The sequence below is a fragment of the Myodes glareolus genome, chromosome 2 (assembly GCF_982192425.1).
Source record: "Myodes glareolus chromosome 2, mMyoGla1.1, whole genome shotgun sequence".
Classification (NCBI taxonomy): domain Eukaryota; kingdom Metazoa; phylum Chordata; class Mammalia; order Rodentia; family Cricetidae; genus Myodes; species Myodes glareolus.
In genome coordinates, this window is record NC_142027.1 from 9,686,193 (window position 1) to 9,758,281 (window position 72,089).

The window sequence follows — 72,089 nt, forward strand, 5'->3', positions numbered from 1 at the left end:
CAGAATGGTGCTGTTCAGGCCCTGCCTTGGCTGTTCGTTAGCGTGGGTTTAATGAGCAGCTTAATTGAGCTGTCTAGTAGGCCACCTGTCGCCCTCCGGACTTATTAACATACTAATGGCCTGACATTGTATTCACTGACAGGCCACAGGGCTTACTGATTTGATGTCTGGGCATGGAGGTTTTATAGGAATGAGAGCGGGCATTGGAAAGGGGGTTTAAAAAAACGCAAATTAACTCTTCGATATCTATGTGTTTATGGGTCTGTGTCAGGAAAGAAAAAAAATATTCAACCGATCTCTGGCCAAGGAAGCTTATTCCCCAGAGGGAGTCCTGCGCCATCCTTGCAACCCCGGCTGTGGTTCTGCAGGGGAAATATGCTCGGCGTAAGCAAGCAAGCTTTGTGTCTATTACAGTATTATTGCTGGGAACTGCTTCAAAGCGGAGCCCTGTAGTCCCGGGAAAGTTTCCCGGAGACTTCCCTGGGCTGTAGCTAAACAAATGCGAAGCAACAAGGCTCCCTATGAGGATTGGAGTGCTGTCTGGGTGCCGCCTTCTAAACCCAGCTGAGGACTGGGCTGGGAATGCGGGCTGACCCGCTAAACATCAGGGGCTTGAAGAAAGTGGTGGAGCTCAAGCGTGCTTATTGGGGAGGACACGCTGATTTTCTTTGTGGGTTTTTTTTGGGGGGGGTGTAAAGTGAGAGAGGAAGACTTCTGTCCAGGGGAGACAACAGAGAGAAAGTTCCTGGTGGAGAAGGGACAGCTCCTCACCCACCTCTCTTCCTAGTTGACGATGGGCATCTCAGTGAATTCACATCTGTAGGACAGCCATTCCTGATGCTGAGCTGTGGTGTACAACTGAGCTGGGCTGGGCGGGGCTGATGAGCCTCGCTGCCAGGGAGCAGGGCAGCCCGGTCCTCCTGGCCAGCAGTTCTTGCCAGAACAGCCAGGGAGGAGTGGAGGCTGGTCTGCTCAGAGCCAGACTGCTCTAGATGCTGCTGCCCAGAAGCTGCATTCCAGAACTTGGCATGTCCAAGCTGCCGCTGGCAGACTCTGTGTGAGGCCACAAGTGGGTGCCCTCCCTTCATGCTTTGAGCAGAAGAAATGCTGCCAGGATAGCCCCACTTCTTCTCCATGGGGGAGGCAGACACTTGGGGAGAAGATGAGCAGAAACTCATCCATCTGATGTTGATGGTGGTGGTCGTGGTGATGGTGGTGGTAATGGCAGTGGTGGTGATAGAGATGGTAATGATGGTGGTGGTGGTTATGATGGTGGAGGGGATGGTGGTGGTGGTTGTGGTAGTGATAATGGTGGTGAAGGTGATGGTGGTGGTGGTGATGGTGGTGGTGGTGATGGTGGTGGTAGTGATGATGGTGGTGGTGGTGATGGTGGTGGTGGTGGTGATGGTGATAGCAATGACAGCAACGCCTTCATTTTCATCTGCAGCCGAGCTCAATCACTTGAGAGCCCCTGAGCATGGCATCCTGCAGGTGTTTCTTCCCACAGTTTCTCAGCACAGATGAACTCTTGGGCTGAGTAATTCTTTGCTTAGGGGAAAGGATCAGGAAGGAACTGTCCTCAAGCAGTGTGGGATGTTTAACAGTGGCCTCTGCCCACAGGTACTGAAAACACCTGCTGCACCACACAGCTATGACAATCCAAAATGTCACTTAGTCCACTGTGGGTGACCTGCCCACAACACAGTGGTAACTACCAGAGGGCTGTCCTAGATCAGGCATTCTGCCAAGAATTGTATATTATCTTTGAAAGTGTCCCTCTCCACACCCATCTTCCCCTTGAGACAATTACTATACTATTCTCTTTTAAGAACAGAAGAATTAATAATGTGTCTGAAGTCACACATCTGTAGGGACAACTCTCTGGCTTCAAAGCACACATGTCATCTACAACATCACCCAGAACCTGGCCAACATACCATGCACTGGTTATATTACCAAGACTTCATGTGAAGGCTGTTTTACGCATCTGCCTGAAATGGTCATAGGGTGACCAGAGAGTTGGCCCAACATTCTTCTGAATATTTCCATAATAGTGCCTTGGGGGCTAGATTATTGTTTTAACTGATAGGCCAAATAAGGCAGATTGGCCCTCTGAATTGTGAGTGGACCTTGTCCAGCCTGTTGAAGGTCTGGGCAGAACAAAAATGCTGACCTTCCCTTAAGGAAGAGAGCATCACCACCTGCTTGGCATCTCCCAGCTGGAACACTGGAGTTTTTTCTCTTGGGATGGGGACTAAACGTTGACCCATTGGGCATCTCGTCTCCTGCCTACTGAACTGGGCCTGCATACTCTGCTCTTGGGTCTCCAGCTTGCAGGCCTGGGAACTCAACAGCATTCAAAACCAACTCTGTGTAATAAAACCTCTTTTCACATAAACATAAATCCACGGCATTAATTCTGCTTCTCAGGTGCACCTTGACCAAGGTGGCTTTCACGTGAGAGCCTACTGAAGGTTAGTATTTTCAACAGCGCTCTTTCATTTGCTTTAGGACCAGCTTGCCTCCAATATCTTCTTGTCGCTTTACAGTAAGACCTTAGGCTAACAGTGCCTAATACCTTCCTGTGTTGTTGGCCACTTGAAGATGTGTTATTCTGGCTGAATTCCTCCATAATGACCTTCCAGTTCTCCAATTCATTCCTCAGCCAACCTGTCTAGAGTTTATCCTATTTGTTGGGCATTGAATTTTTTTTTTTTGAGACAAGGTTTCTCTGTAGCTTTGGTGCCTGTCCTGGAACTAGGCTAGCCTCGAACTCGCAGAGATCCGCCTGCCTCTGCCTCCCGAGTGCTGGGATTAAAGGCGTGCTCCACCACTGCCCGGCTTCTTGTATCCTTTTAACACAAGACTTGTCTTTTTTTAATACTAATCTGTTCTTTCTTGTTTCTGTATGCTTTATGTGTTTAACTTTGTGCTGAATCTTTTTTTAAAAAAATCCATAATATACTTCCTTTAACCTAAAAATATTTATTTAGTACAACTGCCCCATGTTATGCTTAGTTATTAATTTTTTGCTCAAAATTTGTTTCCTGTGATGTATTCTAATCATGCTTTCCCCCTCTCCCCATGCCTCCCAGGTCTTCCCCATTTCCCCTCCCTCCCAACTCTATGCCCCCCTCTGCCTAGTCCTCATAAACAAACAGGTAAAACCTTTATTATTTCTGCATGTATGTGTGCACATGCCACAGTGCGTGTGGAAGCCAGAGAATAACTTTCAAGAGTTGGTTCTTTCCTTCAACTGTGTGGGTCCTGGGGATAGAACTCAGGTCTCCAGGCTTGGTAGCAGGTGCCTCACCCTCGGAGCCATCTTGCCAAGCCTGCATGATGGTTTTTAAAACTATTTTCTCATTGCACCATTGTTTTCATGCTCTCCTGATTGTTTACTTTTTAAATTGTGTATGAGCTTGACAAGACTCTGTTCTCTTTCGTTCTGCCTCATTTTGCAGCAGTTGCTTGGTTCTGCCCACTCTTGCAGGGTTTCTTGCCGCTGCCTCCTCTCTAAAGGTCTCTAGTTCAGAGCTGAACAGAGTGGTTTCAGAGCTTCGGTCCTCACAGGGTTACCTAGGATGCCAGGTTCTAATCCTGGCTACAGAACTGTTTGTTTTCCTTCCTAACTGTCCGTGGAATCTAGCCAGGGGTGAGCAGGAGCATTCCTCCCCCCTCCCTGCCCCCCGTAAAGAGGGAGCTGCATTCTATCCCTGACTCTGCTCCCCGCCTTGCGCAGAGCCTTCTCATTACTGTGAAGCCTCTGTCTCCAACTTCAGGGCGCTGGGACTGCCAGTCCATCCTTCTGGTCTGTTCTGGCACATGAATACGTTGTAATTTCCTTTTGCTTTTATGTTTTGAGCACATAATTAAAACAACTCTACCGTTTGTCTGTGTTGACACAGGAGGGAGACACAAAGCCTGACCCGTGCTGGAGTTAGTGCTCACCACTGTCCCCGCTTCTTATCCCCGTTTGGCGGGACCACCTCCCGAGTTAGTGCTCACCACTGTCCCCACTTCTTATCCCCATTTGGCGGGACCACCTCCCCACACCTCCTTATTGGGTACAGTTGCCCAGTTATCTTGGCTTTACAAACTGCAATGATTAGGAAATCAAAATGCTTAGCAATTCAAGGCAGGGGCTGAGCCAGACTTCCAGAGTTCAAACCCCAGATCTACTGCTTAGGCCGTAAACTTGAGCCAAGCCATTTAATGCTTTAAGCCCTAATAGCCTCCCCTGAAAGACATAGCAATTGTGTGGATGTCCTGAAATTATCCTAAAGATTAAATAAAATGATCCATGTCAGAACACACTCCCCACAGGTGTTGGCACACAGTCAGCCCTCAATAAGTGCCTGCCGCGATTACAGTGATTGTCCCTGTTGGATCAGAATCAGATGCCCAACTTGAGGGAATTATAATTTTTGTTGAAAGGCCCCAGCAGCATAAGCAGCAAAAGAGAGAAGTGCCAAAAATTACTTAATCGAGGAATTTCCAGGCGCTTTTAGATCTTGATTGCTGGGTCCCACAACAAATCTGTGCTTATGTATAGACCATGAGAAAATGGAACCCCAGGATTGGGGCACACATTTGGCTACAGGCACATGAAAAGTCAAATACAGGTGACAGACACCAAAAATGGAACCATGTCTGGAACAGAGAGTAGGAAACTGCCCTGAGAAACCCTGCCTCCTCCAGGGAATTCAGTGTACAGTCTCCAGGAACTCTGGAGTCATCAAAGCAGCACTGGAGTGGTCCAAAATGGCCGTCGTTTGGTTGGCTTTGGCTTTGGTGGTCTGAGGCAGGATTTTTCTAGGTAATTTCTAGGTATAGCCTGGTCCACGCTATGGAGCCCAGGCTGGCCTTGAACTCAAAACAGACCTGCCTCAGATACAGATACAGAGTGCTGGGATTACAGAACTGAGTCACCATGTCTGTCTAATGGCCATTGTTCTACACTGTGAAGCACACTGGATGGTCCTTGGCGGGCAGTGGGGTTACATCCCTGCAAACCCGTTACATGTTGAGAATCTCCTAAGTCGGGGTTAGCTGACTCAGAGGGCAAAATACTTGTGTGCAAGCTTGAGGATCCGAGTTTGGATCCCCAGTACGTAAAACACGTGACCTGACTGTGTGAGCCTGTAATTCTAACCCAGGAGAGGAGGAGCCAGGAGGACACTAGGGGCCTGCTAACTAGCCAGTATAGATGGTTGGTGAACTCCACTCCAGTAAAGGACCCTGCCTTGAACTATAAGGTGGAGAGCAACAGGGAAAAATACACACCTTCACACAAGCCTGTGCACCCTCATGCACTTGCTCACAAGCACACAAAACAAAAGAAGAAAAATTCCTAAGTAAACAACTGCACCTAACATACTCTGTCTCCCAGCTCAGCCCAGCCCGTGTCACACCGCAGACCATTGGCAGGAGCCCACCATTAGGCAAACCATCTCGTGTAAATCTATAAGCAATAAAGCACATGTGATGTATTGACCTCTGAGCGAAGTATGTAAAACAGAGCAGCTACATGGGGTACACATGACATCAGCATGAAGTCAAAACAAATCATGGTCCTTCAAGGGCAGGGCAAGTAAGAGCCCTTCGTTTTCTTGGGTAACAAGTTTGTAGACTGCAGTGTTTGAATGAGACGTCCCTGTAGTATGGTTGTTTCAATACTTGGTTCCTAGTTGGTTGCTGTTTGGGAGCTTTAAGGGGCAGGGCCTTGGAAGAGTGTATCACTGGGGGTGGGTGTTGAGGTTTTAAAAGCATCCAGCCATCCCCAATACACTCTCTGTTACCCATCTGTGGTTTAAGATGTGTTTACTGCTTGAACGGTCTGTGCCTGCTACCACCCCGCTGCTATCACGACTCTAGTGCTCTGAAACTCTCAGCTCAAGATAAACCCTCCCTTCTAGAAGTTGCCTTGGTCATGGTGTCTATGACCAGCAGCAGGAAGATAGCTAATCGTTTTCTTTGTAACCAATTTGTAGACCAAAAATAATTTGCCAAAATGTATACTATTACTGTCCCCTAAATGTGAAAAAGATGAATAAAGTCTGGATTTTTGTTTGTTTGAGCAAAAAATTTACCAACTTTGGGTTTATTTTTTCTGCGGTTCAGGAAACTCTTCCTAGAAATCAGTTATATTAAATTCCGTTCTTAATTTATATCCCAAGAGTTAGGGAGAAAGTGGAAGAATAGCACACTTTAAAATCTGTCTTCATTTGAACACTGGAGAAAAGCACAATTGGGTCTAGAGAGCCAACTCAGGGATCGAGTGCTGCTGCTCTCGTGCAGGACCCGGGTTCAGTTCCAGGGCCCACAGGACAGCTACAGCCTCGTAACTCCAGCTCCAGGTCTCTGACACCCTCTTCTTGCCTCAGCAGGCTTCTGCACACGTGTGATGCACATGAACTGGCACATGCATGTGAGTGTGCACACAAATAAAAATATGCAAATTTTTAAAGTGTGATTGTGGGTTGTAAGATAAGAAAGCCAGTTCTGCTGTAGAAGTGACCAGGAATCCCAACTTTCAACAAAATGTCCCGCATTGGTTCACCTACAAGACATGTTAGCTGTAAGCTCTGAGCTGGGAAATGTAACTTTGCTTAGTCTACAGGCCAGCCAAAAGATTGTTTGACTGTGTGTCATTTTACTAGGGTGTGGAAACAGCCCTTTTGGACTTAAACAGTTCTCAGTAGACACAGCTTTGTGATTGACTCGAAAGTCTCAGAAGTACTCAGCTGAGCACCAATCAGTGGCTATGAACAGTTTGTGACGGGAGACAATGGTAGACCCTAGTTTCTCCCCATACCACAGTAGCTCTCCATGAATTTTGTGCTGGCCAAAAGCAATCCACCAACCCAGGGGAAGATAAATATAACATTGGCATATTGGTATAAAGAAGAGACTTCGTTGCTGAGACTTTGGATATCCAGGAAGCTGCTGCTGGAGAAAGTGGTACAAAAGCATGTGTGAGGTGCCGGTGGGAACCAGACCCTTGGGAGCTGCACAGGGGCTCAGGGGAACTGTCCGTATATAACTCTGAATATGGCAGGAGATTCACCATATACAGAAAAGAATTTATCTTCTATTTTTACAAGCAAGCCACTGGATTTAAATGGGAAAATCGATACACTTTATTTTAACATCGTATTTTCAGACCTTCCTCATCTTTTTCCAGGTTGTCTTAGGAGGACCCCCAAACCAAGTGATGTGGGATGTCCTTCTGTATATGTGTTGCTTTTATTGGCTAAATGAATAAAGCTGTTTTGGACTATGGCAGGGGAGAATATAGCTGGAAGACATATAGAGAGAATAGGCAGAGTCAGAGAGACGCCATGTAGCTGCCAAAGGAGAAAGACACCCAGAACTTTTACCAGTAAGCCACAGCGTCATGGCAATCCACAGATGAATAGAAATGGGTTAATTTAAGATGTAAGAGTTAGTTGATAAGAAGTCTGAGCTAATAGGCCAAACAGAGTTGTGATTAATACAGTTTCTGTGTGATTATTTGGGTCTGGGCGGCTGGGAAACGAATGAGCAGCCTCCATTTACAATCAAGTTCCCGCCTGGCCCAGGGCAAGATTCTGGTGTGCATAGGGACCTTTGTGGAAGAACGGGCACCTTGGCTTCTGGGGAAGGTGTGCACGTTCATTCCAGAACACACCTTAAACTTGGCAAGTGAGCTCCACTGTTATGTGAACTCTGCCCGTGGAATTCTGAACTGTGGATGCTAAATAAACATGGCAACTGTCACAGCCAAGGACCTGCGTGACTTGCCCATTTCCTTCTTTTCATTGTCTTGCCATTGAAAACGAACAACCTCCTCCCTCTCTATTCCCCAATTTCCAAATGAAATAAAATTTCGTTGTTTCTATTAAAAAAAATTAAGTACTTAGTTGAGTCTTCCTTGACAGGGGATTTTACCCCGACACGTGTTTCCACTGCTCTTTTCTGCCATGCTCAATTTGGATTTTTTTTTAAACAATTTTGATGTTATTTTAATGGGTATACCTGTGATGGCTACTCATGTCAACTTGACACACAAACCAGAGTTTTCTGAGTGGAAAGAACATTAACTGAGTAAATGCCTCCATAAGATCTAGCTGGAAGGCTTTTTCTAAATTATTGATTGATGGGGGAGAACCCAACCCATAGTGGGCAGTGCCATCCCTGGGCCTAGGATCTATAAGAAAGCAGACTGAACAAGCCATGAGGAGCAAGCCAGTAAGCAGCTTCCCTCCATGGCCTCTGCATCAGCTCCTGCCTCCAGGTTCCTGCCCTGTTTGAGTTCCTTCAATGAGGAGCAGGAATATGGAAGTGTAAGCCAAATAAACACTTTGCTTACCAGCTTGCCTTATGGTCGTGGTGTTTCATAGCACCAACAGAAAACCCAAGACAAGTTGGTAGTAGCATAGTGGGGTATTGCTCTGAGAAACCTCCCTGTGCTTTTGAGATGATTGTGTAAGGACTTGGAAACGCCACTGCGTGTTGAGAGCCCAGTGGGCTGTTCTGTAGGAGCTTGGAAGATAAGAACGTTGAGAACAGTGCAGAGGATGGAGGCCTGGCTTGTGAATTTTCAGAGAGAAGTTTTAAGACTGTATCAGGGTTGTCTGCTATTTTGAGCTAAGATTTTGTCATTCTGGTCAGCTGGAACTGAAGAGTCGGTCGTGGTTAACAAGAGATCAGTACCATTTAAGAGGTCATCATTGCTAGGGCAACTGATGCAGGTCAGCTGAAGCTAAGAAATTAACAGATTAAGAAGGGACCAACATCACCGAGGTGGAATCTTCTGGGAAGTGTTTCCTCAGGGTCAGCACGCAGAAGTTGTGTTCCGGAACTGTCTGAGGTTTTATCGCATTCTGGCAGCTGAACTTGGTAGTGTGAAAACCACCCAGGTGGTGCAGGTTTTGAAGGCACAAAGGGGTCATGGAAAGCAGCTGAGGCTTGGCACTGTGAGAAGCCGCTGGTAAAGGTGCAGCCTCAGTGGTCCAGGGCTGAAGGGGTCATGCAAAGAAGTTGAGCTTGGCACCATGAAGAGAGCCATGAGAGGCTATTGGTGGCAGTGCAACCCAGTTGCATCAGAGACCCCAGCATTTTGGAGATGCCAGTACCATGGGAAGAGCACCACTAACAGCAGCCACAGTGGAGTGGAGCCTCTGGAGTGTGAAGACAAGCTGTGTGTGTTGCAGAGGGCGGAGCTGGAGTAGCAACTCAAACTCCTTGGAAGAGCCCAGAAAATCATGAGTGATTTCCAGATAATTGGATACTGAGTGAATTATACTGTTGGAGTTTGTGGCTGTGCCCTGGTTCTTTCCTCTTGAAGAAAGTGTTGAATAATTTTGATTTTTACATAAACCCACACAGCAAAAAGACTTTAAAATTTTAAAAGGGATTTTGAATTTTTAAAGATATTGGATATTTTAAAGAGACTGAAATTTTAATGCATTTGCACTTAAAAGGACTGTGGGAGTTTTTAAAGTTATTTATGTTTTTAATGTGAGATCCTAGGGATGAACGAGAAAGGAAAGCTGAGCCTTAATGTGATGTGTTTGTGTGTCAAGTTGACAAGGGGTCGGTAGTCCTGGCTAGACTTTTTTCCTTTTTTCTTTTCTAATTAACAGTTTTTCCTTTATTTTACATACTGACCACAGTTTCCCCTCCATCCTCTTCCCCCACCCCCCTTCCAACTCCTATCTACCCCTCTCCCCATCCACCCACTCCTCCTCCCTCTCCATTCAGAAAGGGGCAGGCATCCCATAGGCTTGGACACAGCATGGTACATGAAGTTGGGGTAGAACCGGGCTCTTTCCCCTGTATAAAGTCCAGCATGGGGGACAGGTAAGTGCCAGCTAAGTGCAAGGGACAGGTCCTGATCTCACTGCAAGGAGCCTTACAAAGAGACCAAACACAATCATCACACATATGCAGAGGGCATAGGTTTGTCCCATGCAGGCTTCCTTATGCCATCTTGACACACGGACTAGAGTTATGTGAACTGACAGAACCTCGATTGAGAAAATGCCTCCATAAGATCCAGCTGTAAGGCATTTTCTTAATTAGTGATTGATGGGGAAGGGCCCAGTCCATTGTGGGTGGAACCATCCCTGTACGGGTGGTCCTGGGTTCTATTAGCTAGCATATAAAATAATAAGTTTTATAAGTTTCATTATGGCAGTTTTACACATATGTATCAATGTACTTTTTGCTCTTAAAAAACACCTACTTTTAAAAGATTTTTATTTTGTGGACACGAGTGCTTGGCTGCATGTATATACATGCACCATATGAGGATGCCAGACTAAAATATCCGATCTCAAGGAACTGGAGTTACATATGGTTGTGAGCCACTCTATGGGATATTGAGAACTTAACCCAGGCCCTTTGGAAGAGCAGCAAGTGCTTGTGACTGCTGAGCCATCTCTCCAGCCCCCTTGTACTTTCTTATTTTCCTCTCTCAACAACCTTGCTTCTTCCTTCACTTACCTTCTGGCCTACCCTCCTTATCCCTTGTAACAGGATACCTCTGTATCATATCGTATCATATCATATCATATCGTATATACATATTCGTGTGTATACATACATTCCTATAGTTAAACTTAGATTCTGTATGTGAAACCTCGAGAGTTGATACTGTGATCATTATACATTTTATTTTCTAAGCTCTTAGAAAACACAGCCACAGTGTTCACCGTGTATCTGCATACAAGTACACGGAAGTACACTTCACAGTCAGTCACATTGCTAGCGTCCATGACTGCAGTCACTTAGGTGCACTTTTAGAGTCGTTGCCTGGGCTGACACAGGGGTTGATGCCTCAGCCTGCACAGCTGCGGGTTTGACCTGACTGGGGCCACAACAGGATGAAGAGACAACAGACACACAGACAGACACGTCCAGAAAAGCTGGGATCTGGTGGCTGTGCACTGTGACGGAGATGCACAAACCAGAAACTCGGTGCCTTTATTTTAAACATCGGAATGGAGGAGGTGGGTCGATTGTGTATAGCTGGACCAGGAGGCTGGGTTTAGTTCATCTCAATGGGAATAGCCAACCTCAGGTTGCCATATTCTGGGAGAAAGAAGCCATCGTGGATAGTTTCTGCACACACTGTCAGAATCTGCACAGGGACCATGGGAGGGCTTTATTTCCTGAGCATGACCTATGGAAAGTATTAAATATTGGATTCCTGGTTGCTGGATTTCTCTGCTGCCGATGCAATAAGCCAAATCAGACCAAATTAATAAATCCATATTTAATAAACAGGTCAGTGTAAAGCAAAACACTCACTGGTGACCCTCAGGAAGGCAGGGACAGAACACAAGGCATACGTGGCAGATCTACAGGTCTTAAATAGTTGGCAAGTGTGGTCCCAGGCATCTCTGAATGAAATAAGATGAAGCAAGGTTTGGGGAGAGAGATGGGGGAGGAGAGTTAAGGTGGAGCTTCCACCAGAACATTCCAGACTCAGGATATATGGATGCTGGAGGCTGAGATGGAGCTTCTATCAGAACAGGAAGCTTTGCGATTTCTCTGAGTCTGAAGTACTGGGGTCCTTGAAGTGACTGAGCTCACGGTGAGAATACATATTTATACAGGACTTCACCTGTTCCCCATAGAAGAGCCACAGTTCATATAACTTGTGACCTATAGGTCACGGCTTTTAACCTCGACAGTCAGAAGAAATCACCATAGAGGCTTTGGAGTCCGGAGATGTCTTGCCTTATTCATTTGAACCAAAAATAACATTGTGTTCAGGCCCTGCTTGGGAGCCACTCTCCCCCAACTTTCCTCTCTAATCTCCAAATGACACTGGATTTCCAGGAGTAAGGATGTTCGGTATGGTGGTTTGGACGAAAAATGGCTCTCATTGTCTTGGACAATTGAACACTTGGGTCCCAGTTGCTGCTGCTCTTTGGGGAAGGCTTGCATTGCTGGAAGAGCACATTGCTAGGGGTGGCCTTTGGGATGAAAAGCCTGTAGACACTTCCAGTTCGCCCTCTCTGCTCTGTGCTTAGGGTGGATAGGGTAGAGGGTGTGAGCCCTCAGTTTCCTGCTCCTGCCGCCCCCACCATTATGGATTCCTTTCCCTTTGGAACTATAAGCCCAAATATGTCCTCCTTCTCTAAGATGGCTTTGGATACCGTGTTTTATCACAGGAACAGAGAACTAAGACGCCAGAGTAGGTCCAGGCCATCAGAGACTGGTCCAATAAGGAACAGTGGTAGATTGGAGGGAGTGAGCAAGTGAGATTTGAACGCCCTCCTGAAGGGGCTGGCTTAGGTTTGATTATCCTTGAGCGAAGTATCTAGGTCCTATCGCATGGCCATCTTCATTTCTGGGCTCCAGGGAACACTTGCTCCTTTTCTTGCCAAGAATTACTGTATCATCTACCCAGCATTCATTTATTCTTCACAAGTAATTGTTAAAAATCCTCTGAAACAACTCCCTTTGTGTGATCATCCAGGTTCCTGGCTGCTGGGATAATCAGTTCCAGGAGAAGCCTGGGGAGATGTGTTTGAACAGAATTTGATGACTCCATTTCTCTTCTTGGTATGGGGCAGCTGGCTGCTAGTACCACAGACATACTTGTACAACTCTCTCCAATTACGCATTCAGTGAAATTATGCTACTAGCTTGATATTCATTATGATGGGAATATTTACACCACAGAAAACCCTTTCTTTCATCCATTCTCTTTCTCCTTTATCTCTCTTTCCTTCCCTTCCTCCCTCCTTCATCTTCCCGTTCTCTTGCCCTCTCCTCTTTCCTTTCCTTCTAGTGTTTACTGGAAGTTTCCTTTCTCATCCAGGGCACAGGAACCTTAGAAGCTCAGACTTGGCAGGAAGGGGCCCTACTGAACTGGAGCTGAAGTCTTTGGGGTTGAAAGCCTGGCCTCGTGGACTGAAAGTGGGCTGGGAGATAGGTGCTCCAACCAGCTGCTCTCGAGGGTGGGAGTGGGGTGGGGGATACGGGTTGGATGGGGTGCACACTGGGTGACGCTTCTTCTGTGGGAAAAATGATTCCTGCTGGAGTAGAGAACCTGCTTGAGGGAGGGGACCCAGGATGGAAAACAGACAGGAAGAAACAAAGTGTGTGTGTGTGTGTGTGTGTGTGTGTGTGTGTGTGTGTGTGTGTTTATATACATGTTCATGTTTTTGGCTGTAATTCTTAAAAGAAACCTTGAAACTAATAGTGCTGTTTCTGCAACACTGTGTGTGTGGTTAGTGACACTGTATTGCACATTAATAAATTGTTATAGTGGCATAGTTTATGGCATGTATAAAACCACAATTTTTTAAAGTGTCCTATACCAAACTCACTGAGTTATTCATTTTAAACAGATATATTATTTGGTATATAAATTTGATCTCAGTGAGGTTTTTAAAAACAAAGAGAACAATTTGCTAGGGTTTTATAGAGCAGTGGTCCTCAACCTTCCTAAGACTGTGACCCTTTGATAGAGCCCCTCATGCTGTGGTGACATCCGACCATGAAATTATTTTTGTTGCTACTTCATAACTGTAGTTTTGCTACTGTTGTGAGTCATAATGTAAATGCCTGATGTGCAGGATGTCTGATATGTGCCCCTGTGACAGGGCCGTTTGAGTCCCTACGGAGATCATGACCTACTGATCTAGAAAAACAGAACCAACGGGATGAGTATATTACATGTGTGTGAGGAGCACATTTATTTATTTTCATATGAATGTATTAGATCAGCTTTAAAATAGTGACAAGAGCAGGATCGTTCCTGAAAGCTGAGCACCTGGTAGTCATTTGGTCCTTAAGGCTGGGTGCCTGAGGTTGGAGTGGTCCCACGTGGCTGCCTCTCACTTGGGAGTGGGGTGGCCTGGTCATCATTGCTTAGTCCATTGGTGTGGGAGAATTGTCTGTATTCTGTCAATCATATTTTAATAAAACGCTGATTGGCCAGGCAGGCAGTATAGGCGGGAAAGCCAGACAGGAAGTAGGAGTGGAGCAAAGAGCAGGAAGCTCCCTCCGCCATTCCTGTCCAGACCACCGAAGAGGCAAGATGTAAGCTGCCCAGCTGAGAAAGGTACTGAGCCGTGTGGCTAACGTAGATAAGGATAATGGGGCAACATAAGTTACAAGGACTAATAAGAAGCCTGACCTAATGGGCCAATCAGCTTATAACTTATAGAGATCTCTGTGTGATTGATTTTCTCTGGGACTTGCCGGTTGTGGGGCACCAGACGAGAACAGATACCCCAACAAACCAGCCCTCATGTTACAGTCCACAGGGCTGGCTGCCTCAGCTGCCCGAATCTTGTGCCCCAAGCCTGAGGGTTTCTGGAGCTGCTGGTCCCTAGTCAAGACGGAAGTCTGGAAACACTGGTTCTAGTGTCAGCGAAGGAACCAACAATAGCTGCAACAGGGTGAATCAACTCTGTGGCAAGAGGGAAGGCCATGAATTCATTCTTTTACTTGATAATAACCCCAAAGCTCCAAGGACAGTCTTGGAGCTCCTACCTAATGATTGTTTGCTCTTCCTGAGGGCATGCGTGCAAACCTACCTCCCCAGGCAGCCTCTCACCCAGGAAGATTCATACTGTTCCTTCTCTCCATCTTTCTCAGTTTTTGGATGGTAACATGTTAAGACTAAGAAATTCTAAGTACAGGCTGATTATTATTTAAATGTGGTATGTATTTATATGGTGTACATGGTGGTGGTGGTGTGTGTGCATATGTGTACCCCCTTGAATATAATATTTGTTGGGCATCAGATTTGGGGCCTCACATGTGCTGAGCACACGCTCCACTGCCAAGCCACACCCCCAGCCCCAGATGCAATTGTTAGAATCTAGGGTTGTTTATATTTGGCAAAGCATCCCTGGCAAATTTCCAGAGAAATAAATCATAGAAACTTCTTGTACTGAACAGTTATGCTGAATGGAAAGAAAACCAACCCAAAAAGAAGGGGGGGGATGAGTTACACCATGTGCTTCAGATTCACGTCCACCTGAGAAGAGAATCATCACGCTGGAGAAGAGCATGTGCCTGCCTCTCTCCCTAAGACCAGCCAAGAAATCATGGAGTCACAGCTTGCCTTCCAAGACAGGAAACTCACCGTCCATCTTCCAAAGTTAGACCAAAGTTAGACCAGAGTCTAACTTTGCACAGTTTTTCTTCATAATAAACCCCAAGTTTGTTCTTAGAGCTCCCTTCTGGTGGTCATCACACTGTTCCTCTTGATGTACACATCGGGTCTCACAGAAGAAGAGATTGTCGTGTGTTCTTTCTCCCCGTCCTTCAGCCCTTCCTCTCAGCCACATTTCTCCAACACAAGTTTCCTCCCCACGAATGTCCACACTCCTCGCCTTTGAACACATCTATGTCTTTCCTTTTCTTCTTTTCCCACTTCTCATGAGCATGTACTTGCATGTTTGCATGTGTGTGAGCACACATGTTTGTGTATGTGTGTGCACATGTATGCATACGCTGATGCAGGATGCCAGGAATCATCCTCCAATGCTCTTCCACCTTATTCAGTGAGGTAAGATCTTGCAGTCAAACCCAAAGCTCACTGATGCAGCTAGTCTCCTTGCTAGCTAGCTCTGGAGATCTCTACCTTCTGAGGCTGCAATTGTAGGGTGGTCAGTGTGGCCACCAGGACTGAAGTTCTGGTGATCCAAACTCCAGCCTCCATGCTTGCTTGGTAAGTGTTTAATACCTAAACTGTCTCCCTAGCCCACATTCCCTTTAGGTGTGGCTTGATCTCTCCAGGGGCTGGAACCACTGCTATGGAACCACATCTATTCTAGATGGTGAGCTGGGGATGCTTCCCCTGAAGCTCACCATGGCCTGCTGTGTGTACCAATAGAGAACCCTGGGGGTTCTGAGTTTGAAACTTTCCTTGTAGCTGTGACAAAACCCTTGGACCAAAGCGTCTTAAAAAAGGAAAGGTGAATTTTGGCTCACTGTTCAAGGGTACTGTCTGTCTAATACGGAGCCATGGTCACTGTTCAAGGGTACTGGCCATCTGACAGAGTAGTATAGTTACCGTCAGAGGGTACTGTTCATTTAACAGGGTGGCATGGTCACTGTCCAAGGGTGCTGTCCATCTGGCAGGGAGTCATGGCCACCGTCCAAGGGTACTGTCCATCTGGAGGGAGCCATGGTCACAGAAGCTGGAGACAACATTGCATCCATTAGTCAGAAAGCATAAGGTGATGAGTCTCGATGCTCAGTTCTCTTTCTCCTTTTTAATTTAGCCCCTTACCCCAGCCCACGGGACGGTACCACTCTCATTTAGGGTGGGTTCTCCACCTCAGTGAACCCAACCTAGAAGACACTTCACAGACATGCTCAGTGACTTGGCTTCTGGGTGATTCTGGATCCCACCAACTGACCATCAAGATCAACCTTCACAGCAGCCTCTTCTGTCCTCTCCATCCTGTTCCAAGAGACCATTGCATCCCTCTGCCATTTAGAGAGAAGGCAGCCTGGGGCAGAATTCCCCTGGCTAGGCAGGAAGAAGGAGAGACCAAGGCTCCAGGGCTCCATAACAACTTGGGACTAGAGGGTATTATTATCTTACGTACATCAATGGAGAGAGAGACCCCCTAACTCCCCAGGGAGTTATATTATATTATATGTTATATTATATTACAATATAATCTGTATTGACAAGCCAAGTATGGTAACACAGGCCTTTATTCTCAGCACTTTGGAGGCAGAGGCAGAATTCTCTATGAATTCAAGGGCATCCTGGTCTACATAGTGAGGCCCAGGTTACCCAAGGCTACATAGAAAGACCCTGTCTCTAAAATCAAATCTGTAATGGCAATCTTTGGGTGGAGTGGGGGTGAGGGCATGATGTGAAGATCATTAAATTTGCTTTAGAACCATCTTAGTGTTTGTTCTCAGGGCAATGATCACCACCAGCATTTGTGCCAGGTGCTGTACCAAGCATGCCCCAAGCAATCACACATCTCTGCAAGCTGGTGTAATTAGCCCCATCCTGCAGCAGAGGACACAGCCTCAGAGAAGCAAAGTGAGTTTCCCAAAGCCACACACGGAACAGAGATGGGGTGTGACTTGAACAGGTTTGTCTGGCCCGTAGACTGCAGTGTAGCCCACCTGTCAGCCCAGAACAAAGATGCAGAGAGCCCGAGGGTCTCACACCTTGAGAGAAGATGGCTCTCAATGCTCCCTTTGTCCTAGGTACCAGTGTCTGTGCCTCTCCCCACAGCTGGGTTCCAGCCACAGACTTCCGTGTCCTCTTTCAGGTCAACATCCAACTTTCTTACTCTGACTCAACAAAGACAGCCCAGTAAATGAAGACCTGGCCTCTAGGCTGTCCCCGTCAGACCTCAAGCCTTTCCTGTTTGTGAAGGGTTCCGTCCATATTCCCTGCATCCTGTCTATTCCAATTGTCCTCTGAGAAAGTCTCTGTGGCCAGCACCAGGTGCCCGAGCTCACAGAGTAGACTCTCTACCATCAGTCACCCTAGGCCCTGGAACAAGGCTGTGTTCGGTTCTCTTTATCCCCAAAGCCTGAGCATAGCTTCCTCCTTGCTACGGTGTGCTTCAGAAGTATTTTTTCTCCTCATGTCCCCATTCAGATGTTCCAAGTCCATTGTTTAAAAAAAAAAGTGTGAAGTGGAGGGTGTGGGGCCTAGAAGAGGGAAAGATGGAAATGGATTTGATCAAAACATCATGAAATGTTCAAACAATAAAAAATTAATTAAACATAGGTCTCAAATCATTTACACAGTTTGAAATCTTTTCAAATAGGTGCTTGGAGAGAGAAAATACAATATTTGACGCTAAGCCACAAGGACAGACTCGTCACAATTGTTGGCTTTCACATGAGAACATGCCTGTGGTAGAAAACTGAGATTTTATCCCCTTGGCCCAGGGTTCCCAATGGTCACCTGGCTTTCATCCACGGTGAGTTCTTGAGTGGGTCTTTTGTCCACTCATGGTGTTTCCTTTGGAGACTCACGCGGTTGTCTGCTGTTTTGCTTTGTGCAGGCCAGATTAAAGGAGCAGGGAGAGTCTTCCTGGCTCAGTTCCTCTGTCTCCACTGCCCGCTGTTTGTGATAACTGTCTTTGCCAATGGTTCCACACAAGGTTCTTGAATAGAGTATAAATGAAGTGGCGGGGGCCATGGGATGAGCTGTGCTGGATTCCGTCAGCCTATTTCAACAGGGCTGGCGTCCTGTTTCTCCGCTCTGCGGCTGTATCCACTTGCCAGGGAGAGTCCAGCTGTGACTTCCTCAGATGCCTGAGGGACTCATAAGAGAGCCAGAGTCAGAGCCACACAGCTCTCATTAATCCACATAGAAATAAAAAAATATAAAAAAATTAAAAAAAGATTAGTATGCCCAAACACTGGGCCACTGGGAAAATGACAGAAAGAAGTGTCATAAGTGTCTTTTATGTGCATCTGGGTTTCCGGGGTGGGGGTGGGGTGGAGATAAAGTCTTAAGTCTTTAATAAGGCTAGAAATTAATTTGGGATTAACAGCAAGATGAAGCATCTCCAAGAAGCCACACAAGGACACACCTGCTCCGGGCTTTTTGGCCTGGTTTCCAGAACATTCCCTAAACCAACTTTTCCCTGGTAGCCATTGTCCATTGGTTTCAGGTCCATGGCCTGATCTGCAGATGTACCCCACTCTCTTCCAAGGGATGCTGTTTCAAAAGCTGTCGTTCTGCCACGTTTCCAGTTTCTGCAATTTCACAGGCGCCTGGAGATCTGGCCTTGGCCTGTGAAACAGAAGAAGAGGCTTCCCACACAAGGTGAGCAACGACCCACCCCCTGGACTGGGAAACATGACTGGTAGAGGTGAACATTTTATCTTGATTTCTCAAAGTTTTAGAAGCTCAAGATCAGGGTCTAAGCAAGGCAAGTTTCATTCTGAGACTTCTTGTGTTATAGATGGCCACCTTTTCATTAGGGAGGGGAGACACACAGAGAAAGACAGACAGACAGACAGACACACATACACACAGAGAGAGAGAGAGAGCGCGAGAGAGCACATATAGGAGGCTGGACTTATATCTCTTCTCTCAAGGGTGCTGAGAAGATGCCTGTATCAGGACTGGCCTCTGTGGCCTCATTTTAACCTGAGCTACTTCCTTTCTCCAAGTATGGCCACACTAGGGGGTCCCAGCTTCTCCATGATAAATATTCAGACAAACGTTCAATCCACAACAGGCAGTGAGTTGGAGTAAGAACTTAAAAGCAAGTTTAAGACCATCCTATCATGAAAACCAAGTATTTCTGCCTACACCTGAGTGTCTGGCTGGTAAAACCTAGGCACTGCCAGACATGGTGGTCCCTGTCTGTAAGCCCAGGGCTTAGGAAATGGAGACAGGAGGTTTTGGACCAGCCTGGATTACACAGCAGGTCTTTGTCTCAAAACAAAACAGAAAACAGCAGCCCCCAAATTTGGCACCCGAAGCAACACATAAATATCATGGACTGATTATTATTTTTATATTTAGCACGGTTTTCTTTTATAATAGAGAAAACACTAAAAATATAGTCTCGCTATCATCTATCAAGAGCAGGTAAAAAAAGCATGGGCCAGCAAGACGGCTCAGCAGGTCTCCGAGCCTGAGGACCGGAGTTCTTTCTCTGGGGTCCACACTGCAAAGGAGAGAACTGATCACTGCGAGGGGTCATCTGACCTCCACAAGACCTCTAGGATGTGTGTTAAAACCAAAACAGATAAATAACAACAAACAACAAACAAAAAACACATGGAACTTCTGGGAGAGGGAGAATTAGCCTCTCACTGACTGCCTGTCCACTGTAGAGTAGTCAGCCTTGAAACCACAGAGACAACAAGAACAAACATGAACTCCAGCCGGTTCTAGTGCGTACATCTATGGACGCAACCAAGATAATCAATGAAAAAGAGACTATCAGTTTGGGAACAGGAGACCTGGCTGGGATTTAAGGGAGGGTAACTGGAAGGGACTGGTTGGGGAAAGAGCAGAGTGATATAATTTATTTCAATTAAAAACGTATTTTTTAAAAAGTGTGATACTTTCCAATTAAAAAATATCACTGTTGTTCTTTGCTGGTGGGTATAGAATTGGCCCAAGCCTTTGTGCTTAGCTTTTGTTTAACTCTTGAGGCAGGGTCGCATTGTGGAGCTCAGGTTGTCCTTAAACTCCGTCCTCCTGCCTCAGTCTCTTGGCTACCAGGATTACAGGCATGAACTATCAAACCTGGCTTCTTCAGATCTTTCTGAAGGGTCATCTATTTGTTAGTATACATTAGGGGCCTTAAATGTGCTTCAGATTTACTGAGCTACCCCACAGAGTTTCCTTCAGGGAAACCACAGGAGCATAGGGAACTTTGTGGAGTATATTTGTGTTGGCAAAACACTTGGAAGTAACTGACTTTCTATTTAAATGGGTTAAAATAATTAGATATTCTTTGTTGTGGAATTTGAGGCAACCTTTCGAAACTCAAGCTGCAAAAGCCTGGCTTGGCAACACCTTCCTGAAAGCTTCTATTCAGAAAGTTCCTTCTCCTCTCCTTAGTCTCTTCTTATCAGTTAGCAATAAAGATAATCCAGAAGCAGCAAAATTACACTAAGAAAAGTCAGCTCTTCCAAGTGAATTAATTTGATCAAGATTATGGTTTGAAAGAAAATGGCCCCCCAAGGGGAGTGGTACAAATAGGAGGTGTGGCCTTGTTGGAAGAAATACGTCACTGTGGAAGCAGGCTTTGAGGTCTCACCCATGCTCAAGCCACGCCCAGCGAGACGGTTCACTTCCTGCTTCCTGCAAGGCATAGAACTCTCAGCTATCTCTCCAGCACCATATCTGCCTGCACACCACCATCTCCCACCACGAGGGTGATGGACTGAACCTCTGAACTTCAAGGCACCCCAATTAAATGTTTTCCATTATAAGAGTTGATGTGGTCATGGTGTCTCTTCACAGCAATAGAAACTCTAACTAAGGCAGAAGTTGGTCCCAGGGACTGGGGCACTGCTGTGATAGGCCTGACCATACTTTTGTTTGGAGGAGTCTGGACTTTAGGAGTTTGGGTTAGCAAAGCAATGCAATGGTTTAAGCACTACATGGGCCATAGCATTAAGAACATAAAGGACAGTGGTGCTAAGAGTGATTTGAACTGTGTGGGGCTGGGACAAGAGGTTTCAGAGAATTTTAGTACGCTGCCTAGAAATTGTTATTGTGATATTTTGGTGAAGAATATGGCTGCTTTTTGCCCTTATCTGAGAATTTTACATGAGTCTTAAGTGAAGAGTGTTGGATTAATACCCTTGGCAGAGGAAATCTCAAAACAGCCTAGTATAGACTCTGTTGTGTGGTTACTAGTGTTGACTTGTTAATCCTGCCTTTCAAGAATAAGACCACTACCACAGTTTAAAGCCAAATTTGAAGCAAACTTTAATTAAATACTGGTCTGGTGGATGGGCTCTGGCCAAGTTCATACCCAGGTTCATGGGAAATGACCCAGAATCAAGTATGGCAAGGGTTTAAGAAGGAAAACCCATAATTCATTGTATTTCCCATCAAGTCCAATCAGGGGCAAACTGGGACATTGTTGTCAGGGTCCAGGAAGGTTAAGTTAAAGGAAAGGAGGGAATTTGCACAATGGGGCATATATCAGAAGCATCTGGTTCACTGACCCAACTGCAGAGACAGGGAGCATGCACATCAGCTGGACTGCGCCGCATCAGCTGGACTGCGCCGCATCAGCTGGACTGCGCCGCATCAGCTGGACTGCGCCGCATCAGCTTTCAGCAGGTCCAGCGGGGCTCACAGTCATTCGGAGCAGGTTATAGTCAGCACCTGATGCTTGGATGTGTCTCTCAGCTAAGTGGAAATCTGTTGAGACAGATACAGACTAGGGACAGAAGTTAAAATATAGGAAGTTAAAGGAAAATCTTACATTTGAAACTTTCAGACCGATTAATCTTAGTAGTTTGGGGAGAGGAGGAGCCCCAAGACTAGGAGAGAGCCCATCGTCAGGAATAGACATGTGGGAAAACTGAGGCTGTACTTCTCTGTACCTAACTGGAGTCCTGTGAAAAATGGATCCAAGTCTTATGACTCCTTCAATTCTCTGAAGCTTACATGATTTTTTTAACTTACAAAAAAACATTAAAATTTTAGTTATATTAGCATTACCAATCTGTACTGAAATCCACATTGTAGGAAAAGCAGGTAACAAGTGTCTGTAAAACAGCTGGAGTAGGCTCACACCTTTGAGTCCTAGCAAAAGCTATAGATTTAGACTAAAAAACTTGAACATCCTCCCTCTGTCTATGATGGAGGAGGGTTATCTGTCTATTGTGTTATTTTCATTGGTCAATAAAGAGACTGCCTTGGCCCCTTGATAGGACAGAAAATTAGGTAGGCGGAGAAAACAGAACAGAATGCTGGGAAGAGGGCTGTGAGGCAGAAGCCATGGAGCCAGCCACCAGGTTAGACGTGCTGAATCTTTTCCGGTAAGCCACCACCTCGTGGTGCTACAGATTATTAGAAATGGGTTAATATCAAGATATGAGAGTTAGTCAGTAGCTAACTCTCTAGAGATAATGGGCCAGGCAGTGCTTAAATGAATACAATTTGTGTGTTGTTATTTCTGGGACTAAGCTAGCCGTGCGGGAGCTGGGCAGGATGAAAAGCAGGCCTGCCCGCAGCCCCTTACTACATGTCTAGGGAGCCAGACATAAATTGGGCAGAAATGTCTTTGATCTGATGAGAAGCACCTTTAAGTTCATTTTTAGATGACAACCAAAGGCAAGTTAAAGCCTTGAGCTTGTGACCAAGCAGTAAGGAGTCCCTGTTCTACCAGCACTCCAGAGATCAATAGTGAAATTCTCAACTTTTGAAATCTTGGTGTAACAATAGCATAGTAGGGGGAAAATCTGAAACATTTTCCATTTTCATATACCTTGAATCATTTACTTATACTTTTACAGCTTGGATTTACATCTTAAATCATTTTCTGAGACCTTCAGAACTTAGTTAAGTTTTCGCATCCTCAGACCTTTATATACCTTAGAACATTTTCTTAGACCCTCAAAAACTCCATAGATTTTGATACTTTCTTTCCGTCTAATCATTTACCAGAGACACAGTCATTGCAAATCACGTTCCTTTAGTGGAAAGTTACATCTGGACCTATGTATCTTTTAGTATGAAGCTGACTAGCAAGGCAAACCTGTCCACCTTCTTCTCCACTGGATACTTAGTAGCTCTAGAAAAAGCAAAACTTGATTTTTACATATAAAATGAGCTAACACACCGGCTGCAGTCTTGTGGAAAAATCTGGATGTTCACTACTGATGCTAAGCTGACAGAGTTGTGGTTAGCTTAGCCATCAATACCATCAGAGATCTGAGGAGGGTCAATTATAGCACAAAGTATAATCCAAACACCCTACGTATCAAATAAAATGGCAGAGACTAGTCCATTACCTAGACAGTCATCCCAGGCTCCTGTAGTCTCCATGGCATTGGGGGCAGAGGCACCAGAACAGCATTGGTCTACAGCTGCCAGGCCCCAAAGGTGAGAAGCTTTCCTGTGGAGGAGGAACACGGGAGAGAATAACCTTACTTTGTCTAGGCAAAGGGGAGCAATCAACTCTTCAGTGTCCTGCTTGTCCACAGTTTGGGTTTGGTCCTAGGGGCAGGTGCTGCATTGGGGGCAGTCTCGCCCAGTGGTTAGCACTACCACAATCCAGGTGGAATGATTGTGGTGCCCCATCATCTTCTTCAGAGACCTCGAGGTCACTGCGAGGAGCTGGGAATTGCTGTCTGTCCCAGTAAGCTTTTTCCATTTAACATTTTACATGTCATATTCATCAGATCTCTAACAAGTTTGGGGACCATTATCTATTAAGCATATCTGAGCTAAACAAATCTAGGCTTAACCTTGAAAACATACCTAACATGACTACAAGTTTGATTATTATAGATGGCTAACTACTAGCCTGTGTTTCTTAATTATATATTACATTTCAAAATGAGTTGCACAGGTACAATACTTTAAACAAGATTAGAAATGTATATGCAGTATAACAAAAATAACCTTAAATTTGTATCACTATACAAAAATTCATACCAATGTGAAATATTTGAGACTAGTAGTTTTTTTTTTAAATTTACAGGTAGATTAAATAATCTACCCTTTCCAATATCTGTCCCCCGCTTTGGAAAATGATCCCTGAATCTAACCTTCTTTGTTTAGTTTCCTCCCTGAAAGAGAGGAGGAAAGGAACTGTGGTTGGTATGTAAAATAAATAAAAAAATTAATAAATTAAAAAAAGATTTATTATGTCTCATTCAGTCTCAGAATTGCTCCCATGCAGAAGGGCCAGCATACACGTCCCCTGTCCTGTCGTCTGTCCTTTCTCCTTCACTTCTGTAGTCAAGACCCTCGGGAGGTCTCTCCTGGGCAATTCTGATCTTTATTAATTTGGAAGGAATCCATAGATTTTCATTTCCTATGGAAACAAAAGCACAACTTCTCCCATAATGCAATTCATTTCTCAACTTCCATTCTGAAGCCAAGATGTACCTAAAGTACATAGGCTGGTTTAATTCACCAATTCCTTCCACAATCCAGTGTCTCTCTGAAGCTGCCATTCGTTCATGAGCATTGAACAAATTCCAAGTCAACACAATAACATACAGGATCCAGGCACCCTGTGCATTTCCCATTCTAATGTGGGGTAGGGCAACAAATAAAGTCAGATTTTTCTTAATTATCCTTAACAGTTTACCCTGTTGGAGGAAGTGAGTCACTGTGGAGGCGGGCTTTGAGGTCTCATCTATGCTGAAGCCACACCATTGAGACAGTTCACTTCCTGTTGCCTCTAAGATGTAGAATTCTCAGCTACCTCTCCAGCACCATGTCTGCCTGCATACCACTATGTACCACTGTGACATTAATGGTCTGAACCTCTGAACCTCTGAACTGCAAGCCATCACAATTAAATGATTTCCTTTAGAAGTGTTGCTGTGGTCATAGTGTCTCTTGACAGCAACAAAAACCCTAACCAAGAAAAGAGTGAGCCCAAGTTCGAATTCTCCACGTTTCTCCCTATATTTTGGGACAATCTGTAGTTTGTGGTTGCTGGTCTATCTGTAGTCTGTCTCCATATGTCTGGTTTGTCTTTCTTGCCTGAGTGTCTGTGTGTCTATGCCTGCCTGACGTCTAACTGTCCTCAACAACTGGCTTTGCTCTATATTGAACAGCACAGAAAACATGGTATGAGGAAGGAATAACAGACACTTTACAGAAACCTTTAACAGAGTTTCACAAGAGATTAAGTTGCTGACTCAAACTGACCCAGATAACAATACTGCAGACACACCATTACCAGTCTATGACTGTATTGCCTGCATTTATGCTGAGTATTTGGTTGGTTCCCAGCACCCACATCAGGCAGCTCTAGCCTCCTGGATGTCTCTGTACCTGAGGAACCTGCATTCATGGGCACTACACACACACACCTTTTTAAGACAATAGAAATAAATCTTTAAAGGATGAAATGTTTTATTGCAATGAAGTCTGATATACAAATGTCTTTTTTGTTGTTGTTGTCAAAGCTGCTGTGATTTCTTTCCTTTTTCTGTCTTCTGCTCTTTTGTTTTGAGACAGGATCTCATTACATAGCCCTGGATGGTTTGAAATGCTCTGAATAGACCAGGTTGGTCAGGCTGACCTCGAATTCACAGAAATCTACCTGCCTCTGCCCCATGAGTACTCAGATTAAAGGCATATGCTACCATACACACCTTTATTTTGATTTTCTAAGCAGTATTTCCCTGCCCTTGATAGAGAATATATTCTCCTTTGTTTTCAATCTTAAATTTCAATTTGATTTATATGTGTGTTGAGAGTAGAAGTCAAGGTTAATTTTTTTCAGTACCAGTACCTAGTCTTTCCTATCATTTTTCTTCCTACTTACTGACACATGGATTATTTTTCTTTCCAAATTGGATTGCTTTCACATTTTGTCAAAAGTCAGTCTCTGTGTTGCACAGTATACCACATAGTTCTAATTTAAGATTTATTTCTATTTTTTTATTTGTGCATGCACTCACATGTGTGTGTGTGTGCACGTGTGTGAACACATATGACCATGGGTGTTTGTGGAGGCCAGCATAGGGCTTCACATGCCCTGAAGTGGGAGTTACAGACCATTGTTAGCTTCTTGACATGATTCAGGGAACTGAACTCGGGTTCTCTGTAACAGCCTCAAGTGACCTTAACCACTATCATCGCTCCAGCCCCTGCTACAATTTTTAATAAGGTTTTTATTCATACATACAATATATTCTGATTAAGGTTTTCCTTCTTCCTCCCACTCCTCAGCCCCGCCCCACAGCCTCCCATCTGGATTTACACCCTTTCTATCTCTCAATAACAAAGATATCTATGGAATAATAATAGAATAAGACAAAACAAAAACAAGCAACCTTGAGATAGGACAAAACAAACAGAAAGAAAAAGAGCCAAAGAAAAAGCACAAGAAATATGTGGGCACAGAGACACACAGGGTTGAACACACAGGAATCCCATGGAAACACAAAACTAGAAGCTAAATATATGTGTAAGGTAAAGAGACAAAAACAAATAAACAAACAAAATGCCCTGGCACAACATTATGAGACAAAGAACCTCAGAGATGCTGTTAAATGTTTTCTGTTGGTCATCTACTGCTCGGCACGTGGCCCACGCTGAAGAGTGGTTTGTTTCTCCAGTGAGACTTCTTGGAGAAAACTAATTTTTCATTTGCAAAGTGTTATCACTTGGAGCTAGCTTCTGGGTGAGGGATGGAGACATATGTCTACTTCTCTCAGCTCTAGGACCCCATCTGGTGCAGACACATGCAGGCCCTGTGCATGCTGCTGCAGCCTCTGTGAGCTCGTACAAACTGACTGCAAGGCTCCCTTGCTGAAGACAACTGCTGCACAACACACTGAACACAGAGAAGTCAAGCTGGTGCCTGCATAACTCATTCACTCCTGCAGACTAACATTCACGGTTCTGGAAGGTACTCTGCACAACGCCAAAGGAGAAAGCTTAGCAGCAATCCAACTACAAACCCTTTTGGATCTACAGGGTTGACCTGCCTGCATAACACTCTGGTGTAATAGTGGCACGAAGCTTGTGGGAGTAACCAACCAGATCTGATTGGATTTAAGGTCCACTCCATGATATGGATCTCCGTACCTGACATTTCCTGGGTGAACAAGAATCTAACAGTAGATAGCCCAGGTACCTCAGGGAACACCAAACACTACTGTTCTGCTAAAGGAACAGAACAATAAAATGACTTCCTCAGCCAGCATCAAAGAAGTTTTCTCATGCAGCAGGTGGGAACAAATGCAGTGACCCACATCCAGACAAACAGAGAAAGAGAGAGAGAGAGAGAGAGAGAGAGAGAGAGAGAGAGAGAGAGAGAGAGACCATGAAACACTCAGGCCTAAATAAGATACCTTCATCAAGTCCCTCACCTCAGAGCTCACAGAACTTTGTGGAAGAGGAGACGGAAAGAGTGTGAGAGCCAGAGGGGAGGAGGACACCAAGGAAGCAATGCCTTCCAAACACAGTTTTTAGATAAGTCTTGAAACAGCTGGTGTTAATTGCCCCAATCATTTTCTTCTTCTGCAGTTCTTTTAGCCATTTTGGGTCCTTTGCATAAGCATTTCACGATCAGCTTATCCACCTTTTCAAAACCCCTGCAAGAATTATGGCTGAGATGGTTTTGAACCTACAAACCAAAGTGAGGAAAGCTGAAATCTTAACATGCTATTTTGCAACGCATAAGCATGATATAGCTTCTTATTTAAGACGTATTTAATTAACCCAAATGACATTTTATAATTTTTGGCTATGCCAACCTGATCTAAATAATTCCTCATTAAGACTCTTCCCAGGAAATTCTAGACTGTGGCAAGCTGACATTTAAAACCAACCATCACACCAGACCCAAACTAAACCTTCCAGCCACTGTAATGATGAATCTTACCTGGATACCTGTTGCTTATAGTAATGCATGTTTTTGCCAACACTCTATTATTAATAAAAAAATTCCTAAAATGTAAACGTTTTTATCCTGAGACTAAGAATTGTCCCTTTAAAATCTGGGAAGCAAAACTGTTAGACTTAAAGGGAAGAAATAAGAACTGCCAGAATCCTCCAACAACTCTTTCAGTCTTGCCATCTGCCTCTTCCTGCCTCGTACCTACACAAACGCCAGCTCCACCCACCTCTGTGGTCTAGGAGTTGATTTGGTGTATAGGATATATTCAGCTCCATCTTCCCCCTGGGCTAAAGCGGACACCCACCTCCCACACCAGGGAGCACTGGTGAGCCTCTTTTCTTAGTGTGTTCTTCTAATAAGCTTAGGAAATCCGATAAAGGTCTCACCTTGCTCAATCCCAAAGTAACCTGTCGTGGGAAACTAACCCACCCCGATCGCCTATCAGCACAAGAAACTGCCCAGGCTGAATGTGAGACGCCTAGACATCACTTCTCTCTGCACCTGCCCTGAGGTAGAAACTGAAGTGTCTTTGCAGCCATTTTTCCATCCTTGGCAGACAAGCCAAAGAGCATGCTGTGCCAGGCTCTGTGTGGTGGAGTATGTCCACAGGTTCCGTGTGGTAGAGTGTGTCCATACACACTCAGAAACTCGGGTTTCTTTTGGGGTACTCAGAACTGAAAGAGGCTTTCAGTTCTTGGCGGGCTGGAAGTCAGGAATGCACAGACGTGGGAGAAGCAAGTGCCCTGCGTGAAACAGGACATTTTAAAGGCATGTAGGAGGACACACCATGGTCACCATGGGATCCCGACCATGACGTCATGACCAGATGACCCACCAACTGTGACGCTCCTCAGAGTGAACAGCTGGCAGAGCATGTCCTTGGAGACAACCTCAGTCATGGAGTGTGACAGTCTGTGTCAGTCCCCAGGATGGCCAGGCATAAGAGAGTGGTGTGAGAAGTCCTTCTGTATATGTGTTGCTTTTATTGATTAATTAACAAAGAAGCTGCTTTCAGATAATGGCTTAGCAAAATACAGCCAGGCTGGAAGATGTATACATATAGAAAGAGAAAGAAGGCAGAGTCAGTAGAAGACATGAGGCCCCATTGGAGACAGACACGGGGGCAGAACTTTACCCAGTAAACCACAGCCATGTGGCGATACACAGATGAATAGAAATGGATTAATTTAAGATGTAAGAGTTATCTAGAAATATGCATAAGCTAATAGGCCAAGCAATGATTTAATTAATGTAGTTTCTGTGTGGTTATTTTTGGGGCTGAGCAGCTGGGAACAAACAAGCACCCTCCTACTACAAGGGGGTGTTGGCATAAAGAGGTTTGTGACTCCAAAGAATCAGAGTAACAGTATCAAAACCACAGTGCCCAGGAAAGGATCAGAGTAACAGTATCAAAGCCACAGTGCCCAGGAAAGGATCAGAGGAAGAGTATCAAAATCATAGTGCCAGGAAAGGATCAGAGGAACAGTATTAAAATCACAGTGCCAGGAAAGGATCAGAGTAACAGTATCAAAATCACAGTGCCAGGAAAGGATCAGAGTAACAGTATCAAAATCACAGTGCCCGGGAAAGGATCAGAATAACAGTATCAAAACCACAGTGCCAGGAAAGGATCAGAGTAACAGTATCAAAACCATAGTGCCAGACAGTTTTGTCAAATACTCAGCACAGAGAGACTCTGTGGTCACTCAAGATGCCACATTTGATAAGCATTACGGTACAGCTAATATTCTTCCAAATATTTCCTGTGTCGGCAATCAGAGCAGCCCTATGCGGTGCAGACATAGCCAGCAGTGTGTAGACGAAAAGATGCAGGTGCAGAAGCGCAGCCAGCTGGCTGAAGTGCTGGGCCCTGATGCTGACTTGAATAGACAGGATGGCTAGGCATATTCCCCTACCTCTCACGTAAACAGTGTCCTCTCAGATACCCTCTGAGGCGCATGACACAGGGAGGGAACTCTCAGGTGGAAGGGAACTGGTGGAAGATAGACTTTGGCTGTTGACAAAGTGGGGTCTCTAAAGCAAAGGCCACAGGATGTGTTCTGGCTGAGACAAGAGAGAGAAAAACCTGCAGAGAGAGGGTGGGGGTGTGGGTAAGAGCTGAGACAGCCAAAGATGGGGCTGGAGAGACATCCAGGGGTCTTAAGGACCTGCCAGACCAGCAGTCAATAGGATGGGAATGGCTGTTCCCGAAAGAGTGGATGAAGGGGTCTGTGGATTTGCAGGACACCCCAAACCCACCCTAGTTCTGTTACTCCTAAGGAAGGGAGGGAAGGAGGAGAGAAGAGACTAAAGAAGGTAGCAGGCCCAACTGGGGAGTGGTTGTGACCTACTCTCCTTGTCTAGTTAAAAGTTCTGGCTTTTTGTGCTTAATGTGAAGGAATCGTGGTTTAATCAGAGAGATGAGAGGTGGAGCATGACCATATCTGTGTTTCTGCATCCCATAGATGGGACTGATCAGTTCAGTGGCATCAATGACGGGTGCAGGAGACATAAAGAGAGATGGTAGCTCTAAATGATAGAAAAGGCAAGGATAGCATAGAGGATAGCTGGATAGATCGGACGATAAAGGTAGAAAGGCAGACCAGATGGATGCAGTATATACAATTGTCTTGGTTTCTTTTTCTGTTTCCAGGCTTAGATACCCTGACCGAAGCAAACTGAGGGAGAAAGAGCTTGTGTTAGTGGACAGGTACTGTCCATCACAGTGGGCAGTCAACTTGAGGGAGAAAGGGTTAATGTTAGTGCCCAGGTACTGTCCATCACAGTGGGCAGCCAAGGAGAGGGACAAAGGCTTATGTTAGCACACAGGTGCCGTCCATCACAGTGGGCAGTCAAGAGGAAAGAATTTGAAGCAGTGGTCACACACACCCACAGCTAAAAACAGACAGCAGTGAACGCAGGCACACCCAGCTTCCTTCTTTACACTCTACAGTCCAGGTTCCTTGCCCGGGGAACAGTCCTGTCACAGTTAAAAATGGGATTTTCCAGATCAATTTACATAATCAAGACAATCCTTCCTTTTCAGAGGCTAATCTTGACCTGGATAGTTTCCCATAGATCTTCCCAGAGGTCTGTCCACCTGGTAATTCTAGATTCTGTCATATTGACGATTTATACAAGAATCACATATAGCAGGAAGAAAGTATGGATCAAACACTAGCTTAATTGTTAGATGTAGATAATAAAAAGAAGACAGTGACTGATAAGGCCAGGTTATAGATCAATAGGTCGATAGACGACAACTCAAGGTGAAGATTCTGGTGGAGACTGGCAGCGAAGGACTGGGGTGACAAGGATAAAGATGGAGTCGGTTGGTTCTCGCTGAGCCCACACAGATTGGCTGCTGAGGATGGAGGGCCGCACCCCTGACACCTGCCCAAGACTCAAGCTGAGGTCACAGCCCTGTCCTGCTGCTGACTCCCCTCCCTCAAAGCAACAGGGCTTTCTTTCCTATCTTCTTTACTTTGGCCTCAGTCTCCCCCCACACCCCACCATTTGGAATTGCCTGCTAGATGGATAGGAGAGAAATCTCACTGGTAATGTCACCTTGCCCACAAAGGCAGTAGTTGGAAAAGCCAGGCTCCAGCTTGGAAGTGCAAGCCACCGGGGAGAGAGATGCTGAAGGTTAATGCTGAGGACTTGGGCATAGGGCACCTGCAGCCAAGCCTTTGCTCCCTTCTCCTCTGTTCTCATGGTTACTTCTCTCTGATCCGCTGCCCACAGGCTCTTAGCAAAGACAAAATGGGTAACACAGCCACAATTCGGGGGAGATTAAAGCCTAAACAGAGCCACACCTTGGAACAATTGTTTCCTACAAGGGGTGCGGTGCTGAATGGCCAGGGCGTCCCATGGATGGGTTAGGAAAGAGGTGAAGGCTGCGTGCAGGCAGAGACAAGCTTATACTGCCCCACAAATCTGCTCTGTTCTTTCTTCTCACCTTTCGTTTCCCTCTGACTGTCCATTTTACCCACGCTGCCTAAACCCAGAATCTTCCTTTTATGTCGAGAGACCTGGGCTGCAAATTCCCAAATTGCTACTGTAAGACACATGTCTCTCTGTGTTGATGGCATTGGTACCCTTACCTGCACAACTTCCCAACTTGACAGTTTGTCACTGTCACACTGTGCCGTCAGCTGTTAAATCCTCCTGTGTGCTCATTTGAATATGAATGGGCTGTTCAATAACGTGTTAGATTGCCATGTTTACAAATATCCTCCAGGTACTTAGAAATTCAGATTATACAGAACACACTGTAGAAGCCACACTGGGGGTCGGTTTAAACTACATCAGCCTATTTGTCAGTCACTCGGTGATGCTTCACAGGCTTCTGGTTTCCTGCCTATCCGTCATCAACACTGAAGTACGCTCTTTTGGGGGGTTTTGGTTTTTTCTACTGTATTAAACCAATCATCTTCAAGACCAATCTCAATTAACAGTTGCCTCATCGTGGGTCTACTTTTTTCTAATCCCTGCTGATTTGATTCCTCTTTCTGAGATAGATGTAGTAAACGGAGGAAAGAGGGAGCATGCTTCCACAGTTTCCATGCTAAATCCTAACTTCCAGCCAATGATTTAGACAGGCCACATCCAAAGACTAGCTAAGCATGACCTGTAGGGGATCCAGCAAGCCACATTCCTCCACGATTCCTGCCCATGTTTTTCCTTGAGTTTCTACATTGACCTTCTTCAGTGATGGACTGTGACCTGGGAGTCTTAGCCAAATATATCCTCTCTCCCTTAAGTTGCTGTGGGTCAGGGTGTTTTGCCTTTCATTCTGTTTTGGTTTTGGAGCTGGGGAGTGAACCCAGGTCCTTGTGCTTGCTAGGCAAGCACTCTATCACTGAGTTAAACTTTCAATCCCAGGGCCTAGGATGCTATCAGTCTACTTCCAGGGTTCTGGTAATCAGGCTGTTGATCTGGGTACCACATTGGATGGCAAGGTTCTAAGTGCCTGGTACCCAGCTGTGGTGGATTAGATGAAAATAACCCCCAGAGGCTCGTCTTTATTTATTTTATTTTTTAAATTTTTTTTGTTTGGTTTTTTTTGAGACAGGGTTTCCCTGTAGGTTTTGAACCTGTCCTGGAACTCACTCTGTAGACCAGGCTGGCCTCAAACTCACAAAGATCCACCTGTCTCTGCCTCCCAAGTGCTAGGATTAAAGGCGTGCGCCCACCAGACAGGCTCATATCTTTTAACAATTGGTTCCCAGTTGGTAGAAATGTTTGGGAAGGATTAGGAGGTGTGGCCTTGATGGAAGCGGTGTGCCCCTGGATGTGGGCTTTTAGGTTTCAAAAGTCCACACCATTCCACAGTTAGCTCTCTTCTCATCCCTCCCCGAGTGTGGGGTTTGGAGGGCAGTGGTGGGTGTTCTTCGGTGCTGTGGCAGGGGGTAGCCCTACCCTCCAGCACTGCTTCCCTCCTTTCTTCTGCCAACATAATCTTGATTTTTCTCATGTCCATGCCCTGCTCTGATCACCTATATATTTCAGAGAAGGGTAGGACCCTTGGATGTGGGCCACCAAGAGTCCTGGTCCTTCCACTTTGTCCTGATTCCAGCATAGTTGATGGATGAGTCCTTAACAGGCCACTTCTGTAGCCAATGGGACAGGAAGGCATTTTCTGAGGGGCTTTGAAGATGTCTTTGCTCCTGAGGAGATATGCAGGGGAGTGGGAGTAAAGGGAGGATGGCTCAATGAGCAGAGTGTTTGACCTACAAGCACAAGGGACTGAGTTCATTCCCCAGCACCCACATAAAGAGTCAGGCATGGTGGCATATTCTTGTAATCCAAGAGATGAAGATCCCTGGGGCCCACTGGCCAGCCAGCCTGACCAAATTGGCAAGTCCCAGACCAGTGAGAGACATAACCTCTAAAAACAAAGAGGAGACGGGTGTGGTAATATTCATCTTTAACCCCAGCACTTAAGAAGTAGGTCATGGGCTCTGCGCTGTAACCAGGGCAGGTGCTTCTGAACGCTTCCTGTGCAGTGGGTACACCCAGGCCAGCCTCACAAGAGCCTTCATGTTGACATGGTTCTCACCGGGTTTTCCTTTACACTGTTTTTATTCTTTGAAAACATCATATATGCACATGTTTCAGGTATACAGTGCATTTTTAGCATAAACCTCCCACTCCTCCCCCCAATTCCTCCCATATTTCATCCCCCTACCAACATCCTACCCAACGAGTCAATTTATACTGCCCACACACTCCTGGGTGTGGGACCACACCCTGGATCAGGGTCAGCTCATGAGGGGCAACCCGCTTAAAGACACCTCACTCTCCCTCCCCCAGGAGTCAGGGGCTCACAAGTCCTTGCTCCTCCATGCTGGGATGCTGACTGGCCAGGTCTAGTGTGAGCATTCCTGAGCACAGCAGTCCAGTCGTGTCTAGAAGACACTGTCTCCACTCTGGTCCTCCCTGACCTCTGGCTCCTACAGACTGTAGTCTTTCTGTCCTTGTGACGAAGTCCGGGCTGTGAGGACTGAGCATGTGCTAGAAGGGTTCTATTTGTCACTGAGCCGTCCTCGGACACGTATGCTCTGCACGTTGACCAGTGCTTACACTGTTCTACACATGGGGAAATCTAAGTGGTTTACCCCGAACCGCACAGTTTATACCTTAGAACGCTGGGTTCCAAATCTGAACAATTGGCTCCTCCCATAGGGCTCTACGGCTGCGCGCTGCGGTTAGACGCGCTGTAGTATCCTCAGCTGAGCCCGATCTCTACAGTGGGCAGAGAAGTCCTCAGAGAAGTAGTCAATTCTACTTCAGTCTCAGAGGTACCTGGCTACTATGGTCCTATCAGTACACGCCAATGAACGGTCCGAAAGATTCCCATAGCCACAGGCTCTACTTCTTCCCTGTGTCTGTGCCACCTTGCTCCCCACCCCCAGACCCGAAACTGGAGGCTCCCACTGCTCTGGCCTTCAGTCTGGCTCCTCTACCACATCAGACCTTCGCAACTCAGGGCCTTTGCGTCTGCTGCTCTTTAGCACAGAGTCAGCACGTTTCCATCAGACAGACACACAGACACCCCAAACTCACCACCTCTTGCTCCTGGATAATTTCTATCTATGCTTCAAGTCTCAAGCATTCTCTTTCTTTAGAGGGGTCTGTGCTATCCGTCTAAACTGCCTACCTCCCCTTGCTAGACCTTCCTTGCTATTTTGTGTGTCCCCCAAGGGCCAGGTGTGAGCTCACACCACAACTCGCTTCTGCCCACCATGTGGGTGCCCAGGAGGATGCTCAGGTCATTGGGCTTGGCAGCCAGTGCCCTTCCCCCACAGAGCCATCTCATCCTCACGGCTTGGCTGAGACACTTGCCAGAACTCATCATTTCGTTTGGGTGAATATGTTCTCGGTCTCCCCAAAGCCATGATCTGCTCTACATATGTGCCACCACGGCTGTTGTCGTCCCGTAACTGCAGCGGCAGTCACATGTAGCAATGGTGAAATAGTCACAGGAGGAAAATTAAACAGAGAAGCTGAGAGGAAAGAAAAGTCAGGACGGAAGGGAAGGAAAATTGGACAAGAGAGCAAGGAGGTGAGGAGAAGAAAGGGAGGAGAGGCAAGGGGGAGGAAAGGGGAGGAAGGGGGAGGAAGGGGGAGGGAGGGGGAGGGAGGGGGACAAAGGGGGAGGAAGAGAGAGGGAAGGGAGGGGGAGGAAGGGGGAGGCTCCCATGAATTTCTGGTTACATGGAAGTTTTTTGATAGAAAATCTTTCTTCACTCAGGCCACCACTGACTGGACAAATGATTCCTTTCCTTGCCAGCTTGCTCTTCCTCTTGCTCATTCTCTCCTCTCCCCTTCTTTCTTTCTTCTTATTTCTTTATTCTTTTTAATGTTTATAAAAAACTGAATGATTCAATAAGAGCAGTGTTCAAAAAATTAAGTTATCCTTCAAATCTAAAGTAAAGCATGTGTGCTGGACCAGGCGGATAGTGTTACCATTGTTGAAGAGCCACAGACCTGCCCCTCCCCCATTCCCTCACCACCTCAAACACGCGAATGGGTCTCTGGAACACCTCTGCACCCTGGTGCAGCCACACTCGCCACGGCAGTATCACAGAGCTAGGAGATCAGATTTTAGAAAAACCAACTGGACAAGGAGATGGATTTTCTTCTTGGAGTTAAGCGACTGCAAAGTTGTATTGTGGGCTCGAGAGATTCACACTTAAACATTTTTTTAAAGTGAATTAAAAAGAATTTGGTGAGAAAAAAACATGAGGTGGACATATCTGCACAATTAGTGGGCTATTTTCAGTAATACTCAGTAAAGTGGAGAATAAGCCAGGGAAAGCAACAGAACTCATCTACTCGGTCTGGAAAAATAAACAATCTTGTGATAAAGGCACTTGTTATGTAAGAGCTGTGTTCAGGTCTCCAGAGCCCGCATAAAAAGGCAGATGAAGCATAAAAGGACTAAAATCCCAGCACAGTCCTATAGGAGGAGGCAGAAGTGCTGAAAAGACCCTGCCTTGAGAGGAGAGCCAGCACTGACCATTGTCCTCGGATCTCCAGACAAGAGCCACAGTATATGCTGAGACTTCCCCACATGAACAAGAACATATGCACACACACTCATGCACTGATCCACACAAAGACAAAAAAATTAAATAACAGTCTTTTTCAACCATTCCGTGTGTGTGTGTGTGTGTGTGTGTGTGTGTGTGTGTGTGTGTGTGTGTAATTTTAGATTTGAGAATCTAGAACAAGTTCAGCTACTTAGGACATGTGACTGCATCCAATAAATTGTCTGGAAATTTATTCTGTAGAGCATTGAATTAGGAACTGTAACAAAGACAATCCCCATTAACAAAATTCTTGAGTTGTAGCCTATGGTACGTGCTCACCCTCCCCCAGACTAGAAAGCACACAGTAATATCCACTAATCACAGAGGAGCCAGGAAACGTCTTCTATCTTCTCTGCTGGGCCGGCTTCTGAACTAATATTACTGATCCTGTGTAACATTGCACATTCCTTCTTCTCCACTCCTCAAACAGGTCTGGAAGTTTCCTCTTGGACTCATCTTTTCTGTCACTTGTTAAATGTCACACACCGTAACGAAAGTGGGGGCTAAGGGAGACTTTCAAGGTCACTGGAGTTTATTCTATGAATAAAAACGGAAGCTGAGGGTCACATAATTTAGGGCACTGGACAAAGCCACCAAGCTTTCAATCACTAAATAAGGAAGCAAGAAAGGGGTCTCATCGCTTCTACAGCCACTCAGTCCAGGTAAACTATCTTTTTCTCATTGGGTTCTTTATTTCATTCATTCATTTGTTCATTCATTCATTCATCCATCCAATCCTTTGTTCATCCCTCATCCATCCGTCCATCTCTCTGTCTATCCATCCATCCATCTGCCTGTCCATCCATCCATTCATCCATCCATCCATTCATCCATCTGTCCATTCGTCCGTCCGTCCGTCCGTCCATCCATCCACCCACCCATCCATTTGTTCATTCGCGCTGCAGAAGCTTACCGAGTTCCAGTAAGTGCCAAGTACTGTCAAGAAGATGGCAAAAGGGAAAACAGAGATTACCACCTTCACAGTTTTTATGCTTCAGGAATTCAGAATAAGACAAATTCCTGATTCTGCTTTCCGCTTAATGCTGCTTTTTTTAAAAAAAAAAAATCAATTCTCAGAAATGACTTAATTAAAACCAAGGTATTGAGAAAATGTCTGCTGACGTAATTTACTGAGTGTGGCAACTGCTAATATAGCTGGGCTGTACTGCTCTCTCGGAGGAATGGAAGTGACTGGCTTTTAAAGACAGAAATTAAACCCCACGAGGAAACAGTGTCTCCGCACACTGCCCACATTCAACAGGCCCATCCCTGAATCAGGGGAGGCTGTTAGAAATAAGACAAGACAAGCTTTTCCAGGCGGGTAAGAGGACACAGGACTTTTGGCAGGCGTCCTAGCGGCTTGCGGAGGGACGCACTCCCTGCCTGCAAATGTTTAGCACACAGCTGTTGGGAATGAAGACTGTCAAAATACACCATCATAAGAATCAAGGCACTCACATCAAAGCTGCAGGGAGAACCCAGGGTTAAAGTGGGTCCCCAGAGCGCAGAGGAAGCCACCCTAAAGGGGATGCCGAAGCCCGCGGGAGACAGTGGCCTAGCAGCACAGGATGTAAAGGTCTCCAGCATTAGGACATGTTCTAACAGGACACACGACCCATTCTGTGAGAAGCCTTCATAAGAAGTTTGTTCTCATCTTTCTTCCCCTTCTGGGTGCTGGGGATCCATGTGGTACCTCTTAAATAAAATCATAAAAAGTTCTTCCTTTTGGCTTTGCCTTGCTTCTTCCTGAAGACTGAACCACATAGGAAATTTGGTAGAAGATATAATACATTTAAGGCTGGGCTAGAAATGTTTTCTCTTTGTCTCATAGGAGTTCTTTTCTGTTGTTGAAAAAGCCAAATGTTAGATGCTTAGATAAAGCCAAAATGTTAGATGGAGATCAATGGCTTGGAGCCTCTTAAAATACAGTTTGACCTGTGAGATGGCATAGTGGGTACCCAGGTCTGCTCCCTGCTCCCTGAGCTCCATCACCAAGACACATGCATGAAAGATGGAGCGCATGAACACCCTGTTCTCTCTCCCTCCCTCCCTCCCTCCCTCCCTCTCTCTCTCTCTCTCTCTCTCTCTCTCTCTCTCACACACACACACACACACACCTCAGTCATGCACAAAAGAGATAGTTGTAAAACTTTACAAGAACATGTATTTTATTCTTTGTACTGAGCCAGTGCAGCTTAATTTTAAAGTATCGTAAACCTTCATTACCCAGATTTAGAATATTTAGGAGAAAAAAATGTAAACTACTTCAACAATCACATCAACTATTATATAGTATTGGAATATTTATGTTCACTCTTTAAAAATACGTTTGATTCTTGCCTATAATCATTTATTTTATGCTATTTAAGTAGAAAGATTTATTTTATTTAAAAAAAGATATGTATTTTTAAAAGCCAGTATCTTGAACGATCATCAGTGCCTTTGTTTCCTTGGTTCAAGAAGAAGCACTGTGTACCGCCCACAAAGGGAAGACTAAGCCTTGGCTACAAGGCTTCTTGAGCAGCCTTGTAAGTGGGGGGGTGGGACGGTGGTGTCATAACTACGAGCAATTGTTATGGCATGACTCCTTTTTCTGATTAATCTTTTTCTTCATGCATAAGTATGTTTTATTTTGATAATATCCATCCCTCGTCCCATTCACATCTTCTTCCCACCTTCACATAGATATATAGATAGATAGATAGATAGATAGATAGATAGATAGATAGATAGATGATGGATGGATAGTTGGACGGATGGATGGATAGATAGATAGATAGATAGATAGATAGATAGATGATGGATGGATAGTTGGACGGATGGATGGATAGATAGATAGATAGATAGATAGATAGATAGATAGATAGATAGATAGATGATGGATGGACGGACAGATAGACAGACAGGCAGACTACTGAGTCCCACTGTATTGCCCGCATACATGGGAGTAGGACTGTCCACTCTCCTTCCTCCAGCAGTCCTCTTCACGCAGAGCTGGAGCCCAGAGAGCCCTTCTTCATCCATCCTGGAATGCTGATCAGCGTGGCCTTGTGGAGTCCATGTGCAAACGGCCATATCACTAGTGCCTGGACGCAGCACTCTTTTCGTGTACAGGAGACTGTTTCACAGCTGTCCTCCTAGGTCTCTGGTTCTTTCATTCTTCTCCACCTCCCTTCCATGATGGTCTCTGAGTTTTAGGGAGAAGAGATCTGATAGAGATGTCCCATGGGGATGAACCATCTCTCTGCTTTGATCATTGTGGTTCTCTGTGTTAATTTCCATCCACTGACAAAAGGGAAGCTTCTCTGGTGAGGTGTGGGAGCCAATCTAATCTATGAGTATGAAGATAAGTATTTAGAAGGTAGTTACAGTATCAATTAGCAAGATGACTGTAGTATGTTCTCTGCTTGAGTCTATGGCCTTTCTAGCCATGGCTTCTCCACCAGGTCTGTTGTACCATGCGTGAGTTCCCTTCTGTTGAGCAGGTCTTAATCCACTTAAACCACTCATTCACCCCCAAGACATTTGTGTCTCTATTGCTACCAATAAGGGTTGATCTCTTTCTGGGTGCATTATTAACGGAATTCAGTGTTTACAGCTGGGTTGACTGTTGGCACCCCTTCTTTCCTGGCAGTCAGACTAGCAGTTACAGCACTGTGGTAGGTGACCAACAGAAAAGAGGCTGCCAGCTCAATGCCTTGATTTCTCCAGGATCTGTGACTAAAGTGTATCTTCAGTGATAGTGTCTTAACTTCTGTGGTAGTTTAAATAAGAATGGCCCCTCTAGGCGCATGTGTGTACATACTAGGTTCCCGTTTTATGGAAATTCTTGGGAAGGACCAGAAGACATGGCCATGTTGAGGAACTGTGTCACTGGTATGAGGAGAGAGCTTTGTAGTTTTGAATGGTGTCATTTTGAGTAAGTCTCTCTCTGCATCCTGCTTGTGGGTTAAGATGTGAGCTCTCAGCCACTCTGTCACCTGCCACCATGCCTTCCTCTAACCTTCTGGAACCATACGCCCAATGATATTTCTATTGCAGGGTATTTGATCACATTGTGAACTACCATATTGCATTATTTAAATAAAAACCAACTGTAGGCTAAGAGGCAGGGCAAGCAACCAGTTGACTGGAAGTAACCCTTGACTGGAAGTAACCATAGAGAGTAAGAGGAATTAGGAGAATGGACACACACACACACACACACACACACACACACACACACACACACGAGGAAGTAGAAGGAAGGGACATCCGGTTGAAGAGTTTTTATTTCAGATGGTGTAGCAAAAAACTCTCAGGGATAACTGCAGAGGAGGAAGGTCAGGTGGCTGCTCTCTCTGCCTCTCTGAGCTAGCAGGTTTTCATCCCCACCTCTGGCTCTCAAGTCTTTATCCGTAAAATAAAAAGATATACACTTAGTCAAAAGCAGCATTTACCTCCCTGTGTGGAGGCGGCTGAGGCAGCCGCAGAGGCGGCGGTTACCGAGGTCCAGTCAGCAGTAGGTTCAGGTGCAGCCGCTGTTTGCAGATAAAAACAACAAATTTCTTCTTCGGCTGTGAGTTGCTTTGCCGTGATGTTTCATCAGGCATTGAAGAGTGGGATGTGGAACTGTTTGAGAAGGGTTGGAGGGAGGGCAGCTGGCTGGTTCTTGGTGGTGGGTGTCTGTAGGAAGAAGACTTACTTTGTTTTTCATTCTGAGGAAGCTGATTGGCATTCCACAGGAGGAAATGTGATCTTCATGCCTGGAAACTCCAGAGAACTGGGGAAGGTCAGAGTGTCAGGCAGCAGCGACCCTTGGGAGGGGCTGCGGGGAAGAGCTGCCTGCGGTGGGGGGAGCTGCTGGGGGTGCAAGGGGTGGTGCTGTAGGAAGGGTCTGTGGAGAGGGGCTGGGGGGCTGCCAAGGGCTGCAGGGGTGGAGGGGGGAGCTGCAGGGGGTTCCGGGAGAGGCTTGGGGGTGGGAGGTTGCAAGGAAGGCAGGATGGTGAAGTGATGCTAACGCAGAGGGTGCTGAAGCAGCTTTATGGAAGCAGAAAGACTGTGTGGATGCAGAGTTTCTGGGTGATTAGGCTTGCCCCAGGCTTGCCAGTTTGCCTGGGACGGTATGCCCTCATCCTTATTCATGGAATTCTTGGCATTGTGGATCACAGTGGAGCACTGCAGCAGCCCGACAGGCCAGGTGTTTTGTTGTGTGTTGGGTTTTTGGTTAGCCTGGGACCTGTCAGCAGCAGCAAACACCAAGCTAATTTTCTCGAAAACATGCCAGTCTTTGAAGGTGGGGGACAAGTTACTCCATGGGAGGTCTGCTAAGCGTCTTAATTGGTAGCTGCACTCAACACTCAGATACAGTACATTTACAGCCTTACAAAAGGGTGAGGGCGAGGGGGGGGGAGGGGAGAGCTGCAGAAAAAGCTCAGTGGTTAAGAGAGCTGGGTGCCCTTCCAGAGGACCAAGGTTCTAGCCCCAGCAATCATATGACAGCTGAGAATAATAATTCCAGTTCTAGTGAATCAGACACCGTCGTTTGGCCTCCATGAGTGCCAGGCATGTAAGTGGCACACAGATATGTTTGTAGGCGAAACACTCATAACGTAAATAAGGATTGAAAGGGTGCAAAGAGGCCTGACAGGGAGCGGCTCAACAGCAATCCCACCGAGGACCACACTCCCTGCCTGAATGAAGGCTGCCCAGCCTGACAGCCTGGGGTAGATCCCGGACACACAAAAAGGAGGAATGAGGAAATCCCACACACATCACACAGTCAAACACACACACATACATTTTTTTTAAGTTTAGAAATCCTCAGAAACCAAAAATGAAAGTAATTTTACCAAAGCTCGTGTGCAAAATTAAGTATTTTGAAAAATCAAAAGCTTGAAACTGTAATTTTAATTTAAAAATGAAAATATATTTATGAGGAGAAAAAAGGAAAATGTAGTAATATCCAGAGGCAGAACGGGAAGCATCTGGGCACTCACTGCTGCCTTGCCTGAGAAAATAGTTTCTGTAAAGCAAAATAGCAAGAGAAACCAAGAGAAATAGTTCCTAAAGACTTTTCACCATGTTCCTCCAGCTCTGAAGAGGTGTCCAGAATTTCACTAATGTTTTCTTCATTGCTAACCTCAAAACGGCACTAGAAAAAGACTGCCCAACAATTGCTAAAAGAAAAATATCTTCTAAATTACCGCTCAGAGTTGTAATTTAGAGGTAGGTAACATCCCAATTCTTGGAAGCCTTTTCTTTCCAATCATTTTGATAGTGGGTCTTCAAAAACTTCACATTGAATTTGCAAGCCCTACTAAATTAATCATTAAACACCCAAAAGAAGTTTTGTTTGTTTGGGTTTTTTTAATAAACAAACAGGAAAAGTCAGAGCAGGTCCTAAAGCCAGGCTGCTGCAACAAAGTATCCTGGAACATTTGAGACTACTTAACAGTTCAGAACATCTCCAAATGAAAGCAGGCATCCTGTTAGGACCTAGTTAGGCCATGTTTGATGTTGCAACGTTGATTTCCTATCATGCATTTTGAGTTAACACAGAGATACAACTTAATACAGTAAGCATGGTTTCTCTGTTCAGGTTCAGAAACCAGAAGAAATACAGCACACTGGCTGCTTGGTTTGAATTACTAGAAATGGATATATAGGATATTGAGAGATTGAGCTATTCTGTGACCATTTGCTGCTTACAATTTCCCCATTTAACAGAATCCATACATTAACCATGTTTAAAATGTGAGTGTTCTGTAATGGGGCAGGGGAGGGAAAGTTTTTTGATTGCATAATCTTCAAAGTATTTAATTTGTATGAAAGCTAAATCCAGGGGTTCTGAAACCTCAGGGACTCTAGATGTGGATTTGAACTGGTTCACACACCTTGAGACAAAGGCTTATAGTTAAGATATGGAGGGAAAGTCTGGGTGTGTGTGTGTGTGTGTGTGTGTGTGTGTGTGTGTGTGTGTTCGCACGCACAATGCTGGGCAAATTTATTCCCGAGACAGCCTGGAATGGGCTTCAGAAAAATGGATAGAGTGTCTTCCTGAAGAAAGGGCCTCTAAGTAAACTCGACTGCCATTCAAAAGATTTGCTCGACACTTACCAAGTGGTGCGGGAAGAAAGGAAAATCTGTTCTCAGGTTTGGGGTGTTTATCAGCTCCCCGTGAGACACTTGACCTGGTGCTGTGCTCCCCCCACCTAATCCGCTGATCTGCATGCCGTGGCCTCCCAAGCCTCAGTCCACAGCGGCTGGCAAAATTGCCTGGGACACTTATCCCGCCGCATTGATCCCTCTGTATATTGTGCGCAACTCACCTTCTCCCCCACTTCCCTCTCTCTCCTCTCTCGCGACTCCCCCGAAATTTAATTCTGCTCACAAATTGTGAAATAAGTTGTTTGGGCTGGATTTGTGGAGTGAATTGTCTCATTAATGAAACAGTCTGTTCATTATACAGTCGAAGGAGGGCAGACTTAGCGCTCCCATACCCCGGGACCCAGGCAGGTTAACGTTAAAGACTGACAGTTGACAAAGGAATGAATAGCTCTCTGCTGTCAAATCAGGCTTACAAACAGCTTGGCATACAAACAGTTACTGCTTGTGTGCGTGTGGATTTAGGGTCTCCGTCTGCTAATGCCCCAGATTTGTAAGTACAAATTGGTTAGTCTTCAAACTGTTTGCGAAAGGAATAAAATGACCAAAAATTAGTTTGTTTTTAGCCTTTTCCCCTCCCCTCGCTGCTCCCGAAAGTGAAACATGAAGAGGGAAAGAAAAGGATAAACTAGTGTGTAATGGTCTCGGGGAATATTGCTGGGTTTTTGCTGAAGGCCTTAAATTAAACAGGACTATTGTTTAGCGGGAGGCAGTCTGTTGTGCCCCGCCCCCTGCTTCCCAGAAAGCGGCTGAAAACTAAGGGGACTCATTGAAGATGTGAGATTTTAGCGATAGAGCAGAGAGGGAGATCAAAAACTCCATTTCTATCCATTTTAATACCTGTTGCTTAAAACTGCAAGCAAGGACTCCCCCTCCTTATAAATCGCACTGGTTATCTAAAGAGACTCATTTGGGGTTCTGAAACATTTCAGAGGCAGATATGGATAAATTTGATAAAATCCAGTTTAGCTTTTGTAATAGTTTTGTGAGCAAGTTAAACTAGCACAAAATCATTGAGGGATAACACTTTGCAGTAAATAAGGTGAATTTTCTTTTCTTTCTTTTTTCCTGTGTGATGATAATATTTAGTCTAAATGAAACAACTTTTGTAATACTTCACAGAGAAAACCCCCAGAGCGCTGGTTAAACATTTGATCCCTTCCAAGGTTGCCCCAAGTCTCTGACTTCAGAATTTTTGTTTTCTTCTTCGTCACACCTGACAGCAGAATGGGCAAATCCCTTGCACGGTAGGAGTTGCTTTTCCACTCGTCATTCCGTTCATGGTCACACCTAGCCCTCTACACACATGCCCTGAAAACCAGAGCTTTGGGGAACTCTGAAAGCAGCGACTAGGAACTAACTCGGATGTCCTTCCAGCCATTCCCCTTATCCTTGGCTGCCCCTGAGAGTCTGGAGGAGCTGCTTTCAGAGGTATCTGTCCATTCTTCCCACCTAAATGTTCAGGTGCTATCCTGTTACACAAGTACATTAACGAGGAAAAAAACCTACTTGTTATTTTAATTCTTTTTAAAAGGTAACAGCAAAAACGTACCCTCCTTATGAAAATATATGGAATTGGGAAAGTTACACCTAACCATGACCTGACGGTAGAATGCCAAGCAGGACTGAAACAGATTACAGGACCGGTTTCCCCTTCCTGGGGTTTCCAGGAGGCTCTAAGTCTCTGGCTACTCCTCTGGGAGTAGTGCACTTGTTTCGCCCTTTGCCGGTCTCCTTCTGGGAAGACAGGAGCCATTCATCCGGACCCCTGTAGCAGGAAGGGCCAAAGGGGTGTCTGAATTACAGCCAGACAAGATTTGGGTCCAGATCACACCAGCTCGTCACATGGGCCACATGTTGCTTTGATTCATGACTTCTTCCAATTTCCAAGTATCGTCAGCATCCTAGTTTGGCTGAGATTATCTTCCAGAGAGAAGGCTACAGAAATAGGAAGTTAGAGTCCATGGGATGGATGGGAAAATTTGACCCAAGAAGTGTCCAAAGCCACCATTCATTAAGATAGGCCCAGGACATCGGTGCTACTTGTGTGACAGGAATATGGGGCAGGGTTGAAAACAACCAGGATGACATTACATATATGCATGAAAATGTTAGCATGAATCCTCTTGCCATGTAGAATTAATATGTTAACAAAATCTTTTTTAAAAACAGCAAAAGAACAATCAGTTCCTCCAGTTTTCTGTGTGATGCTGTGATAAAACACCCCGACTGAAGAGAATCTATAGAAGGAGGGCTTTGTTTCAGCTTTCAGTTCCAGGCTGTTGCTCATTATTGAGGGAAAAATCAAGACTGGAATTTAAAGCAGTTATTCGCCCATCCGAGTCAATAACAGAAAGAAGAAAAAAAAGGATTTGTGTTACCTGCTTGCTTTATCACTTTCTTCCAGTCCGATACAATGTAGGAGTCTCCGCTTCGGGAATGGTGCAACCCACAATGGACGAGGTCTGTGAACATCATTTAACCAACATGACATTCCCTACAGACATGCCCAGGGCCCACCCTGATCTGAGCCTCATTCAGGCTCTCGATTCTAAGTCGCACAGGTTGACATTTGTAAATAACTATCAAAGCAGTCAAAAGGACATGGACTTGAAGTTTACCTCAACTTCTTACAGGCTGCAAGACTTCTCATTCCTTAGCTCATGCACAAGTCCCTTCATCTGTTAGATGGAGGTGGTGATGCTGTCCTGACTGTGAATTTGAAGGTAGATATTAAACAGATGAACACATAAAACGCAGGTATGGTTCCCACACAGGGGTTTGTTTCTATGTTAGCTATTGTTACTAGCTATTCTCAGGATGGTCTAGCGTGTGGCTGTCTCTAATGTGATCCTTGTGTGGACCAGTAGCCTCAGCATCACCTGGTTAGCAACCTACCAGGTCTCTGCCCCCCACTCCCTGGACCAGAATTTGCATTTTAGTATGGTCTTCTGATGAGTCATGTACCCATTAATGTCTGAGCAATGCTGGCTTCCAACACACTTTCCCTGGCTTTGTCCCTTGAGGCCTTGGCTGGGTCGTGTGTGTATGAGTGAACATGGAGTCTTCGGCTGGGATTCCTCCATACGCCAGGATACTGCCCAGTAGTGGGTACTGCCAGGCTGGTTATTTAATGAGTTTTATGATACATTAAATCTTCCAGACCTCACGGCAATTTGACTAATAGAGAAATAACTTTTTTTTTTAAGGTAGCCCAACACAAGCCAACTCAAGCGCATAATGGGATTAGCATGGTGAAATCAGAGTTGGACCACGGGAGTTGCCCTCCATCTATCACGGCTGCTGTCCTCACGACTGATTATGGCACATTGTTTCATCAAATTAAACACCAAAGGGATGTTGTAAAGGCAGCATATGGTTCCCTTTCAGAAGCAGTTAGCTTGGCACTGAGCAAGCAGCCTGTTAGGCTCCCCTGAAACCTAAATCCACTCGGGGAGGCCGTTTACTCCTGCAAAACACTGTTTCGTAAAAGTGGCCGCCTTGCTCGGTGGGCTTACCATTGTCAAAAGTGAGGCCAGGATGTGGGCCGAGAAGCCTAGGTGGGATGGAGGAAGGGAAGGTGGGGAGAGAAGGTCCCTCGTTTCTCCTTCTCCCATCCCGGTACAGCAATCATGGTGTACCGACCTGTGCAGGGGCTGGATGCTGAGAAGTCCATGATCCCTCCTCCCTAATGTGCAAATGAGACTGAGGGTAGGTTTTTAAATGAAGACAAGAATAGTTCCACGTGGTTAAAAGATCTGTTGAGAGGGGTGGTATTTGGGAGTAGTGGAAGGAGGGGAGGCTTTGTGAAGGCACCAGGCAAAGGTACCATGGAAAGTTTCCGACAGTTCCGGGGTCTATGATGCACATAGTGCAGGTCTGGATGCCCAGAGAAAAGTCATTAGGCTGCATTAAGAGCACTGTTTGGTTGCTGTTTTGCATTGATGTGGCTTCCCATCCCTCCAAGGAGCATGAAGCTCACCAAGGTGTAATTAGCAAATAGCAACCCTCACAATACCCCCTGAGTCCCACTGGGAGGGGCAATGCCCCCTGAGCTCCACTGGGAGGGGCAATGTCCCCCTGAGCCCCACTGGGAGGGGGTCAGACAGCAAAGGCACCATTAGCCACCTCCTCCCACCTTCTCAAAGTGTCCCCCAGATAAGATGGGTCTGGGAACCTCAGTGCAGGGAGCTGGAGACTGCCATAGGCACTTTCCATTTTCCTGTTTACTGGTTGTCCTCTGTGACTTCTGGTCACACAGTTGTCTCCAGTCCCCGGGGGAAGCACCAAACTCACAGACCCTTCTATCACCACCCAAAGGCGGATGGAGCCAATACAGTCAAGGATCTTTGAAGGCTACCTCAAAGAAAAGGTTTGTGTTACTATTGTTGTTGTTAGAAAAATGGCAGGTTCTGCTTTTTAATGTCTTGTTCAAAGTAGATTTTTTTTAAAAGCGAAAGTCGTGGCAATTGATGTCTTGCCCACTGCCCATTGTCTGACCAATAGCATTGCCCACTGCCCATTGCCTGACCAATAGTAGTCACTATTACTGTTGCATGCCTGGGCAGTGATCTGATGAGCTGGGAAGTGGTGCCTGCTCAGCTTCCCAGTGGTTACTGGAGTCTTCTAGGCAGTGCAGAGAACTTCCGAAATTCCCGACCCTTCGTCCATCCAGAACCTCTGGGAACTCACCCGTTTTCCTCTCGTTGCTGGGAAACACCGATTTTACTGACTCATTTGTTTGCCTCTGCTAGGATCACACGGTATCATGCCATTTCGCCCTTCATAAAGTGTACCTAGTGGCTGGACATTGGTGGCGCACGCCTTTAATCCCAGCACTCGGGAGGCAAGAGGCAGGCGGATCTTTGTGAGTTCAAGACCAGCCTGGTCTACAAGAGCTAGTTCCAGGACAGGCTCCAAAGCTACAGAGAAACCCTGTCTCAAAAAAAAAAAAAAGAAGTATACCTAGTGGAGCTCATGTACTTCCTATGAGTAAACAAAATGCAGTCAATAACCAGGTAGCCAGGAGAAAGGAACAAGCACAAGTCCCACAGAGAAAGGTGGTATGATCCCAGATAGAACTCCAAGTTAGTTCCCCTAACCAAACAAAATCTTAACAATCTTGAATTATCAGTAGCAAAAGGTTGATGCAGCCATCATCTAGAGAAAATGTTCTGTGTCAGTTAGTTTCTGCTGCTGCACTAGCCCCTTGCCCAAGGCAACTGAGAGAAAAAGGGATTTATCTGGGTTTATGATTCCTGGGGGATCAGAGTCCATTATGGTAGAAAGGGCAGCAAATGGCAGGCAGGGCCTCAGGAACTGAATGCTGAGCGTCACCAGGAAGAGAGAATAAACTGGACGTGGTCGGGACTTTTTAATCTCAAGCCCCACCAGAGTAATGAACTTCCTCCAGCAAGGCTATGCCACCAAAGCCTCCCCAAACAGTGCTGCCAACAGGGGATGATCGTGTTCAAATGCCCAAGACTGTGGGGGGACATTTCTCGTTCAAACCACAATGGGATATAAGGGTGTAGCTTCGGAAATGTATTTTAAGAAACTCAGTTCTCTCTGAGTTAGTATGAAGAGATGTCATTGAGTAGTGTGAGCATTTTAAAGGAGAGCATGTGTTGGGAGGAAGCTCCCTCATTACAAGCTTAGAATATATTAGGAGTCTCTAAAACTTTCACTTTTCAGCAACACAGTGGTCAGGTCGCTTCTGGGGTAGCATCCAGTAGGTGCATGTGTGCAGCCTTTGCCACTCGGCTGAAAGGGTGGCTGTGCTTAGCCAGCTTAATTGACCTTAATCAACGTGTAACCCTGACATCCTGGCCACTCTGGGACCTGCAGTAGCTGAAGCTCAGCAAACAAGCAACCTGCTGGGGGAACACACCTGGGCTGAGCTATTTTTTGGTATCAATTTAGGCCCAAACACTGATGCAATTTGGCCCACTTTAGAGCTGGGCTGCATCAGCCACTCTTCCTGTTAATTAGCTGGAGCTATAAGATGTTGCTAATAGCCACACAGCTTGTAAACATGTTGCACGGGCCCTGCCCCTGAAGATCCCCAGCTGGTAAGTGGTATCTCAGCTGGGGCTGGCAGAGCTTGGCTCTCCACCAGGGAGCAGCCACAAGGCACAGCCTCGGTTCCCAATCAAAACAGTGCGCCCAGAGGGCCCCCATTCTGTCAGGCTTCCCAGTGGCTCTGTGGCCAGGACAAGGTGGCAAGACCACACGGCTATGGCTTCATTTTTTTCCCCCGCTAACTCCTAGCTTATAGTCGATTTTTCTGCCCTGTGCTCAGTCTTTGCATCAAGCGGCAGGTTGGGGAAGGTGGGCTAGCTGGGATTCTTTGGAGAAACAGAATCTGTAGCATGTTGTAACTCTAAGCGGGGATTTACTAGACTGACTCATACCCTTGAAGGCTGGGTAGTCCAGTGGTGGGTATCAGCACCAAGAGCCTTCTCAGTCTATGAAGCTAGAAGCCTTAGAACAAGAATAAAGCAGTCCCAGTCCAATGGTGACGACTCGGAAGGCCCCTGGACAGTCACTGGAGGGAGTGGCTGAGGAAGGCTGAGAAATGGAGTCTTCCCACAGGCAATGGCAGGGACAACAGAAACATTTTCTTAAGAGTAGAAGACCAATGAGATGGTTCATTGGATAAAAGCACTTACTACCAAGCTTTATGCTGTGAGTTTGATTCCTGGAACCCACATGGTGGGAGGGGTGAACTGGTTACCATAAGCCAGTTCTTATCACACACATGTGCACCTGCACGTGCGTGCACACACACGTACACGCATGTGCACACACGCACACAAATAAGTAAACGCGTAAATAATGTAATTTTTAAAAAAGTAGGGCTTGAGGCTGGAAAGACAGGACAGTGGTTAAAAGCACCAGCTGCTCTTCCTAAGGACCCAAGTGCAATACCCAACATTCACGTGATGCTTCACAGCCACCTGTACCTCCAGTTCCCAGCTATCTGATGCCCTTTTCTGGCTTCCAGGGACACCCAGGCACAAATGTGTTATACAGACAATTATACAGGCAAAATACTCACACTCATAAATCAATCTAAAAAGCAAAAATACAAACAAACATCAGAAACCAGTAGCACTTATGTGTGCTAGCTGGCTTCTTCTTACTAGTTTTGTTCCGTCTGAACTCTGGTCTGAGGGCTGGTGCTACCCACATTCACAGCTAGGCCGTCCTACTGAGATGCTGCACCGAGTGTCTCCCTCACAGTCACACCCAGGAGTGTGCTTTAGGGATCTCCTCTGCATCTCTCTCTCTAATCAAGTTGGCAGTCAAGACTTGCCACCGCAATGGAGGGGGAGGAACTGGATACAGAGGCCTGGAGTCGGCGTGAGCAGCTAGCTCAAACTGTTCCCAGTCTCAGCACCGAAAGACCCATAGCCAAGGAAAGCCTTCAGCATAGGGTAAACCAAGGTGGTTGGGAATCCTTCCTACCTGGAGTCACAGACGGATACTGTTGAATGAGACCCTAGGCTCTTTAACTCACTCCCAAGTCAAAGCCTGAGGGTCAGAAGAGAAAGACTATCTGAGAATTCTCCATCCCCTTAAATGACAAACACAGGCACTGTCTGGAAAAGCAGGTAAGATCACCAAAACCACGAAGTGCAAACCTGTTATAAGACAAAGCACTGGCCCCAGAGCGAGATGGCACCGCCACCAGAAGGAGGCTTACGGTAACTTGGCTCTCTCTGCCCTGTACTAGGCAACACTGATGAATACTATTCATCTGAATGGCAGGACTTTATGGAGAATTAATAAGTCCATCTAATAGGTGGGAAAACCAGCTCACAGAGACGAAGGAAGTGGCCCTATAACTTGAGAGCAGTCCCCGCTCCTCAGAGTCCTTTACAGCCCCCCAAAGCTGTCAACAAATTACAAACGCCCACCGCTCCCAGCCAGTGAGAGCAGCCGCCTAAAGAGGATTGCCCACCTTTGCCCAGTGCTACCGTTGACAGCAGAGGGACTGGTGCCAGCCGACCTGGAACTTAGACTAGAGACGTGCAGGGCTCTCTTTCCCAAGTTGCTGTGTCTTGTTCCCATCAGAATTGGATTAAAAACTCATGAGGACAGAAATACTGTTCCATAATCTAAGCTCAGGGCATGCATGCCTAACTTATCTTCAAAAGGTCTTCAATATATATTTATCAAATGAAGGGGAAAGGAAGGGAGGAAAGGGCAGGGGAGAAGGAAGGAACTAAAAACTCAACATAGAAATGTTAAGTAAGTTATATATTTTTATTTTGTGGTTTATTCAGCAATCCAAATCCGGTCGTGGAGGAGGGAACAAAACGGGACACAAAGCTGCATCTGCCACAGAACTTTTTTATTTATTAATTTATAAAAGCTTCCACTTCCGCCCCTCCTCCCAACACCCTCCCACTCCCCCCACTCCCTCTCCTCCTCCCTCTCCAGCCCTAAGAGCAGTCAGGGTTTCCTGCCCTGTGGGAAGTTCAAGTTCCTCCCCCCTCCCTCCAGGTCTAGGAAGGTGAGCATCCAAACAGACTAGGATCCCAAAAAGCCAGTACATGCAGACGAAACAAGTCCCAGTGCCATTATCAATGGCTTCTCAGACAGTCCCCGTGCCAGCCACATTCAGAGAATCCGGCCACATTCAGAGAATCCGGTTTGATCACATGCTCGTTCAGTCCCAGTCCAGCTGGCCTTGGTGAACTCTCATTAGATCAGTCCCCTTGTATCAGTGGGTGAGCGCACTCCTCACGGTCCTGCCTTCCTTGTTCATGTTCTCCCTCCTTCTGCTCCTCATTTGGACCTTGGGGGCTCAGTCCAGTGCTCCAATATGGGTCTCTGTCTCAATCTCCATCCATCGTCGGGTGAAGGTTCCCTCTGATCCTGCCTTCCTTGCTCACGTTCTCCCTCCTTCTGCTTCTAATTTGGACCGAGGGAGTTAAGTCCAGTGTTCCAATGTGGGTCTCTGTCTCTATCTCCATCCATCGCCAGATGAAGGTTCTAAGGTGATGTGCAAAATATTCATCAGTATGGTTATGGGCCAAGGCCAGTTCAGGCACCCCCTCCTCTGCTGCCCAGGGAACAATCTGGGGATCTCTCCTTGGACCTGGGAACCCCTCTAGAATCAAGTCTCTTGTAAACCCTAAAATGGCTCCCTTAGTTGAGATATATACTTCTCTGCTCCCATATCCATCCTTCCTCCCTCCCCCCATCCCAATCCCCCAAGCCATCCCCAATCCTCCCCTACTCCCTTCTCTCTAGCCCTCTCCCCTTCCATCCAACCCCCCCCCCCCCAGTGCACCCAAAGTTGCCTGGCACTCTTGTCTACTTCCAGTACTACAGGATAACTACATAATTTTCTTCATGTTCACCTTCTTATTTAGCTTCTCTAGGATCACGAATAGGCTCAAAGACCTTTAATTATGGCTAGAATCCACTTATGAGTGAGTACATACCATATTTCTCTTTTTGGGTCTGGGTTACCTCACTCAGTAAAGCGTTTTCTATTTCCATCCATTTGCATGCAAAATTCAAGATGTCATTGTTTTTACCACTGAGTAAAACTCTAATGTATATATGTTCCACACCTTCTTTAACCATTCTTCTACTGAGGGGCACCTAGGTTGTTTCCAGGTTCTGGCTATTACAAATAGTGCAGCTATGAACATAGTTGAACAAATGCTTTTGTGGTATGATAGGGCATCTCTTGGGTATATTCCCAAGAGTGGAATTGCTGGGTCCTGAGGGAGGTTGACTCCCAGTTTCCTGAGAAACCGCCACACTGATTTCCACAGTGGCTGCACAAGTTTGCATTCCCACCAACAATGGATGAGTGTTCCCCTCACTCCACATCCTCTCCAGCATAGGCTATCATTGGTGTTTTTGAGTTTAGCTAATCTGACCGGTGTAAAATGGTATCTCATAGTTGTTTTGATTTGCATTTCCCTGATCGCTAAGGATGTTGAGCATGACCTGAAGTGTCTTTTGGCTATTCGAAGTTCTTCTGCCACAGAACTTTTAACAGAAAAATAACTGGACGAGCTTCTAAGCAGATCTCTATGTTTTGAATTTTTCCCATATTTAAATGTTCTTAGTTATACTAATGGAATATGTTATGTGAGGGAATTCTTTTGTGGTTCCTGTAACAAAATTCTTAGCAAAGTAATACTGACCACAAAACCATTTTTCCAAACAGCTTGAAGGCTGATGACAAATGGTCAAACCAAAGCTCTCCCCCTCCTTTTGGATGTGGCTAACAAGCATGTTAGAAGCTCAAAACAAATGGTTTTCTAAAAGTAATTTATTAATAATTATTTTTGTCTCTTACATCTTATAAAATACTTATTGTGAAATCAATACCAAACCACTCAGAAATCTTGACGCTAATTTTCAAAACAAATCTTAGAGTCATTTCAAACTCATCAATATTTTGTCAAATTAACAGCTTCTATAAATGTATCTCTGTTTGGTCAGCTTATGCCATAAACATTAATTTTTAAACATTATCAAATACAATCCCAGGCCTCACAATACATTTTACATAAAAACTGAAGCCCTATACACAGCCGGTCACAAAGCAGCACACTAGATTTAGCGGCTGGTCAGAAAGGAAGCTTAACTGCTTAACACATGGAGTTTACATATAAACTTAATGATCCGAGAAGTAACTCTCTGATCAGACTGCTCTGCCCTCTGTATTAGATGAGCTATTAAGACAATGATCAAATATCTTCTTTTTATGGTTTCAAGAGGTCTAATACCATGAAGAATTGATTAAATCCGTGACTATTTCAAGGCAAACAGTGCCTCAAGTAGCCATAAGGAAATGTGTCTGAGCCAACTTAACAGATGCAGGAAGCCATATGAACTCTGCCTCCTCGGGCTGGTCTCCAGACCTCTCTAGAACTATGGCTAATCCTCTTTATTTGAGCAACTTCAAAGACTCTCATTTGACACACATAGTCCTAACAGAGCAGACACATGTTTAGTTCCTGCCAGCAGGTAACCAGAAGCCACACAAAGGTGTGTAGGAGAACGCCCTTGCTCCAAGCTGCCCCTGCGATTGATCCAAGGGAATTCCTCCTGTCAGAGTCCGCTGCTCGGAGGCCTGTGGAGAGGGGCAAGAGAGAGAAAGCAAGCAGGGTGGTGGGGGAGTCTTCTAGCTAATCTGGCTGAGAAATGATCAACTTTATTGTATTCATATACAGGAAACCTATTGATTTTTGTATTACTAACGCTGTAACCTGGCATTTTATTTAGAAACCTTAGTTTTCCTAACAGTTTTTTGATAGATTTTTTATGAATGTCAGAGGTTTATAATGATGTCATCTATGAATAATTATCTGCCCATATCTGTAGTGGGTTTATCTTGTCTAATCACGATGGATAGTACTTCCAGATGTTGCACGAATTCTAGTTGGTCTTAATTAATCAAAACCCAGAGTTGGATACAGGGGTTAAAGCTGAAGATCAGAGAAGCAGAGCAGTCAGCCACTGGAGAGACCTTTTACCTCTACCAATGCTCAGACCAAAGGGGCAACCCTCAGACTGCCTAGACTGCACTGTGTCTACCAAACCTCAGACTCCACACTCCAGTGAGTTCCTGTCTCTTCCCCTTTATATTCCTTTCTTCACCCAGACATATCACTCCTGTCTCCACCTCCTTGGTGCTGGGATTAAAGGCTTGTGACCCCCAAACACTGGGATTAAAGGTGTGAGCCACCACCACTTAGTTCTGTTTCTGAATTCATCTTGTGTAGCCCCCCAGGTAGCCTTAAACTCACAGAGATCTGTCTACCTCTGGCCCCTGGGATTAAAGGTGTGAGCCACCATTCCCTGGTCTCTAGTGGATTAGCTTTGCACTCTGATCTTCAGGCAAGCTTTACTTATTAAAATACCAATAAAACATCACTACATCCAGAACAATATCAAAGATAAGTCTCCCCAGAGGTCAGTTATCTCCGGACTATAGGACAATGCTCCCAGCACTGCACCATGAAGCACCATTAATAGATTATTAACCATTGTGTTTGCATGTGTTTCCATGCCAATGTACAGTGTCTATTCCTAATTAAAACTTTTACAGTAAAACAAAGGGCTGTTGGATTTTGACAGACAGTTAGTTGTTCTTCAAAATATATAATAATGGTATTTTCCTTCTAACCTCCCTCCCCCGGCCCATGAATACTTCAAAAACATTTATGGTGAGTTATGGTAAACAGTGTGTCTAAAGTGCCTGTAGTCCTATATGCCAGGCACTATTGCCATACAGCTTTCTTCCCAGCTTCCCTAAGTCTCTCGCCATCCTGCTCCGGCTCAGGATGGCAGACTATGGGAACACTGACTGTACTCAGGCTGCTGACCTTACCTGACACCTTTCTGGCAGATCCCACGACTGCACCTGAAAAGGGACATCATTCCTAACAAAGGGGCACTTACAGCCATGCCAGTTTGATGGCTAAGTCGTAGGCAACACCACCGCCAAAGGTGTCGTCACTGGAAAAGAAAGAACACTAGTCAAACGACAAGTGTAGCCAGACACAGCAGGCTCTCTCGGCAGAGGTTAGAGGACAGCGACAAGTCCTGCCACAGGTTCCCCCTGGGAGAGGAACAGTGTTGAGGGGAGGGAGATGGGGGGCAGGTTTCATGGCCGCCAAATGTCTTCCCCTCTCCTCCACCCTGTCTCAGAGCCTCCATGGCATCCAGGAAGGGCTGGGCCTTCATTTCTTCCATTACCTGGATTTTACCAACTTCCCAAAGCTTCTTTGTGCGGGGTTGGAATGTCAGCTGTGAGAACAATGGCTCGAAGGCACCCCAGTCGCTGCTTTCTGGAAGGAGCCTTGTGAATGAGGCCTGAAGAGCTGAGATTGGGTGGGGGTGGGGCAGCTGCAAAGATGGAAGGAATGCTTCCTCTCAAATCTAGCCTTCAATCACCAGTGCTGAGGACAATGGCAGCTCCCCAGGTCCCAGCCCCGATCCCATCTGGCAAGCCCTGCCCTTCTTTGTCGGCCTCAAAAGGGAAACCCACCTCCCAGGGCTCCGCACAAGGTGGACTTCCCAAGCATCCCCGAGATGGCACAACCAGAATGTGGGCTGAGCCGGTGCCAGTCTTTCACGGACCTTTGTTCTCTACAGAGCTGTAATCCGAGGAGGAAACCCCTTATCATGTTTAGGTGCCTTTATATTGGCGTTCTCAAAGCGAGTGGCCCCAAGGACAACTCCTTTAGCCTATGAAAACTGTAATTCTAACAACTAACGGGCATTAACGAGCTCCCCAGGATGGAACCATAAATCCGACAGCACTAGAGTAAAGGGAGTCTGCTGGGAGTCTTCATTCCCACCCCCTTCTACTCCTCAATACTATAACCGCCTTAGATTTCATAATAATTACAGCAAAGGTGAGATTTTGTTTTGAACCTACAAGGTTCAAAAGTATATAAAGATGTTTAAGCCACATCTTTATATACTATTATTTAACTATTTTATGTGTATTGCTGTCTTGCCTATATAATGTTTTGCCATGTGCATGCTTGGTGATCGTGGAGGCCAAAAGAACTGGGGTTGAAGTTAAAGATGGTTGTGAGCTGCCATGTAGGTGCTGGGAATTGAACCCAGGTCTTCTGCAAGAGCAATGAGTGTTCTTGACCGCTGAGCCATCTCTCCAGCACAGTCCCCAAGTCTGCCCCTGGCTTTGATGATATGTTAATTTTTGTATTTTGAAGGCTACATCTTCATTTCATCAAATTTATATAGCTAACCTTTGGCCTGCTGCTGGTGAAAGTAAAAAGCACCTCTCTCTCTCTCTCTCTCTGTGTGTGTGTCTCTCTCTCACATACACACTGGGGGAGAGAGAGAGAGAGAGAGAGAGAGAGAGAGAGAGAGAGAACAGTCTTGGACATGAGAGAACTTGAATTCTGCCCCGCTTTTCTCGGGGAGTGTGGTCTCTTCCCATAAGCACTCTGAGCAGGAGTCTCTACATCTACAAAGTAAAGGTGACAACAGCCCCGGCCTCCTAGGGCCACCATAAATAACAAAGACTGTGGTGACAACTGTTTCTGAATTGCTGAACCATACAAATGGTATTTATTATTAAGTCTGTTTCCAAATTTCTGAAACTAAGAATAAAGATTGCAGTGAATATTTTCAAATGTGCAGCCTCCAGTGTCCTCAGATTCTTTGCCAAGGACTCTTGCCAGAGGGATCGCTGATATTGCTCTTGAGCTTCGCCCAAGGCACAGAAGAGGTGCCAGTAAGATTACTGAATAAAAAAACAAAGCAAACCAAAAAAACAAATATTTTTATGGTCCAGATTTCTACCTGATTTTCAAATGGATTGAGCTGGTTTACATCACCACTGGCTTCATATGGATGGAGCCAAAGACGCCCCAGGCACTCTCCAGCAAAATCTTGATGTAAAATATGTCATCTAATTGTGTAAGTTCCTGCCACTTGCCTGGTCTTCTCAGTGGTGATATTTGAATGCTGTGTTTCCTCATGAAAAACACAGCATCAAGGCCACTCCGAAAAGAGGGCAGCTTCCCGAAGGAAGAGAAAAAAGGCCTCATATGTAGGAAAGCATTTATAGGACTCAAGACCTGATAAGTTCTCAAAACCAAATTGTCTGCACCTCCACTTTCTGGCCTGGGAATACTTGTCTGCCAATGTAGGGCTCTGGATTAACTCCCAGCACCATAAAAAAGAAAGGGAGGGAGAGAGAGGGAGAGAGAGAAGAAAGAAAGAAAGAAAGAAAGAAAGAAAGAAAGAAAGAAAGAAAGAAAGAGAAAGGAAGGAAGGGAAAGAAAGGGGAGAGAGGGAGAGAGAGAGAAGAGAGAGGGAGAGAGAGGAGGAAGGGAGGCAGGAAGAGAAAACAAAACCAAAACACTTGGTGTCAAGTTTCAGAGTTTGCTCTGAAATGTGTCTGCACAATGGTTAACACAAATCTGTACTCAGTCCACATCTTTGATCTTTTCTGTCATGTGGGTGATAGATTCTGAGGAAGGCAGATGAAAAATCTGGGGACTGACATTGTTTCCATGAGAAACTGAGGTTTGGAGAGGGGGGACTAGAATTCAACAACATTAATGAAAAGGACTTATGGAGTGTTTTAAGTGTTTTCTGCCATTGGTTCTTCATCTCAGGGGAAATGGTGAGCTCATGGAACTAAACACAGGAAGGCATCATTAGACAGTGGACACCCTAGAAAATCACTAGTGCCACCTTTGAGTACCCAGGGAGATCGGGAAGTGGGGGACTATGTGCTCCGTTGGAACGAAGAGGAAAATCCTGTCCTGTCTAGGAGCAATGCTATTGAAGTGGAGGCAAGGTGAATGTGTCTGGCATCGGCTCTCCCTGAGCTGAAGTCACAGGTGGTTGTGAGCCGTCCCACACAGGTGCTAAGACTCAAACCCTGGTCTTCTGCAAGAACAGAATGTGCTCTTAGCCACTGAGCCCTTTCTCCAGTCCCCTAGAAATATTTGTTTTTAATTTAACATACAAAGTAATGGGCTTCATTATGGCATTTTCATACATATACCATACACATGTCATTATATTGTGTTGTTATTTGTCCTGTCTTGCTGATCCCCTCTACTGATCCCCTTTTTCTTGATGGAGTCTTAATGAGTCATCTTCCATGGAGAAAGACAGACATTCAGAGAAACCCTATACCTAGGACAACCAAGTTTGTACCAATCGTTCTAGACCCACTGGAGTCATAGAAGCCTACAAAAACGGGACCTTATGTAGGTACAAAGACGGCTAAGCATAAGCCCGGCAGCAGTGGCCTGCTTCTTCAGTTCCAAGGGGACCACAAGAGGGTGTCAGATCCCCTGGGACTAAAGTTATGGGTGGTTTTCAGCTTACTGTGAGGATTTTGGGAGCCAAACCCAGGTCCTCTGCCAGAGCAACAAGAGCTCTTAGCCACTGGGCCATCTCCCCAGCCCCAAGATTCCTGTTTTCAAAAGATGTCCTTGAAGTGTGACGTGTCCCCTACACAACGGGACACTCACTCTCTTGGGATGTGGTTTTCACTTACAAAAAGGAAACCAAAGTTACAGCAAATGAATCTGAAATATGCTTACCATGACGGCTTTTACCTATCTCCCCCCCCCCCACCTTTTCTTTTTAATTTTGCCGCCTCCCCACCCGCCCCATCAGTTATCTCTCACATCCCCCACAGCAGAGGAGGCTTCTCGTTGCTCAATCTGATCCTCAAATACATTGAGATGAGCTGGCTTCACCGATTATTTCACCAGCGTGGCAGTCTGGATCCGTGCGTGAGTAGCTGCCTGTAAACAGGTACGCGGGGCAGAAAACTATCAATTACACAGGTTTGCAGCAGGATGAGAATGCAGAGACAACTTTAAGGCAGACCCTTCCATGTCCAACCATCATTAGGAAAGGATGAATGGGGTCATCGCGGGCAGTCCCAAAGCCCCTGGAGCTGTGGGCAGCATCCCTTCTGGGCGTTTGGCTCAGCAGCCCTACCCAGAGCAGTGAGCAACCCAGGAACACGGGGAGCCTTGGAGACAACCGATTGCTTGCACTTCCAACGTCTTGCCTCATATGTCAAGGGTCATTGAATTACATAGAGAATAACAACAACTTTTACAAAGAAGCATGACTGTGCATGGCCCGTCACTCCGAAATTTGCAGGGTGGGAATGTGGGGCTGATTGCTGAGGCCGTGTGGGGAAAGGCGGAAGGAACTGTGTGTGACCGCGGCCATATTGATGGCATTGGAGCATAACGCTGAACTGGCAACCAAACTCAACTACAAGAGCATCCCAGAGCCCTCTGGGGAGAAATCAGAGCCCGAAGGGCAGTCTCTCTTGCCAGCACGAGGATCTGCCAGGTTCATCCAGATCATTTGGCATGGAGCCCTTTCTATCCATCTGCCAGGAGGGGACTTGGCTTTCCCACCCAGCTCTAAAGCGGCAAGAGTTCTGAAGGGCACGCAACAGGTAAAAGAGGTGGAAGCCACCTGGCTCTTCCACCCACGCCCCTGCTCCTTCCTGGCAGATCTTTGGTTTGGCATGCACACACCTGTGTAGCTTCCGGTTGTTTTAAGTAGGTGGACTGTTAGCATTTTCAGCCTTCTCTCTTACACCAGTGTTAGGTGCCTGCAGTTAGGGACCACCCACAAAATCGTGGGGACAGGGATGGGAAGTGGAGCCGTCCACTTTTCATGCCAAGCGTAATGCCTGATGGCAAACCAGGATTCATGGTTCCAGGGCCTCCAGGAGTTAGTGCCCAGTTAGTTAGTACCTCAGCCTCAGGCCTTCAGTTTTTGTCCTTCCGCTTGTGCTCAGTGGGACTGCTTGCATTTGCCCAGTTAGTACACAGTAGCACCAGACCCTGGGGCTGTCTCTTGGTCCAGTGCTTCCCCCACCCCTTGCAGGGAGCTAAACTCAGTCGCTTCTCTGGGATTTCCTAATTGTTACAGCTGCTGCACAAAGAGGAAATGGCAAAATTCGAAGTGACTACAAGCTGGCAGCGGCTGGAGGCATTTCTTATCTTGAGTCCTGCAGTTATCACAGAAGAGGGGAAAAGGACTTGTTTGTCTTAATTGACTTACCTCTCGAGCTTCCCCGTCCCCATCCATCCCTCCCAATTACAAGGTCCTCTTATTTATGTGCACTAATGTAGAACCCTCTTGACCACTGCCAAAAAGTCATTTTCTATTAAACATCTGTAAGAAAAAAATATAAAATACTCATGCAGTTAATTATCGTTCAGCTGACAAAAATCATCTTTTGAACATATAATGATAAGTCACAAATGGCTACAAAGTAACCTGTAGAATACAACCCTAGATAGATTAATTTTTAAATAACATTTCCCCCAAATTGGATCATTTCTGGGTAGTGACATTATCTTTGGTGGTGGGATTATACATGATCATCTTCAGGTGTTATTTGCTTTCTTGAGATAAAGACTCACTATATACTATAGACTGATCTCAAATTCATGATCCCCCTGCCTCTGTTGCTCAAGGGCTGGAATGATAGGCACGCACCACCGTGCCAACCTGACTTTTTATATTATTATTTAACATGCTCACTTGTGTTGGCCAGGGGTTGGTAGCAGGATGTCTTTCCTTAATTGCTCCTTCACATCATTTCTTGAGAGAAAGCTTCCCACTGAACCTCAAGCTCTTCAAGCTGACTAGACTAGCTACCAGCAGGGCCCGCCTGTCTCTGCCCCTCAGGTCAGGGTTTACAGGCACAGGCTGAGGGGCCAGCTTTTATGTGGGTGCTGGGAGTCTGAATTCAAATCCTCACACCTACGCGGTAATTACCTTATCCACAAAGCCGTCTCTCCTGAGCCTGTGTTCCTAGTGTGTATGTCTTCATATTTTCCTCCTTGTCTAACAATGAATAATTTCACAGTAGCCGAAAAAGCTTGATTGATAAGAAGACAACATAAAATTAATTGATAATATTAAAACTATTACTTGTTGGGTTGCTTTCTCTCTGTAGTACTGGGGATGGAACCTCAGGTCTAGAGAATGCGAAGCAGGCTTTACCAGGGAGCCACACCTCTGAGGGATTTCTGATGTGCTAGGTGCTATAGCAGACACACAGCAGACATTATCTCCCAACCAAAGCTATGAGGTGGGCTTTTATTATGTCACTTCTGCTGTACAGATAAAAGAAGCAAGCTCTTGGGGATCAAGAATTTGAAGCCAGTCTGAACTACACAGGAAGACTTGATCTTATAAAGCAAACAAAGAACCAATTTCAGTATTAGATACAGAATCAAATCAAGCAATCTCACCCCAGAGTTTAAATGAAGACACTATTGATGAAGAGGGAAATATTCCTGATAATTACAATTATTACTATTTTTTTCATACCGAATACATGGCTGTATCTGGAAATGAATCTGAGGAAGATTATAATTTTTCCTCATATTTTTCTAATAACCACAGGTTATCAGAATGATAAAATAAAATAATAAAACAGGTAGTGATGTTATGAATTAATTCATAAAACTAAAAACCACATAAAGCATTTTAGTTTTTAAGAAATTAGGGCTACAGATAGATGTAGGGCACTTGGGAGGCCCTGGGCTCAATCCCTAGCAACACACACAAAAGGGCAGAGGAAAAAGAAGGAGAAGGGAACCGAACAACACAACCCTTCATATACAGGTTGGCAGAGTCATTTTTGTGTGTCAATGGTGTCCCGCTGGACACGGTGGGACAGGCCTTTAGTCTCAGCGCTTGGAAAGCAGAGGCACAAAAATTTCTGTGAATTTGAGGCTAGCCTGGTCTGCAGAGTGAGTTCCTGACCAGCCAGGGCTCCACAGTTGAGACCTTGGCTCTCTCCATAGTGTGTGTGTGTGTGTGTGTGTGTGTGTGTGTGTGTTTACAGCAGTGGGACAGTACTTCTTCAGCACTCACCAAGATCCCAGCACACTTTTGAAAGTAGCATAGATACCGAGAAATGAAGTTGGCCTTGTGAAAGGGATGCTCTGCGAAGCTCCCTTTTTTCTTGCCTCCGTTAGTGTGTTTAAAGGAAAGGCAATATGGCAGTAAGCCTCCTGCGAGGTGAATGGTCCTCGCTGAGTCTCGCTCACACCTGAAGCGGCAGTGCACACCCATCACCATCCAGATTGTTCAAGACAAATGTGCGAAGAAGGAAGAAAAGAAAGCACCGCTTTCCAATCAGGAAATTAGATACTCCCTCCGAAAGGCACCTTTTCCCAGGACCATTCACTGAGGTGTCCCGGCTTAAAATCTTACCCTCCACTTAGACCCAAATTCCCTAGCTGGACCTCAGTCTCGAGACTCCCGGGGCAACTCTCAAGTAAAGAGAAACTGCACAATTTCTCAATTGGCTACTTGAGTGGATGCAGCTGCCGGGTGTTCTGTGGCCAACGGCTGGTTAGGGAGCCTGTTTGGCAGGTTTGGTTTGCGGAGAAACACTGCCATCTAGTGGGAGAAAGCAGAACCTCTATTCTCGAGGACGAATATTTACAGAAAGATCTCTATCTTGAGTTTCTTTTTTGCTTGCTTGTTTGTTTTTGTTTTGTTTTTTGAGACAGAGTTTCTCTGTAGTTTTGAAGCCTGTACTGGTACTAGTTCTTGTAGACCAGGCTGGCCTCGAACTCACAGAGATCTTCCTGCCTCTGCCTCCCGAGTGCTGGAATTAAAGGTGTGCGCCACCACCACCCTGCACATTTGAGCTTTTCTAGGGAGAGCTTTCATCTTCTTTCTTCTTCAAAAGTTGCACTTAAGTGAGCCAAAGAAAATTTAACTGGTCACTAACCCCTTGTGGGAATTTTGAAAAACATCAACTAGACAGGAAAAGAGCTGGGATCGGGGAGGGGGGCCTAAAGTGGCCAAGTCTCAGTTTGCCATGATGATGACTCTTCCATGACCACTTACGTGGTTTGCCGTCCTGCAAGCCCATTTCAGAGTTTCCTCAGTGCAGTACCATGGACTCGGGTCTTACAAGTGAAGGTCGTAAGGCAATTAAATTATCTTGGCTTATCAGTACGTAGAAGTAGCAAAATTAATTACTCAAATAAATAGATACCTAAATCATAATTAGTTGCAAATAGATTAAAAATAAAACGTGAAAAGAAATGTGTAAAACTTTGGGGAAAATATAAAAACCGTCCGTATAACTTCACAATCCTCCTGCGTGTATCAATTGAGCCGCGTCCCAGTCCGCGGGCTCTGTGGTTAGTCTTCTAAGTGTTCGTGCGCTTTGTAGTTTCTAAAAACTAGTGTTTTCGCTAATGTTTTAGCCTCACATTTTTCTCTCAGTAACGAAAGCAGCAGGTCAGCTTTCTAGTCATCTTGCACAGCAGATAGCGTGTTCCCCAGAACTGCGGTGCTCGTTCAGAGAAGGGCGTGGCTTCTGTGGCGATGGTGCCATCCTCTGAAGGGGCACCACCTTCTTCTTCGCTTTATCAGCCAGTTTCACACAGTCGCAGCATGTCCCGCTTTTTCAGGAGCCCACGTTTTAGATGCTGAAGGACTGGTGTCGTCAGGTCCTACTAATGCTGACCCTGAATTCCGTCTCAGGTGAACCAGTGAGAAGTTGAGATTTGACCGTTTCACCAACAGGCTCATCGTGACTGATTGGCCAGTATAGTTGCCTACTGAGTTCACACCTGAGTAAAACTTTGATGACAACTCTGAGCAGCCTGAATAGCTGAATGACAGTCTGGCACTATGACGCTTAGACAGCAAGGAGACTAACTCAACTCTAGGTCTATTCCTTTTATTTTGAAGATCTATTATATTTTTATTTGTATGTATATATATATATGTGTGTGTGTGTGCGCGCGCATATATATGTATCTATATGTGTGTATGTATGTGTATATATGATTGAATATATGTATATAAAGTATGTATTATGAATATATGTGTATATATGTGTGTGTAGGTATGTATGTATATGTGGGTATGTATGTATGTATGTATGAATATATGTGTATATATGTGTGTGTGGGTATGTATGTATGTATGAATATATGTGTATGGATGCCCTTGGAGACAAGTGACTGAAGGGGGTCATTGCCTGTGCTAGAGACCCAAATCTCTTACCTGAAGGCAACTTCCCAAGAGCAATTAAGCCAGAATTAGGAAGGAGATGAGTTAGTGATGCAGTTGGTCTTCCCTGCCACCCTCATCTGGCAGAGCCCTCTCATCAAGACAAGAAGCTGTGCACACCTTGTCTGGTTGTGTCCTGTCAGTACCCACTGATGGCAGAAGTTTGTTTCGTGGGTAGCAACTGCAACAAGAATCGGCATTTCTGCTAACACCTGGAAATGTCCAGCAGCAGGAGGCAGAAAGTGTGTGCGCCCACACGGATGAGATCGAGTATCACCAGTAGATGGCGGTCTTGCTCAGTTCTCGGTCCTGCTGGGCATGCCAGGTGACTTGCTCCTTCACGGTGTGAAGCAGAATCTGGGGGAATGGATGCTCGTGGTCCAGGTAGTTTGGCAAATATCAAGATGCAGGTGAAACTAGGTGAAACCTAAGGATAATGAGAAATGTGAGGCATCCAAGAGGGCGGTACCACTAGCAGTCCCATGTCCCAGGCTGCAGTCACTCTTGGGATATGAGTTTCATTGTGACATGTCCATGGACATACATAATACATTTGACCATAGTAACTCAGTCCTTATTGCCCATCTGTGTAGTCACCTGAACCAAGGGACTTTTCACCCATCTGGCTAACGCTCCAGAACACACCACGCTTGACTGAATGTACAATTGGTGACTTCTCAGGACCTGAATTCAATGCTAGCCCAGTTGCTAGCCCTCCACCTGGATTCATAAACCTGTCTATTCCATTACACTGGTTGGTTAATAACTGGACAAATTGTCTCTCCATTCTTCTATTTGTCTCCTCCCTCTTTGCACAACTGGGGGTCATAAGCTCACGGGTAGCTTGTAAGGCCCGGGTCTGCCCTTGCTCCTGGGGTGCATCTTGAGGACAGTTTCTGGTCAGCCAGCTAAACATCCTGTTTGTTCCTGTGCTCCCTCTGCCTTGCCTGGTGATTAGCTGTAGGGCATTGTTTCATCTTTGGTATGGTAATTTCCCACCTGCCTGGGTGGAAATCCTTGTGCAGCAGCTAGGTATAATAGGATTTCCCCAAAGTTGAATAAACGGCATTCGACTGATCTCCTTTCGAATGACCCAGGTCTCTTGTGTGTTCTTTCAATCTCCAGACCCTTGCCCGACTTGCGTGTGGTACAGTGGCGCACCAACTGTACCGGGTGGGCAGCACAGTAGCTGGCAAAGGGAGTGCAAGTTTGCATTCTTTACTTGAGATGGGGCATCGTGTTAGTCAGTCTTACATTACTATAAAAATCGCTGAAATCATCAACTTGTGGAGGGGAAAAGTTTGCTTTCTGTCCAGTGTTGGCTGCTTGGCCGTGGGCCCTGATGTTTGAGGCCTATGGTGAGCAACATGTCCTAGCAGGGAGTGTGTGGCAAAGCCGAGCTGCTCCCTGCCTGTGGTGAGCAGCAGTGAGAGAGACACAGCTCCATGCTGCCGACTGGTGCCCAAGACATAGGTGGCGTCAGGACCCTGACCACACTACAGAAAAGAATCTCAGGGTCAGTCAGTAGGAAGTATGGTTTACTAACTAGAGACCAGAGAGCCGGGTTTAAGCATTGAGACATCCTCAGGTGTCTTTACAAAAACTGCATTCTGTGGGCTTTGATATTACACCGACCAAAGGGCAGAAGGAAGTTTTCTAATTAAATGGAGTCTGGCCAGGTATGGTCTACACACCTTTCATCCCTGTGCTCACAAGGCAGAGGCAGGCACACCCCTGTGGGTTCAAGGTCAGTCAGGGCTACACAGTGAGACCCTGTATCAAAAAGAAATAAGTTGGGCTGGCAAGAAGTCTCACTCAGTGGGTAGAGAGACCCAACTCCCAAAGGATTTTCTCTGACCTCCAAACATATGTTGTGGCACACACACACACACACAGAGAGAGAGAGAGAGAGAGAGAGAGAGACAGAGAGACAGAGAGAGACAGAGAGAGAGACAGAGAGACAGAGAGAGATTTGAAAATGGAAGTAAAGCTGACATGAGTGTGCTCCTTATTCTTTGCCAACCTCAGTGTAGAATCATCTCAGAAACACCTCTGCATGGCTAGAAAGGTGTCAGGAGGAAGACAGACTCAGCTTAGGAGGACAGAGCTCCCCTCAACGAGGGCTCATTCCAGAGGCTGAGGTCTGCCTTGTGGAAGAATAGGAAAGGAAGGTGGCAGTGAGCTGAGCCCCAGTGCTCACCTTTCCCTGCTTCCTGATGGCAGGTGTAATGTGAGGAGCCACCATGGCTCCCCACCTCGACTCCCCTCGGTCTGTGAGTCAGGGGAAGCCCTCTCTTCCTTAAGTTGCTGCTGTATTTCATCAGAGCAACAAGAAGGAACTAATATGACTGGCTCATTTATTTCTCTTAGCTTCAAGGTTTCCCTTTCTTGCAAATGGAATTGTAGGGCAGTTTTACATGGTGCGTTGTTCAGGTTTAGGGCTGAGAGAAGAATGTTAGTGATGTAAAACCCAGAATCCACCTGCATGATTCATCCATTGTGTTTTGTTAACACTCTTGTCGGAGGCAGTGCTCAGGAATGAGAGGGATACCCAGTCTTCCTTCATCTTGTCTATTCCTTTGAAATGCCTGATGCTCATATTGGAGCTTGAACTTGTTCTGATTGGGTGTCATGGTCTAAGTGGATGAGGATGACTGACCAGGTCTCTTCCTCAAGAAGGCACCAGTCCTGGTTGTCCTGTCCTGAAACTCACTATGTAGACCAGGCTCTCCTTTAACTCTCAGAGATCTAACTGCCTCTGTTTATCGAGTGCTGGGGTTGAAGACATGTGCCACCTTGCATGGAAGGATTTTGCTTTTTTTTTTTTTTTCAAGATGGTTTCTCTGTGGCTTTGGAGCCTGTCCTGGAACTCCTGGAACTAGCTCTTGTAGACCAGGCTGGCCTCAAACTCACAGAGATCCACCTGCCTATGCCTCTGCCTCCCAGGTGCGGGGATTAAAGGCGTTCACCACCACCGCCCAGTGTTTTTTTGTTTGTTTGTTTGTTTGGGTTTTTTTTGAGCCAGAGCCTTGCTGTGTTGTCCTGGCTGGTTTGATCTTCCTTGATCTCAGTCTCTGGAGTGACTGAGAGAGCAGGTATGTGAAACCCTGTCTGGTCTGCTTACTGATTTGATGACATTCCACAGTTCTGGAATATCAAAAGCAAAATGAAACAAAGACCAAGTGGGTATATTTCTGGCTTAGCTGTGGTGGGAGATCATTGGGATGATATATATACTCATGGTGTTCCTGTCCATCAGGTTCTTTGCTAATGGAGAACAGCTGTCAGCAAGAGAAGCAGGAACCTGACGTCCACAGCACACCCGCCTAGCTTCTCCCAAAGCAAACAAATGGGTGGAATCAATGCCTTAAGGGCTGGTTCTTTCTGGACACCCCAGCAGGCTCTGCCCTTTGCCTGTTGAGCTGGAGGCTGCCTACACCTTCTGGTTTGTAGTCAGAGCATGCTCACTGCCTTTTCTTTCCTGTCTCTTCCTGGGATCTTTTCTAAGGACCCCAATGAGTATGGTCAGCTCCCTATCTTTAGGTCCTTAACTGAATGCTACCTGCAAAGTCTGTCTAGCCATTCGCTATGGTGTGAATGGGAAAGGCCCCCCTCCCGACATGCTCATGTATTTGAACATTTGGTCCCTGGCTGGTGTGCTGTTTGGAGACACTAGAACATTCAGGAGAGGGGTTGTTGCTGTGAACACAGGTCACCACTCTGTAAGCTTATATATCACATGTACCGGGGATTGGGGCAGAGGCATCTTGAGGGACTGCTATTCAGTCTGCCTGTCACTGTGGTTTGAATAGGAAATCAGAAATTGTGTATTCTGGAACTGGTGAGATGACTCAGTGGTTAAAACTGCTTGCCACCAAGGCTAATAAACTGAGTTCAATGGTCAGACCCTTGAGGTGAAAGAGAGAACCAGCTCTCCCACGTTGTTCTCTGACCTCCCTCGCTCACTGTTGCAGGCGGGCACCCCACCCCCATACTCAAAACAACTAAAGGTAACTCAAAATAGCATATTTTACTGACAACTGTACTCCAGCACTCCTTTAAACAGCTCACACATCTGAAGTGATAGATATGGGAATGGCAATGAATTCCTTCAGTTCCCATGTCAGCTCACCAATAGTTTCAGAACTCCCTATTCCTACACTGGTTGTAAATATGAATTGACTTGTTACAGGAAAATATGAGGTGAAGAGGGGAGCTTTGCACTGAGCCTGTTCTTGAATCAAACAGTTGGGACAAGATGCAGCAGGCATGGCAGTTACTTCTGACTTTGAAGTGGCCTCTGGATGCGTCTTGACAGGACGTGGTGATAGAGTCCTGATACCACAGCAGTTTTGGCACTGGGAAACTGCAGTTTGTGGACAGAGCTGAGTACCATGGCTGTAACAGTACACTTATACACATCTTATGAACAGGTCTGACGCATTTGGTTTACTCTGTTTCTAACCTGTGTGTTGGGATTTTCATCCGGCACCATGCTGAAAGACATGGGACCCGGAACGACCCTCAGGCTGGCCCAGCCACATACAGTGAAATGAATGTCAACAGTCACAAAGAGACTTTAAATTGAATTCAATAATGACCCAAATTGTATCCTTGAAGCTAGTTTTGCTAAAATTTCAGTATCTGAGACATAATTTTTTACTTTTCTTTCTTCGTACCAATAAGTGTATGAGGTGATAACAGATAGTTTACTTTTAAATTTAAAATTATGCAAAACGTTTAAATCAACCAACATGCTGACGGCATCACTGATGGTGTTTGGGTCCTGCCCCACTGTGAACTCTGTCAGCCACAGTGAAAGAGATACACATGATCTTCACCCGCAGAGCGGTGACTTCAGTGCCTGGTATTAGAAAGCCATGCAAATTCAGTGTCTCATCCCTTGTGCTGCTGTGGAATGCGAAGAAGAAAGAAAAAGCAATGCTTACCACACTGAGAAAACAGCAGGAGGAGGTCCAAGTTCACTGAACTTTCCGCCTTACGAGGTTTGAAATATGAAACAAGGACCTCATTCCCCTCTAGTCCCCTCTCACACCGCGTATCTCTCACCTGCCCCTGCAATGCATTCCTGGAACACACCCAAGAAAAGCCCTGAAAACTCACGAGACTTTCCAAGATCCTACACTGAAGCTCTGACAGTGTCGCTGTGAGCATCTCGCCTACTGTGGTGAGACCCCAGCAGGGCATCAGCGACAGACCAAGGGCCATCTCACCTGAAGTCAGCTGGCTGGGCCAGTGAACCTGCATGCTTGCTCACAGTTGTCACTGCAAAGACACCAGCCTGGCTTCAAATGAGATAAAAGTTTATTCTGGAGCCAAATATGGGTGACCATGACCTGAAAACACAGATTTAGGTTACCCATAATTCCACGTTCCAATGTGGTAACAGTTTGATGAGGCTTTATAGTAACAGAATAGAGATGGTCATAAATCATGGCAGTTTTCAAATTCCTTGGAAGAAATATTCAATACTTGGCATGGTGATTTGAGTGTAATTGGCCCCATAAGCTCATAGGGAGGGGCACTATTAGAAAGGGTGGCCTTGTTGGACTGGATGTGGCCGTGTTGGAGGAAGTGTGTCTCAGTTCACTTCCTGTTGCTGAGGATCAAGATGTAGAACTCTCAACTACTTCTCCAGCCTCACGTCTGCCTGCGGGCTGCTGTGCTTCCCACCGTGATGACAATGGACTAAACCTCTGAAACTGTAAGTCGGTCTCAATTTAATGTTTTCCTTTATAAGAGTTGCAATGGTTATGGTGTCTCTTGAGAGCAATAGAAACCCTAAGACAGGTGCTGAGGGTGATTTGAACCGGGGCCTGGTGCAGAGGCCTCAGGGAAGACTACTAGTAACCTGCGGACGGCTCTAGTGATCTTTCGGTGAAGAATGTGGTTGCTTGCTTTCTGTCCTTGTCTGAAAAGTCTGCCTGAGGCTAAAGCGAAGAGTTTATGAATTAATTCCATTAGCAGAGGACGTGGCTGAACTCTCAGGTGAGGTCTGATGGCCCTTTCCACACACTCCTACGAAAGAACATCGACAGGAGAGATGTTTTACTCTTTTCATGGCTTGTTATGATGCCCTTCAACAAACTTCCCAGAGTCTCCTGTTTCTGAGAGAATTGAACTCTGCCCTTCTCTTAGCCACAGGAGAGCAGGGCACGTGGCTCTAGAAGTAGAGTTTCTCGTGGGAGCAGGGCACGTGGCTCTAGAAGTAGCATTTTGAGATACGTTATGATGAGATATTAAGAGTGAGAAGCTGAGTGACTTCCATTGTTCCCATTTGGACTCTTGCTTCTTACACCACTTGTTCCTTTTGTGGCATTCAGGTGGGTGTATCAAACACATTTCCCTTGGGGGAAGGAGCCTTGTTTTCGGCCCCAACTCCTAAAGTCTGCTCTCTTGGGTGTGTCCACCCCTCTAGGATCCTAGGTATTGGAATAGATCTAACTAGGGAACCTGGAGCTAGAAGTCAGAATAATGGAAAGATGTAAACCTTAAAAAATTCAAAATGCTCCTTTCCTAAGGACACATCCCTCCCCTCAGCTCCATCTCCCCCTGCTGTAAGCCTTACCAGTCCATGTTCGCCTCCTTTAGAGAAGCTCCAAAGAGGGGTATGGGCACTGAGGAGGGTGTACAGTCCAAACCAGAGGGGTACGGTGGAGATATGAAAACTTGCATTTTCTTTGCTCTCATCTCAAATTTTTAAAATTCTATTTGGATATTG